This window comes from Beta vulgaris, chromosome 2, assembly GCF_026745355.1.
Source record: "Beta vulgaris subsp. vulgaris cultivar EL10 chromosome 2, EL10.2, whole genome shotgun sequence".
Lineage (NCBI taxonomy): Eukaryota > Viridiplantae > Streptophyta > Magnoliopsida > Caryophyllales > Amaranthaceae > Beta > Beta vulgaris.
In genome coordinates this window covers 27,329,275-27,401,363 of record NC_079203.1, presented here as the reverse complement: position 1 = coordinate 27,401,363, position 72,089 = coordinate 27,329,275, and the positions used below count along the sequence as shown (strand labels likewise).

Below are 72,089 nucleotides of genomic sequence, written 5' to 3'. Positions count from 1 at the left end.
ACAGTGGATAGCTGGCTGTGGGAAATCAAAAGCTCAGAAGGAGATAATGGCTGCTGCAATTGGCTCTGTAATCTATCATATTTGGTGGGTTAAAAATCAGGTGTTGTGGCACTAAAAGGTTATACATATAGATAGAATTGTTCATAGTATACAGAAGAGTGTCATAGATAGAGTTTATATTAGTGCTCCTAAGAAAATGTCAAGGATGACTCGTGATTGGTTAAGATCAAAGTCTTTGCAAATTTGTAATTAGTTTGGTGTGCTTGCTTTGGTTTTGAGGGGGTCCAAACTAGTTGGTTCGTCTCAGCCTAAGTTTAGCTAGGTTGTATTGGTTTTGTGCTTCAATATATATATTTTTTTATTTAGCAAAAAAAAAAGTAAATAAGTACTTAAAATCAAAAACTCTATAAATGTCTACTCAAATCAAACTTATTATAATAGGTGTCTACTAATGCAGGAAATATGTTATACTAGATTACACAAGCTCTCCATTCCTAGATTCCCAATGATGCAACATCTGCGAACCTGTTAATGTCAATGCTTTAAAGAATCTGCTCACCAAAATGAGTTATCACAGGATCAATAAGGCAAATCCATGATCAACAATCACAAATAAAGCACGTAATCAACAAAGTTGAGTACTACATACTAATACATAAATATTCCTAACATGAAACTAATAAATAACATGCAGGGATAAATAATAGTATAATAATATAACATTCTGCAGATAACTTCTTCTAAACTAAAGTTTAAACATCCTTTTTATTACTTTAATGGAATAGTTATTGGACTTGAGTTGTTTTATCTACTAATGCCTTCACCTAAGAAGATGAAATACGGGAGCTACCACGTATTTCAGAATGACCTGCGATATCGAGGAACCTTTGAAAAATAATAGGGATGGTGATCAACCCATCTCCCTGAAAAAGTCATGGCACGCTCGCCATGTATCCTAACTCCTAAATGTCCAACTCTAGACGTGCACCAATCTAAAGTATATAACTATCCTCGTTACACTTTACGTTATTTACAAATTATTACTTGTTATGACACACATACAAGCAACACAAAAATACAAATCAAACATTCACGACTGAACTTCTTTTATCTTAGGATTTAATAAGTGATCACAACTTACAACCCAATACTACTTTCTTTTAATTCCAATCTTTCTTATTTTGTTGAACCTAGCCAACAATCAATCTTACCTTTCAAAGGCGTAAATTTTTAATTGATCTAAAGAATATATCATATTATTTTCCCTACACCCTAATCAGGGAAAATAATAAAACCATATTATTGGTATGGGGAATGACTATTGTTCATTTGATTCACCTACTTCACCAATAGATCTAAAGACTTGGTATCCAAAAGTGGAACATTCTAATTTTTTTGATCATGAAGGTATGGTACTAACAATGTTTCATTCTGGTCATATAAAATTCTATAAAGTTTGCAACAATGTTGCGAATCATGAAGATTTTTATTCGGATAATTGGTATATGACGGCACTAGTGGAAAAACTCCTTGTGCTACTTGTCAAGTGCTTCGGTTGAATAATCAACCTAAGCACTTGTGAAAATTTTAATATAAAAAATTTACAAGTGCTCCGGTTGAATAATAACCCACCGGAGCACTTGATGTCAAGTGCTCCGTTTGACTAGTCAACCGGAGCACTTATGAATAAGTGCTCCGGTTAATCAACCCGAGCACTTGCACAAGTTTTCCTCCAAAAAGATAACGAAACCTAAAACTTCCTCAGCGTCGTTTCATTTCTCAAACTCACTCTCTCAAACTCAAGTCACACTCTCAAACTCAAGTCACTCTCTCACTCTCTCGGAGATCACTTATTCGCACTTCGTCTCCTCTCAGTCGGCTGGTCGTCGCCTCGTCGTGGTCGGTCCGCGGTCCGTTCAACTAGTGGTGCGTCGGTCGTCGGAGTCTTGGAGAAAATGGTGAGTTTCTGTTTCCTCAATTGTAATCTGAGATAAATCTAGTCCTAAATTTGAGTCTCCTCTTAACTTTGATTGTTAGAAGATAGATCTAGTCCTAAATTTCGTGATTCCTGAATTTTTAGTCCCCTCTTAACTTTCTTTCATTTTCCGGCAGTTAGTTTTTGGCAATAATTCAATACTTTGATGCGTTTTTAAATCTTGGAAATTCGTGCTATACCTTTTTTATGTATGTATCAATAATCTTTGTATATAATATATAGTTCCTGTTGTTAATGCTATTTTAATTATTGTTGCATATTTCCTGATTTATATCATATCCTGTTCAATCATCATCATAATCGCCTCAATTTTCTCTCTCCTAGGGTTTTCAATTGAAGTTTTTAGGGGTTGTCTCATTAACTAGGTCTGTTTCTTCGCAATTTGTAGAACCTCAGGATTCTCCATCTGATTTCAAGTTCAAATTACTCGAGGTATATTAGGTATTTGTTTAAAATCTGTATTTTTATCTTATTTTGCAAAATTGTTATAATGAACCTAATTAAGGTATGTGTTGAGTCATGTAGTATTTTGATGATTGTAAACAAATGATGATTATCTAACTAACATGTGTGTTTGAGATGTGCATATTACATTAACATGAAACAAGTCATCAAAGGTTGAATATATCACATCATGAAGGTATTCCAACAAGTGAAGTTCCTAAAAGAGTTCCTATAAGGAACACAAATAGAGCGGTTCCTAGGTACATCCTGTGAGAACATTGAATATGAAGTTCTGGAGCAGTTCCTGAGTGGGAGCAACAATATAACGTTTCAGAGTTGAAACAAGAAGTTCCTGAGCAGGAACTATGAGTGCGAAGTTTCTTAAAGGAACTAGCACACTGAAGTTCCAAAGGTGGAGCATCAACATGCGTTTCTTGAGTTGGAGCAGCATGGAGCATGAAGGCAGAAAATATGAGTTTATTTTCTAGGATTCATGTAAGTATGTGGAGACGTAAAAGGTAAAGGAACAAGGTCTAAAGAAACTCGTAAGGATAAAGGAACTCGTGGAACTTAGAGTCAAAAGTATTTAAGAGTCAATAAATCTGATGCATATTATTATCTTTATCTATAAGAATTTATTTAGAGTTTATTTTTTAATAAATCTCTACTTGGTTAATTATTTATAAACAATATGCATTAGTTGTTTTAGGATAAGTTTTAGTTTTAAAATAAAAGATAAGTTTTAGTTTTAAAATAAAAGATAAGTTTTTAATAAAATCGGTTTCTTTAGGAATCTGATTTTAATTAATTTAATTTTATTTTTCAGTTTTTGAAAAATAAAGAGCCTAGATTTATAATACGCATGATGAGTGTTGTTAAAGAAATCGTCTGTTTGTTCCTCTCTAAAGGAACAGACGTGGTAGTCTATTAATCTAAGTTAAAGGAACTAACTATTAAAAGGAACTATACTTAGGATGGAGCATTACAACGGTTCATTTATGTCAGTTGAGTAAATTATGCCTAGAATATAGGTAACCGTTTTATTTAAGGAAAAATCTGATTTTATGGAAAATCTTTTTAAGGAAAAGATTTTATTTTTCAAAAGATAATAAAAATATTATTCGGTTTTTACGGAAGAAATTTAAAGATAATATTTTTATTAAAATGATTTAATTTCAGATTTAATAATTAATATGTTTTTAATTAAATCAGATTTTCAAATTAATGCTCAAAGTGGTTGCTAAAATTTAGGAAGCAGTAACTTAATTCTCTCCCACGTTTAACAGTGATCATGGAGATCATGGGATGTGTTAAGGAACGTGTTCCTTAAGGGAAGGAACATCATGGGATAATGGTTTAACCACTACACATGATTCATCCCAGTTCATTCAAAGACTGCATAAATATACAAGTTCAATTGAGTTTCAAATTGTCTGACTAGTGTCTTTCCATAGTGTAGACTTATGTCATTCCATAAGTTTGGCTTAAGGAATAACGTTACAAAATAAATATATTTTCTATTCCTTGTATGAGTCAGTTCCTTTGAGTTTCAAGTTCCTACGAGTACCATGTTCCTTTACAATTATTCAGTTTCTATATACTAGAGTTAAACCAAATTATCAAGCGTCTGTATTTGAGTTTGGGGTTGAAGGGTTTAAGTGAACTCTTGTAATGGAAACTTGGTAAAGGGTTTGAGTGAATTCTTGTATCAAGTTCGAGTTAGGAACTTGAGTAAGTTCTTGTTGTGTATGCGTAGACTCAGGGTGAAGTCTATCTAAGGGTGAAGGGTTTGAGTAAACCTTTTGTAAAGAGTTGTGGGAACTCTTGAAAGACTTAGAGTTAAGTTTAGAGTATAGAGTGGAGATTGTGAGAGAGTTGGAGTTCTGAGTGGAACTTGAGTATGTAATAGGTTGAATCATAGGAGATTTCCTATTATAGTGAAGAGTTTAAATCCTGAGTAGGTCGTGGTTTTTCTTCTTGTATTGAGACAAGAAGTTTCCAGTAAAAATCTCTCTTGCACTTTCAGTTCCTTATTGCTTATGTTTTAAATTCCGCATTATTTGGGCAATAAGTTCCACACTACAATTCACCCCCCCTCTTGTAGTGTTCCTAGTGAAATAACAGTATGCGAATATAATTATCTTCTTTATTGCAGTATTTTCTTCTTTATTGCAGTATCGCGGTTGCAGTACCTACTTGAAATATTTAATGGACCCTGTATTACAAGAATATGTGGTATAATGTATTCTTTTAGTGAACAACTCTCAATATCAGAACTAAGCATTAATGTTAAACGACTGATCTGATTGTGTAATTTAGGATGGCGTGATGCTCCAGGATTACGTAACTAGTAGCAACGTTTCTGTAGTCGAGACCACTCTTGCATGGCTGGTGCATATAGTGGGTTCCATCATGAGAATGAAGGGATATCCTGGGTATGGAATTTATTCTATTTTTTTGTTTTAGACATTGCATTCAATTTCCACCACCCTGTGCTCTTCTTTAATTAATATGCTACTATAACAATCTGACATAATGCTTGATATTGTGGTTATATTTCAACCACCATCACCATTTACATCAGGGACAAATGGTCACTTTAATATGCTAGAGGCCAAGTTAGGAAGTTCTTGTAAGCCAAATGTGGTAGAGTGTGATGGTTGGTTATCTGATATTCATGTTGAAATTCGTGGCTGACCGAATTTTGTCTTCTACCGAATACCTAACCATAATAGTTTCCCGTTACCACTTGAATGTGCAAGAAGTTTATGTTACATATCTAGCTGTTTCTCCTAGTATTCTTAATTCTTTGAATTAGTTTCAAATATACTCCTTAATAAGACTATGTTTCCGTCACTATATTACAGATTTTATTACATATTCTTGTTGAAATGAGACTATAAAAGACCAAATCATCAAAATCCAGACCACAAATATTCAGACAAGATAACTGATCTCCATCAATATCTTTATTATGTATACAAAATTATGGAAAGTTGATATTTTGGAAACACATCTAGTTCTAATCTAACAAGATCCCACATTTGCTTTCTCTTATATGTTCATGTACAAAAGCGGTCAAAGTTTAGTCACACTAGGAAAATCAGACCAGAAATATCCAAACCCGACCCGATTAGACCAGACCAAACTAAACCTTAACAAATCCAAGCTTGATCACCTTATTTTAGGTTAAGAGAACATGGCAATATTCTGAAATATATAATCTATGCACAGGGTAGACTTAAAGGGAGCAGCACAGGTGTCGTGTTCTCCCTGCTGAGGGTTTGGGGTGTATCATTTTGGTGATGTGAGAAAGGGTGACTTAGGAATAACTATTAGTATGAGGAACACGTATTCTGAATTTCTAAAGTGTTCCCCTCCCACTATTAGTATCTGTACATGCTTATTATATGAGCAAATGTGCACTTCCTGGAAAGGTACATTCTTGTTAAATGGATACGTTTTAATCCAAGTCATAAGCAATTAAGCATAGTGATACATCATTCTGGGGAAGAGGGAATATTTACCATATATAATCTAGAAACTATTGTGGGAATTTGCTTCCATGCTTAAGATACAGTGGGCAATGACACTAAAGCTTCGCAAGTAAGATGAAATTATTACTGGCATAAGTATGCGGGAGCAGGCATCAATATCCACAGTTGTTTCCTGCAATGAAGAGAAGCTAGTATGTATATGTTAGAACCTGACCTATTCTTTATTTTACACTAAATGTGGTATATGTTAACTCTACCCTATTTCCAGGGTTACAAATTTTGTGTTTCTACTTGAGATTGATATTTGTTAACAACACATTATTTGCTAGGCTGCAGAGCGCCTTATTATGAGTGATGGGGAACTCAAAAGCCAGCTTGAAGAATTCCAAACGGATCCTGAGATATCAAGTCAGTTGCTTTCTCTGATTTGCATAACTTATGAGTCTTGTTGTATCCTAAATATGTAAGATGAATCATGATTCAGTCAATTTTTAATTTCTTTAAAAAAAATCACTTGGAGCTCCACGAGATCTTTGAAGTTGGGAATGGCTATTTCATGCTGCAATTGTGAATGTCTCACTTCCAAATAGGAGAAAGCTAGTTTTTTTTTCTTTTGTAAGAAATATCAATCTTAATACAATGTAAATAAGATAATTATCAGGGCTATAAGAGGAAGGAATGGCAGGGCAGTGTATGCTACCCATGAACAATAATATTTTTATGGCAGTGGTGATCCGGCAAAGTCATTTGCAAGGTCAATCGAGATAGAGTTGGAAATTTTTGGAATTTGTTAATATAGTTCTCTTTGTCCAAGATGCTGGATACATAGTGGAATGCTAAATTTTGAAATACATCAGTTGACAATGTTCACTCTTCCCTATACTATGCATGCTGGCTTGAGGATGCAGCATATTTTTAGTTGCTAAATCGACATCTTTCTGCGCTGGTGAAAATACATCAGAGCGAAAAACACTTTGTAAGACTTGACTAGCTTATATTCTTGAATATTATGTGTGTGACAAATCATTTATTGATAAAATACTCATACTTTCAGTTAGACAGATTGACTTATTCATCGCCCAGCAGTTTCTATTCTTTGTTTTATGGGTCAGCTTAAAGTGGTGATTTGTACATTAGACATTGTTTTTTAGGTGATTTTGCTTCACCTACCGCCCACTTGAGTAAGAAACTCGCCCTTCTTGAATTCATAGACTCTCCCGACATTGTATATATACACTCTTTAACTGGTTCGAATATTTCAGTATGTGAAGTAATATAATATATTGTTGGACTCCCTTTTTTATATCAGTTTCTTGAGTGCAGTTCCCTTCTTGAATTCATAGACTCTCCCGACTGTTGGATATTGATTTAGTCGTTTGTTACTAACAGGTTGGAACTGCCGTTGTTACAAGAAGTGATGGGAGGATGGCACTTATAAGACTAGGTGCACTTTGTGAGCAGGTAAAGTAACTTGTTTCTTTCCAAGTTTTACCTTGTGTTAGCATCTGTAGGTTCTTTCACTTGATTATAATATCTGGTGGATCTTACTCACATTTAATCCACACTCTTTTTTGTTTAATGTGCAGCTTAAGGAGTTTAGCATTCTTATTTAAGGTTTTTGAATTGTACTAGTACTGGCAATTAATATGATGTCTGAATTCTGGTGTCCTGTTACCTGTTTTGTTCTATCAGGACTATGATAACCTATTCTCAGAAACCGAATCTACGGTGTATTCAAAACTTGTGGATTTGCAGCATCATCTCATGCACTTACAGGTAATTCTCCTATGCTTATGTGTTCCTCCTTGACGCTTTTCTAATACGAAATAGAATCAAATATTTGAGGTGACCAACTTTCAACTTGGCGTTAGTAAGTTCTTTGATTTTGTATGAGTGCCACTACTGTAGAGGTAAAGTTAGATGATTAAAATACCTCGGAGTTTGAAAATTCCCATAATAAGTGCTTCATATGGAAAGAAAAGAAAGGTTCTTTAGAGAGGTTAGAACAAGACCAACATATCTATGTTTAATTTGTGTCTTACTTGCTCAGATTACTAGAAAAGAAAGTATTAGAGGCAATTATTAGTCTTATATGTTTTAGAATAGGTCCACTCTAATGAGTTTTAGTTAGGTGGGCCTTATATTTCATTTGAAATTGTCCTGTGATTTGTTGATAATTGTTGGTTGTCTGATTTCCTTTTTATTTCACTTTTGAGCGTCATGTCAGCTCCAGATGCTCCTCATCCACCACCCTTAATCCATCATGAAATTTAAGGCTCCGAGTATGTTCGGAAGTGGGTAACACTCTAAAATTGTTTACATTTTGCACAGATTGCACATCAGCCTAGCATTTATGTTCTGGATACACCAGGAGTGTTGGTTCTGAGTATTCCAGATATAGAGACAAGCTTGAAGTTAGCTGCAACAGGGTCGTTTCTGCCGTAGATTTTACTATTGCTTGTGGTAGATTGTATATCTCTCTTCATCCATGCTTTTTGTCTCAGCAAAAAGTTGTAAGCTATATGACATATTGGGGTTAATGAGTAGTTTGTGCTTTTGATGCAATATAATGTGTATGCTAAACACTATTAACCAGGTTTGTGTAGTTGTTTAACTTTGAACTTATACTTTTGTGTTGCTATGCATTTAATGTGCATCATTTGCTCCCTCCAATACTAGAAATATTACCACCTACTGCATTTAATGTGCAACAGGTTCGTTTCTCCGTAGTTAGTGAATATTATTACTGTATTATGCTACTGGTTGCTGCCATGGCAGTAGTAGTGGTTATTTTTTTAAAAAAGAAAATAGCCAAGTGCTTCGGTTGATAAGCAAAAACCGGAGCACTTGATTCACAAGTGCTCCGGTTTTTTCTTATCAACCGGAGCACTTGAATTATTTTGAGCATATAATATTCACAAGTGCTCCGGTTTTTTATACAACCGGAGCACTTGTGAATCTAAGTGCTCCGGTTTTCAACCGGAGCACTTGATAAATGATCAAGTGCTCGTATGACGTCTGCTACGGGTCAAATACAGAGCACTTGTAGGGTTTTTAACCGGAGCACTTGATGTTTTTTCCACTAGTGCGGAATATGTGTTCTCTACGATAAAAAATTCTAGTATTTTTATTGACTTAGAATATATGGTACTACATTTTTTTCATTGCAATCCTGAACGAGCTCCTTTCGTATGTCGATCGATATCCATTTGAAGAAATCAACATGAACGATGAAGGTGTAATACTAACTACAAAAAGCGTTTTGTTGGATTACTTATCAAATGAAAGTGATTAGTTGTCCGATTTTTTTGACATTGTATGTATAAAGACCTTAAGGTTATCTATTGGTGGCCAAATATGAAGCGAGAGGTAGCTGAGTATATGTCTAAGTGCATAACCTGTCAGAAGGTGAAGATAGATCATAAGAGACCCATGGGGAAGGTTCAATCTTTAGAGGTTCCTGGATGGAAGTGGGATTCTATTTCTATGGACTTTGTGACTGCCTTACCTAAAACGAGAAGTGAAAATGACACCATCTGGGTTATTGTGGATAGATTGACCAAATCCGCCGTGTTTATACCTATTAAGGAGACATGGAAAAAGAAGCAGCTCGCCAAGACTTACATTAAGCATGTGGTGAGACTGCATGGAGTTCCAAAAGATTTCATTTCTGACTGTGACTCTAGGTTTCTTTCGAAGTTTTGGAAAAAGGTCCAATTAAATCTTGGGACAACATTGAAAATGAGTACAACCTTTCACCCTGCGACTGATGGTCAGATTGAGAGGACTAATCAAACTATTGAGAGCATGTGCGATTGACTTTCAAGGTAGTTGGGAGGACCAATTAGATTTGATTGAGTTTTCCTATAACAATAATTATCATGTGAGCATTAAGATGACACCTTTTGAGGCATTATATGGACGGAAATGTAGAAGTCCCATTTGTTGGAATGATTTTAGTGAAAATATCGTCTTGGGGACATAATTCGTTGAGGAAACCGTTAAGAATGTTAGATTGATTCAGGCTAGAATTCAAGCTGCGCAAGATAGGCAGAAAAGTTATGCTGATTTGAAATGACGCGAGGATGAGTTTGCTATAGGTGATAAGGTGTTCTTGAAAGTATCACCCACTAAGGGCGTCATGAGATTTGGGAAAAAGGGCAAGCTAAGTGCAAAGTAAGTATCCCCATATGAAATTTTAGAGCGCATTGGAAAAGTAGCTTATAGATTGGCATTGCCAATGGAGTTTGAGAAGATGCATGATGTATTCCATATTTCCCAACTTAGCGCTACAACCCTGAAAAGCGTCATGTCCTAGAGCCTGAACGAGTTCAGATCGATAGTAGCCTCACCTATGAGGAAAGACCTGTCAAGATTCTCGACAGGAAAGTGCGTAGTACACGCAATAAGGATGTCCACATCGTGAAAGTCCTTTGGTCCAACCACGAGTGTAAAGAGGCAACGTGGGAAGCCGAAGATGATATGAGAAAGAAGTATCCAGACCTATTCCTTGAGGTGAGTTACGAGGGCGTATATCTTTTTTTTTAAGGGGGTATAATGCGATAAATTTTGCGCTTTTTGTTTATTTGTATGAGCTTTTATGCATATGTATGCCTATGTTGGGAAAATTGGCACATGTTGGTGCAAAAGAAGTAGAGTCTCCGCATGCGAAATATGTTCATAAGTAACACAAGTGTTTTAAGTTAGCAAAAGTGTGAAAAAGTGCCACAATTCTTTTAAACTTTTGAAAAAAGACGAGTTCAAACTTTCGAAAGTATGTGAGTTTTCGTGTCAAGTCTCGTGACGGAACTTGTTTTAAGGAGGGTAGACTGTAATCCCCCATAATTTTAAAGGATTTTATAAATATTTTTAGTATATATATATTTATATTTAAACATACTCTAGTTTTAAAATGATTTGACTATTTGAAAAGGTTGACTATTTTAAAAGTCAAATGAAATTATTTTAAGGATTAAGAAAGTTAAAAATACTTTAATTAAACATGTTTTGATAAAATTTTTAAATACTTATTTCTAGTGGAAAAGAAGTCTAATGGACTTGAGGAACCCAATAAGGACAATGAGTTATATTGATGATAAAAGTTCTAATTTATTTATCCTATTCATCATCAATTATCATTAATCCCAATCTCCTTTTCCTAAGTCCAAAAGGGAAGCTCCTTATAAATATCCTATCACTCAATTATTTTACCCCACACAAAGAATATTTTCTCTCTCCTCTTTCTCAAACCACACGACATTTTCTCTCTCCTCTTCCACGGTTTCTTTTCCTTTTTCTCTTCCAAGTTCTTTCTTTCTTCTTCATCAAGTAATATTTCTTCTTCAATAAGAAAAGTCACAAGCCTTCCAAAACCACCGTGAGTTGCGCCACTGTGCTGCTACCGTGGTCCTCTAATTTCCGGCTCCCCTTTGTTCTTCCTTTGTGGTTGTTTTCTTTTCTTCTTCCTCAAGATTCCATTAAAGACTATGTTTTTATGCTTTCTTTTAATGTTAATCATGATTATTGGGTTTAATATACTGTTTTAATAAATAATCTTGATTCATATATATATTATATTATGAGAATAAAAATTCAGATTTGTTCATTATGGTTAGATTGAAGTTTTAATCATTAAAACATGGATTTTTAGGGTTTTAATTACTAGAAAACCATAGTAACATCATAATACTATGAGATTGTTTTAGATTATGATTTTAAACATGTTTATATATGTTTAAAGAAGGTTTTATGATTTTAAAAGTTGCTGGAATTTCAGAAAGAAGTTTATTAATGGAGTTTTAATTACTAGTGTGGTAGTATTATGCTAGGAGTTAAAAGTAATTGAAGTTTTGATATTAAAATCAGCTTTTGAATATATTAAAAGGGGATTTTAAATATTTTAGAGTTGCTGTATTTTTATTTAAGAGAATTGATTTTAGTTTATATTAATTTTTAGGCGGAGAATATTCTGTAGGAGACTTTTAAGGAGTTAAAAGTGGCCTGCCGTCTAGTTTACACAAGGTATGTACATAATTGCGTGCTATGTGATTAATATCATGATCTAAGGAGAAAGAAATTTTAGTATCATGTGTATAGGAACTTATTATGTTCATATATAATTTCTAGTATTTGATTGCTACATGTTTTATGCCTGTGTGCAAGCATGTGATTTGAGATTTATTATGAATACTAGATTGTATGTTTGTATGGAATATTTATACAAGCATGAAAAGAGTTTTTATTTATTAATTCGCATGAGGAATTAATATATGTTATAGAGATTGAATCATGTTATTCATGTATTCCCTATCAAGTTTATTTTCATTATCTTATGAGGGTTGTGGGCCTTATTTGGTAAGTTTGATAAGTTATGCCTTTTTAAAGGTAAGATTATTGTTGGCTAGGTTCAACAAATAAGAAAGTTGAGATTAAAAAGAAAGTAGTCTTGGATTGTAAGTTGTGATCACTTATTAAATCCTAAAAGATAAAAGAAGTTCCGTTGTGACTGTTTGATTATTATTTCTGTGTTGCTTGTATGTGTGTCATAACAAGTGATAATATGTAAATAACGTAAAGTGTAACGAGAATAGTTATAGACTTTAGACTGGTGCACGTCTAGAGTTGGACATTAGGAGTTGGAGTACATGGTCGAGCCATGGCTTTTTACGGGAATGGATTGATCACCATCCCTTTTTCAGTTAGCAAAAGTTCCTCGATATCGCAGGTCAATCTGAAATGCGTGTAGTGCCTAGTAGCACTCGTATTTTGTCTTCGTAGGTGAAGGCATTAGTAGATAAGACAACTTAGTTCCAATAACTATTCCATTAAAGTATTAAAAAGATGTTTAGAGTTTAGTTCAGTGTTATATGATTATTATATGAATATATTATCCCTGCATATTATTTTATTAGGGTCTGTTCTCCCCAGCTTATTTTCAGTTCAATTCAGTTCAGTTCAGTTCAATTCAGTTCAGATCAATTCAATTTAGTTCAGTTCAGCTCTTGACAATACTTTTACTCTCACATATCACTATTCAGTTCAGTTCAATTCAGTTCAGTTCAATTCAGTTTAGTTCAGTTCAATTCAGTTTAGTTTAGTTCAGTTCAGTTCATTTCAGTTCAGCTGTTTTATGCCGAAGAGAACATGCCCGTAGTATCATGTTAGGAATGCTTATGTTTTAGTATGTAGTACTCAGCTTTGCTGATTACGTTCTTTGTTTGTGATTGTGATCATGGCTTTGCCTTATTGATCCTGTGATGACACATTATGGTGAGCAGATTCATTAAAGCATTGACATTACAGGTTTGCAGATGTGCATCATTGGGAATCTGGAATGGAAAGAATGTGTAACTAGTATATTTTACTTTCTGCATTAATGAGAATATATGTTATTAAGTTTGTTGGAGTAGACTAATCTAGATTATTTAAGTTCTAAATACTTATTTATTTATTTATTTAGTTATAATAAAGTCAAAGTTTAGTTATTTGTTTTCCGCTGCAAAATTCTAAATAAGCCGATACGTTATCACACGGGCGATAATACTTGGGTAATTCTCTACTTTTATATTATTATAAAGGTATTTCTGAAAAGAGAGAATTATCGGGGTGCTACAAAGTGGTATATGGGAGCTTTAAGTTATTTTCAAAATTTATAGGCATCTAGTTAACTAACTAGCTTACTAGTTATTTGAAGAAAACTGTAGAATTGCTCCTACTCATTCATTTTGAAAACCTATAGGAGTATATTAATTATGGGGAATGACTATTGTTCATTTGACTATTATAATTTTTAATTGATCTAAAGAATATATCATACTCGATCCAGGATGCTTCTAAACATAATTTTCTTCGAACCGCTGCTGACAGTAGGGATGCCCAAGTACTTGTGATGAGTTACAACATGCTTCAACTGGACCAGATTAATCAACTCCTCTCTTCGCTCTCTGCAGACTTCTAACTAAAAGACACCTCCGACTTTTCATAGTTAATTTTCTGCCCAGATGCTTTTTCATATTGGTTGAGAATTTCAATTATTGTTAAGCATTATTATCGGGTGGCTCTTGTAAAAAGTAAGCTATCATCTGCGAAAAAAAGGTGAGATATCTCTGGACCATTTCTGCTAGCTTTTGCACCATGAAGAATTCGGGCATCGACCTTTTTCTGTAACATCTGTGAAAAAGCATCAGCAACTGAGATAAATAAGAAGGGAGAGAGAGGATCTCCTTGTCTCAAGCCCCTAGTAGGAGACACTTGCCCACACACTCTTCCATTGATCAGGAAAGAGTAGGATATTGTTGTTACACATTGCATCACCACGTTCACCCATCTACCATCGAAACCCATAGTAAGAAGAAGTTTCCTCAGAAATCCCCACTCCACACAATCATATGCCTTACTCTATCAAGCTTCATTACCATAATACATATTCTGCTTTTATTGCGTTGCTTCATAGAGTGAAAAATCTCCAGGGCTATTAGAGAATTATCAGTAATCATCCTCTCAGGAACAAAGGCACTCTGATTCTTCGTCACAATAGCAGGGAGAATATTCTTAAGTCTAATTACAAGAGCTTTAGAAGCAATTTTATATAAAACGTTACATAGACTTATAGGCCTAAATTCAGCAACAAGAGTAGGGGATTTAACTTTAGGAATAAGAGCAATATTAGTACAATTAACATCTTCAGGAAAGAAAGAACCATGTAAAATATTGCTCACAAATTCAAATACCTCATCTCCAATAATATGCCAAAATCTCTGATATAAAATTGCATGCATTTTGTCAGGCCCAAGAGCATTACAAGGATGCATTTGACTTGACGCCGAAAAAATCTCATCCTTGGTATAAGGACGCATCATGGCATCATTATACTTAGCAGAAATAGAGAAACTAACATGTTGCATAACCTCCTCATATTGTTGAGCAGAAGGATTATCTGATGTGAAAAGTTCTTTGAGAATACTTTCCAACTTCTTTTTCAATCATCTCCGGTTCAGTTTGCCATTCACCCTCACCATCAAAAACACCTTTGATAAGGTTGCATTGCTTCCTTTGGGAAGCCTTGTGGTGGAAATATTTTGTGTTGCGGTCACCATCTTTTATTTCTGCCACTCGCGATCTAAGGTACCAATGAGCCTCATGTTTGGAATTTAGATCATCAAGTTGTTTTTCAAAGGAACTGCGGTTATCACAACTCATAGGAGAAATCGGAGCCATCTGCGCCACATGAAGTGCTTTTTCCACCTTTTCGATATGCTTAGGCAAATTACCGTACCCTTCCTTACTCCAAACTAGGGGTGTGCAAAAATATCCGATCCGAAAATCTGCCGATCCGATCCGAAAATCTGCCGACCCGATCCGAAATTTCGGATATCCGATCCGATTTTAAGATTTCGGATATTTCGGATCGGGTATCCGGAAAAAATTTCGGGTTTTCGGATCGGATACGGGTCGGGATTTTTCAAAAATTTCAACGGACCCGATCCGAAAATCCGGTGATCCGATCCGAAAACCCGGTATCCGATCCGAAAACCCGGTGATCCGATCCGAAAAGTTCGGATATCCGAAAATTTCGGATCGGATTCGGATCGCAATTTCCCCGATCCGAAATTTTCGGATCGGATCCGATCCGATATCCGACATTGAACACCCCTACTCCAAACCAACAGATTACGACCTACTGCCGCAAGACGAGTCTGAATCGGCTGACCCATAGCCTCCTCCCATGCTTTTCGGACCACCCCTTCACATCTCTCATCAAGTAACCACCCTGTCTCAAATTTAAATTTCCTCCCTCCTCCTCTTCTGCTCGTGTGAGGGTTAACATGTAACGCCCCGAAAAATACATAAACTTAATTACTCATGATTGGCAGCGGAAATGGAACTTAAGCTGTGGGTTATGGGCCCATAAATAAAATAATAGCCTTAAAATGGTCTCTAAAAATATACAAACTCTCAACTAGAGTAATAATGATTACTCATAATACATAGTTTTCTAAATATCCCAAATATGTGTAGAGTCACTTCAACATAATCCATAATATCACCCTTGCATATGCTTTGCCATACCTAAAACAGAAAAAAAACGTCATGAGCCGAGGCTCAGTAACATACTACTCTAACAACGTAAATTCATTTCAACTCATTTTATTTGAAAACAGGGAGAAGAGAATATCGCAAACATCATTTCATAAACATATAACTTGATATTAGAAATCCAACCATTTTGAGATATTATCCTTTATAATCTTACATCATTTTTAATGGTAACTTGGCAAGTACAACATCATAATCATTAACCGAAAGGTGGCACAACAAAGGTGACACTTGCGGTGCCTATAACATTAATCCGAAAGGCGGTCACAACAAAGGTGACACTTGTGGTGCCCATAACATATATCCGAAAGGCGGTCACAACAAAGGTGACACTTGCGGTGCCCATAACATATCCGAAAGGCGGTCACAACAAAGGTGATACTTGCGGTGCCCATATCCGAAAGGCGGTCACAACAAAGGTGACACTTGCATAAAGTACTGCCAAGAACCGTCATTCACTTTCATTTATCATGTTTCGTATTTTTATATTTAGTCATAAAACATCTTTTAAGCATCATGAAAACATTTATATCATAACATCGTAAACATCAGTTAGCAAAACATTTCATATCCTGCAATCCATAAACACATATCATCAAACATTAAGTAAAAGCGTCATAAAACGTAGTTGGAAGGGGAGTCGCGATTATTATACTTGATAGCCGGGTGAGGCTTGTAATATTCCTTTTTCCTTTCTAATCTATTCAAGGATTAATAAAAGACGAGTTATTAATATTTTATTCTAGATCTTTGAACTCTACGATCCATTTCTATCATGTGTGTCTATGAATTACTAGAGTGTTTATGAATTTGATAGTTGTGAAACCTCATTATCACCATTTATTACTTAAACTATACTTCTTGAATTTAGTAACTTGATTACTAACTTATGTAAAATTAAAACTATTTATTTAGTAACAACCACTACTTATAAGATTCATGAAAATTCATGTTTAATGACTTGAAGGTATGATTATAGAACTTTCATACTTTAGTTAGACTTTTAATAGTAAAGTGATATCTAACTCATTGTTAAACTCTAACTTGTATTAGTGATATTTCTTACTAGTTAGTGTCCTTGTATAAGTGACTTACTTAATTAACAACTTAAAAAGTGATACTTATTTCATTAAGCTAAAAGTGGGACTATAATTATAAATTAAGCTTACTAACATTATACTTAAAAATCCAAGTGTACTTAATTAGTACTACTTTAGAATACATAAACTTGAGTTATAACTATATGAGCATGAAACTACAACTTAATTAACCAAAGATACCCTTTATATACTAGAGGTGTCATATTAGTGATTATGTCATAATCGATTTTAAACTATAATTAGGTTGTATGATTATTTTATGAAGTAAAATGGACTTTAAAACAATATAAAACTTACAGAGGGTCTAACTCTTTACTCCGAACTCCGAATCAGATGATTTTTGGGTCTAAATATGCAGATTCGTACTGTAAGACGACTATATTAGGGAAAAACAGTACGATAACCTAAATTTAAAGGAGAAAGAGAGTGGGTATTTAGGGCCATTTATGGGTACTCAACAAGAATAAGACACATCAATGAAAATTCAGATTTTTATTTGATGGTGTAAATGGAGGTTGTGGTTATAGTTTGTAATTTTCAAGTGAGTGAAAAATGGTGAAATTAACCCACTATTTATAGTGATTTTAGGAAGAAAAATTCCATTAAACTAATGAAGACTTAATGGTGAAGAATACTTGGAGAGCAAGGAGTTCTAGAAGCCTTGGGGAGCAAGGTCATGAAGCTTAAGGAAGAAGATGAGTTGTGTGGTCATGGTGATTTTCCAAAGTCAAGAAGATATGAAAACTATACACTACACTATAAATAAATCATTACCATCATAACATAACTTTTATAATAGTTAAATTAAATGTAATATATTTTAGAAAATAATCTTACCATGATCATTTCAGAAAATATTTAGGACAAAATTAAGCTATTAAATATAATTAGTAAATAATAAAACTAGTTAAAAATTCGGGGTATTACATAACAGCTCCCCTAAGAATAATGGCACTGTGATCCGACTTATAACGAACTGTGTGCTCTGTAAAAGCCCCTGGAAATTTGCTTAGCCAATCCCAAGTAACTAGGTAACGATCAAGCCGCTCCCTCACCCTTGTCTCAGGACTATTACCTCTTTCCCAAGTGTACCATTGCCCCACCACCCTTAGATCAACAAGCCCGCATTCCTCCACCACATCTCGAAAACCAACCATCTCCCTCCTCTCTCTATTAGCACCCCCTGCTTTTTCGTCATAGTCAAGAATCTCATTGAAATCTCCACCCATAACAGTAGGGAGCTCGAAATCACCACATAGAGAACGCATAAGAGCCCAACTTTTGTGTTTATTTGCCTCCTCCGGCCACCCATAAATACCAACAAACCTCCACTTCACCTCACCCCTACTAACCACATCACCACAAATATGATTTTACGAATAAGAAGTCATAGAGAAAGAAACAGTAGCATTATTCCACATCAAACACAAACCCCCTGACAAACCAATACTCGAAACACCTATAGCGTTAGTAAACCCAATCTTTTCTTTCAACAACTCAACAACAACTTTTTTTATCTTCGTTTCCGATAAAAAGAGTATATCGGGAGCAACAGATGTGAACCACCTCCTTAACTGACGAACTGTCCAGGGGTTGCCCAGGCCCCGACAGTTCCAACACATAATATTCATAATGTCGGGCGGGGTTGGATCACACCAACCACCGCCTCGACAGTTGCCATACTACTGATAGGATCACAGACTAAGACCATCTTTTGCTTTTTCGTGTTCGAATTTTCATTATCACTATCATCAGTAACAATCATAGAGCCCGACAATTTGCGCTTGTCACCAAGTGTGTTATTATTAGCAATCAAATTATCAATACTAGGCGAGGCATTAATCTCCATAGGCACAACTCTGGCTTTTATTTTTTGCTTTCTAGACTTAGGATGGGCAGCCTTAGGACTAGAATAAAAAAAAAAGTGTGACTTTGAGTAGTGACATGGTCACTTATATTACCTGCTTGCATGTTGGCATTCACGTCCTTTGCATGGGCTGCTGCCACGACGTGCAATGAAGCAGCAGGGCCAGTTCTGAGGGTAGGCCTCGAGTGCAACCGCCTAGGGCCCAGCTCATCAAGGGGCCCAAATTAGAAAATATGTCATATGAAGTAGTAAAAAAAAATAAAAGTAATTGCTTCTGTTCGGGGATACTCGGAAAATACTGAACAAGAAAAGAAGAAAGAGAATATTTTAGGGATCTTTATTACTATCTTTTTTCCTAAACTTTCACCTCCTAGTTCTAATATTTTGCCAATCTCATGAACTTCTTCGTATTTTCCCAATCATCCCACCTTTAATTCAAATGTAAAACATTATTTTCCCCAAAATGTTCAACAATTAATAGCAAATTTTTGTCCAATATTCCCATTGAATAGTGATAAAGAATTATCATCTATAATTTGTATGGTACCACACTCCAATTCATATGAGTTTCAATCATCTAAAACAATTTTACTAAAAAAGTTTTCTCAACAAGGAGCTTTGAAAATCAATTGAAAAACTATTATCTATATTGAGTAAGTCTTGGGATAGACCATTAAAACCAAAAGGTTTTAATTTGAAGTAAAAAGGTTTTAGCTCATAATCTTATAATCGCTGAGATTTTTACTTAAAAGCGTTAAAATTTTAAAACTTTGAACCTTTATGTTCAAACCTTACCATTTTATTTTAAACATAACCATGTACTCATGGATGGACCGTCAAATATAAGTCTGTGTATTAATTTTGATATTTGATTTCTTCTTAATTTTATTTTTAAATGTCGTTGTTTCGTAATAATATCTTTACACATTCTATTAATTTTTTTTCTAATATTTTAATTTTTTTGAACAATTTTCTTCCTTTCCAAAAGATATAGTTTGGTGAACAATTTTTTCTAGTATTTTTTATGGATAGATATAGTTTTCTCTTTTTGGTGATAAATGGTAACCTTACCATGAGAAAGACTTTTAGATTATTCAATGATGATGGCATTCAATACTTAAGAAATTCTTTTAAGAAAAGAAGTTATTGAAGAAATAAACTAAAGCGTACTAATACCACCATATTTCTAAAAGACAAATGCTATATTTGTTTTTGCATAGGTTCGAGACACAACTTCAAAAATTAGTATCTAAAATCAGATATATGAAGAAAAAATCTATATTTTGGGGCCCATTTTTCGTTTTTTGCCTAGGGCCCCAAAAATGTCAGAAACGGCACTGAAGCAGCCTCACCAAGGCCCGACGACTGAAACTCCCCCGAACTCACTCGCGTCTCTTGCTCCACCTCCACTGCCACCCGTGACTCATTCTCCACATTAACTGTTACCTTTGACTGTCGAAATCCAGACTACGAACGCTACCCAGGAAGCGCTTCGTCTCCTCCTCCATCTTTTGACGACGTCGCAGCGACGCACAAAGCCAAGATCCCCATTGTTTCTCGGTATCCTTTCCATCTTCATGATTCTTTAAATAATATCTCTCTATATGACCGATTAAACCGCAAACATAACAAAACGTTGGCAGCCGTTCGTACTTAATCTCGACCATTGCCGAGCCTCCTTTCCTCAAAGCAACACGCTGGACTCGACGCAAAGCAAGGCTGGGTTACATCCAACGAAACTCGAACCCTTGCCGACTTGTCCCACAGAATCCCATCCGAGTCAAGCTCCAAAACTTCCCCCAAACAGCCTCCTATGAGTTTCACGTGTTTATCAGACCTATATGCCATGGGCATGTTATAAATACGAGCCCAAAAAGGGTAGAATTTCAGTTATACGAAGGTTGGGCATCACCTTCAATCTCATTCAGAATCACAAGATTCTGATCAAAGGTCCATGGACGCCCTGCAAAACCTTTGTTTTGTCGCGCCGACTTGCGAACTGGACCACAAAGAGGCCATTCTCGATACGTCTGAACAAGGCACCATTGGATATGGCTTAAATCTGGTTAAGCGTACACTTTAGGGCATCGAAATTGTACAAGCGCACCGTTAACACCTTCCCTACCAAGGACAAATCAAGATCGTGATTATTCTCATCGTCCGCATCATCCTCGAAAACTATTGAATTATTTTCTAACTCTGTTATCTTAAGATTGGATACTTTTAACAAAATTTCTTCCGCCATAATGACAAGCTTCTATCCCAAGATGGGATCAAAATGATCGAAAAATCGAGACAAAAGAATGGAAAACCAGTACTCACCCTCAAACCCTAGTTTCGCCTAGGGAGAGACTCCTATTTAGCAGTCTTTCTAATTTGACATTATTACTATAACTATTTAGAGAAAGTTATGCTGATGTGGCTTAAAAGAGGGAGAATGCTTAGACCTTCATGTTTTAGGGCCTGTTCTCTTCGGCATAAAACAACTGAACTGAACTGAACTGAATTGAATTGAATTAAATTAAATTGAATTAAATTGAATGTAATAAATATATAAATAATATTTAAACAATAATAATACGAATATTAAATAATAATTATATTGATAAGTAATAATAATGAATAATAATAATAGTATTATGGATATTTCTAAATGATAGTTATAAATAAATAATATTAATAATCATAAATTAATAATAATGATAATTAATGATAATAATGAGGAAAAATTGTGAAATAGTACCTTTTATAGCACTGACTTTGTGAACTAGTACCTTTATTGTTTTTTTTTGTCAACTAGTACCTTTAAGTTGTGAAAGCTTTTATTTTCAGTACCTTTACTAGATTTTCCGGGCAAAACAGTCAACATTCCGACGTTGACTCCTGATTTCCCACCAAATTGTGCGCGTGAGTTACACATCTAATGTTTGAACCCCTCTCTCCCACTCGCCTAAAATATAACTCCCATTTAACTCAATCTCTTTCCCCAAAAACAGAAACCTTGACCCTAAACTCAAAACTCTCCCATTCTTACCCTAAATTTCACCTTGTCAAAGAGAATTCAACTCTTGGGCTAATTTCAGTCTTCTTCAATTAAAGGTATGTTAATTAATTCCTTTTCGTTTTATTTTCGGAAAATTAGGGCTAATTTTTTTTTTTTAATCTTATAGAAGAATGTCTTCTTCAAAGTCTGGATCTTCCTCAGCCAAACGTACTAGGAAGTGTGGATGTGGAGTCCCAGTTGCTGAAAAAAGATCATGGACTGTTGATAATCCAGGGAGGAAATTTATAGCATGCAAATTTTATGACAAGGAGAGTGGGCACAGGGGATGTGAGCTTTTTGATTGGGTGGACCAAGGTTCGACTGAATGGCAGAAGGACACCATCAATCAATTGGTGTTGGAGAAGCAAATTCTGAAATCTCAGAATACACTACTGAAGAGGGAAATTAGTAGGCATCAGGAGGATAAATTGATGATGATTAGTGAAATTGAAGAGCTAAGGTCAGGGGGTATGAATGATGGACCTAAGCATGGTATTAGGGTGGCTCCAAAATCTAAGGCATTTGTAATTGTTGTTGTTATACTAGTTATTTCACTCTTTTGTATGAAGTATTAGATGAAGATTGACATTCTACTTAGTACCATGTTAGTGTTTGATGTTGTAGGTGTTGCTTTGTATGTGGCAGTAGAAAAAGTCCACAAATTTTCACTACTTTGTTGTATGTGGCAGTAGAAACAAGCCTAACAATGATCAATGAAAATGGTTTTTGAACATTCTCCATAAAAGCATTGTTGTAAGATTTCAGTTGTTGAACTTTGTATTGCAATTAGTAAATAAGAAGCACACATGATTGTTCAAAAAGATTTCATTTTTGCATTCTAATAAGAACAATGAGGATCAACAGTCATTACAATCATGGGACCATTACAATGCAAAAAAAAACATACTAATTGTTCAACATAATGAGTTTAGAGCAAACAAAAAAAAAACCAATTGAAACATCTCAGATTTGTGCACTTCCATCAAGGTTGTGAGAGAGGTGGTCCTTCTGTTTCAGGGACTTGTTGGCTCTCCTGATCCTCTGCTACTTGTGCACCCCTCTTAGGCTGCTTTTCTTCATCCTGAAAGAACCGGTTTTGGCAGGCCTTCCAGTCTTCTTAGGTGGGGGTGGGGGTGCAGGATCATTAGTGCATTTCTTCTTGTTATGGCCATAGTTCCTACAGTTGGAGCACTGGACTGGTTTTCTTTTCTTCACAACCAGTTGTGAAACTTTCTCAGGCTCCCCTTCCCCTGCCTCCTTCACTCTCTTCTTCTTAGAAGGCCTTCCAGGTAGCTTCCTAAATGGGGGTGGCTCTGGTCTGACATGAGGTGTCTTCTCCCACTGCCTCATCCCAGGCATAGGGTTGAATGTAGGAGCATAGGTGAGCCTAAATGCCTCCTTGCTGTAGGCTTGATGGACATAGTCCTCTGGATCAGCCCTATTTCTCATGATGCACCTAAAGGCATGGCAACATGGAATGCCACTAACATCCCATCTAAAGCAACCACAAGTTCTCTCCTTAAGATCCACCACATATATATCATCACCATGCTTAACCTCAAACTTGTCAACATGGGACTTAGTCTCAAAACAGTTCCTTGCAATGTGTTGTGCAACTTCTAGTTGCTTCAAAGCAGCAGGCATGATCTTACCTTCATACTTCTCCAATCCATCCCTTTTCTCACAACACCTCTTCATTACATATCGTCTTATCCACTCCATCATAGTTAGGATAGGTTGTGCTCTTGCATCCCTAATCACATTATTGAATGACTCACAACAATTATTGAGGATCATGGCTGACTTGGTCTTGGTTGAAAAGGCATGTCTGCTCCAATGCTTGGGTGGGATCTTGCTCAAATAATTAAATGCATCCTTGGATAGCATCTTGATTGACTCCATTTGAGCCTCAAACACTTCCTGCACAAATGTAACAAACACCACACCACATCAGACCTTATGAACATCAAATGCACATACCTAATTAGGAAAAGATCCACTACCCTAAATATACCTTACTGGAAGCCCTAGCTGCTTTTCCAAAAGCATAGCCTAAATGCCTCTCCTGGATGGGCCAATTTAAAATTGGCCCATATATGCCTACAGCAATACCTGACTTCAGCATCAGGAATGACCTTTGAGAAGGCATTAAGCAAACCCTACATCAAGTAGTATAAGTTAGTGAAGTATACACAGTAGAAGAACAAAATAAAAAGATTTGAAGATGTACACTCACCTTCTGCCTATCTGACATGAAAGCCAGATCATCCTTCTCATGCAACCAGGTTACATGCTCTGTAACAGAGCCAAGATCTTTCACCAAGAGCTCCAGAAACCACTGCCAAGTGTCCTTATTCTCTGCCTCCACTATAGCCCAGGCCACTGGGAACAAATTGTTGTTCCCATCCTTACCCACAGCAGCCAAACAAATCCCTGGAAAAGTCCCTCTCAAATGACATCCATCTACACCCAAAATATGCCTACACCCTTGTATGAATCCCTCTTTGCAAGGTTGTAAACAGATGTACAACCTCTCAAACATAACAGGTGGCCTCTCTATGTTACTTACACAAATATAAGCAGAAGAACCAGGGTTGTACTTTTGGATAGCAGCTGCATAATCCCAAACCCTATGGTATTGGTCAGCTGCACTTCCATGTATGTGCTCCAAAGCCATTTGCCTAGCATAATATGCTTTATAGTACTGCACATCAACCCCTAGTTCCCTTTGAATTCTAAGTATGAAAGCTTGAATACTCATTTTAGGATCATCCCTAAATGCATCTATAAAGTGCTCAGCTATAAAAGCACAAGTTGCTTTACTGTTAGCATTCTGAAAACCACAACCATGCTTCAGCCTTAAACTCCTAATCTGAAATGTCTCCTCACCCCTCATTTTTCTTGCATGAATTTTAAAAGTACACTTTCTTTTTAATGTACAAGTGCACATCACTCTCTTAGAAGCTTTCCATTCACAGTTACATCTATACTTGCAATACAAAGTGATTCTATCCTTGTTATTATGCAAAAAGTAATAATCATACCCATGTTTCACAGCATGATACCTGATTGCTTTCCTCAGAACATTGTTTGAAGGAAACTTCAAGCCAAGCTTTAACTCCACTGGTTTCTTGAAATCAACCTCTGGGTTGAATGTTCCATAGTCATCAGCTTCTTCATCACTTCCTCTCAAGCTCCCCTCCTCTGCTGAGTCTTCATTTAAATCATCATCAGTTGGGATAATGAACTGCTCCTCCCCTTCTGGTTCAGGTCTTCCCAACTGGGATGGCTGCTCAGTTGTTGCTCTTTGCTGCTCACTAGCTTCACCAATTACACCATCATCATGCCTAATATTTTCAGTATTTATCCTCTGGGATACATTTTCAGAGAACAGATCTGGGCTTGGTCTATCCTCATCAACTTCCTCAGTATACAGAACATCATCTTCTGTATTGTCTTTGCTTTTTGAAGACTTTGAGGCCCCCCCACCTGCTATATACCTTCTGTATTGAAGTTTAGGTCTTCTAGGTTTTTTTTGGGCTTTATGTGAGGGTTCAGCAATGGGCCCATTAACTCCAACTAGGATATCATTCTCATCCCAACCAAAGTCCATGTCCAAACTATATCCTTCTTGGTGGCCCAAAGTGTCAGCAACATCCATGTCCATATCCCTCCTATCCACCACAAAACTTGGGTCATCAGCACTGTCATCATCATCACTTTCATCTCCTTCCCCACCATCCCCACCATCTGCATTATTCCCTGAGTCCTCATTTTCATCACTACCATGGTACTCATCATCACCATTCCCCTGATCCTCATCTCCACTACTATCATCATCATCAGGCCAATGTTCAACCCAAATTGTGACCATATTATTCTGATCCCTTGTCTCCAATAATTCAGCAAGGCAAGCATCATTCTTGTATTGTTTAAGCCCTTTCTCTAAACTTAACCCCTTCCTCCTATACCAAATGACACCCACATTTGGGAACCCCAAATCATTCCTTATGATATGTGAGATTGTCCGGTAACAAATATTATCTTCCCTTTCCTTAATATATATTGAAACCCCATCACCATCATATATCAGTTTCTTACCCCTTTTAGTTTCCACAAAAAAACCCCCATACCAAATTTTCAAGTTAGCAGGCCTACCAAGGTTAGGTCTTTGTCTAATAGACTCCAATTTTGTCCTCATTCTGTGACAAATTAAGTATTTTCATAATTTAATAAACATCAAATATAGTATTTGCACATCATTAATTTAGGGCATTAAGATAATACACAAAGTTCAGTTTTTTTATACTACATTGTTTAATTATTCATCAACACACTAATCAATGTAATTTACCTAGTTAAATAAAGAATGAATTACAGATAAAGATGCACAAAAGGGAAAACAAGTACCTTTGTTTAGATTCGCTGTTTTTGTGGTCCACAAAGACCAAATGCAGTAACTTTTCACAGAAGGACGATGACTCAGCTTACCAGAACAATCCAAAGGAAGAAAGAGACAGAGAGGAGAGAGAATGTGATAAGAGAGAGAGAATTTACTGAAAATGAATAGAGGTTGGTGAGAAAGTAAAGATGGGAGATGAAAGAGTGGGAAATTGGTGGGAAAATGGAGTTAAAAGAGGAGAGTGAGAACACGCTCCTTCAGAAGCAAAAAAATCGCACAATTTGGTGGGAAATCAGGAGTCAACGTCGGAATGTTGACTGTTTTGCCCGGAAAATCTAGTAAAGGTACTGAAAATAAAAGCTTTCACAACTTAAAGGTACTAGTTGACAAAAAAAAACAATAAAGGTACTAGTTCACAAAGTCAGTGCTATAAAAGGTACTATTTCACAATTTTTCCTTGTATTAATATATTAAAACTTGATGATGATACATAATAACAATAATATCTAAGAAGTAAATTAATATTACTATTTTAATAATTAAATTTAATAATGTAATAATATTTAGTAATAAAAATAATGATTGGGTTGGACCGCGAAAATTACATCATAAACCGTCTTGACGTGATTTGATTGGTTTATAAGCTAAAAAACGTGGGTTTATTTGTGCTTTGACCTAAACCATGTTCCTCCTAATAATAATAGTAAATAATGAGTAAAGCTATAATAAACAACAATAATATATATAAACAATAATAATAATAATACTTAATAGCAATGATATAAAAATAAATAATAATAATACTTAATAGTTATAAAAATAAATAATAATAATAATAATAATAATAAGAGTAATTAGTAAAATAAATTATACCAACATAATAATAATATTTAACAAAATGGTTATAAAAGAATAGAGCTGAACTGAACTGAACTGATTGGAGCTGAAATAAAATGAACTGATTGGAGCTGAACTGAAATGAAAGTAAGCTGGGGAGAACAGACCCTTAGTGCGAAATGTCATTAAAATCCCATTGGGATAGAATTTTGATACCACCCCATTAAAATACCATTTTGACATCTCACTATCACTCTATCAGCTACCGATAAATTCTAGAAGAAGTACGCCTATATTGATCCCCTAAAAAAAAAAAAGCCTATTATTGATATTGCATAATATTATATCAATTGGAAATCGAGGATTCCTCGAGACTAGTCACTTTAGTTGTTAGAATTTTGAAGGCTAACATCTGTGATACAATGTCTGAAATCAACTAGGCAAAGCCCTAATTTTCCTCGATTACAATCTACAATTCTACATCTCTCTCTAAATTCATCCATTTCACTTCTCTTTGACAAATCACACCAAACAATTTCTAATCTCCAGCATCAAATTACTTTTTCCGAATTCCAGAGTTATAGAAAAGAAATTGAAGATTTTTTCGACTGACACCAACTTGGATCTTCCATAAATTTGGAGGTTTGTTTAGTACTAATTTCACTATAATTTTTAAGATTCTACATTGTTGAGTAAGAATTCATAATTAATGTATTTATTTGAATTATTTGTAGAAGATTTTGGGGTTCAGTTGAATTTACTGAACCCCCGTTGGATACTGCACTGGACAAAAATGAAGAGATATGTTTATATCAATGATGATGAATCCATGCGTGAACTTTTTTGTGACAATCGCATATCGAACAGGAAATATACAGTGCTTAATTTCCTTCCAAAGAATTTATGGGAACAGTTCAGGTGATGCCAAATTAGTTGATTGTATTTTTATTGATAGTTAATTTGCTTTTTCTTTATGAAGCATTTATTGTTGCGAAATTCGTTGAATGTTATTGGAAGTGCTGAAAAATCGAGTTGATGTTGTTTTGATTTTTTTTTTTTTGCAAATTTTATGAACGTTCATTGCTGATTCTTAGGGTTGTGATTTTTTCTTTTAGAGGAGAAGAAATTTTGCAGACTTTTATGTATGTGCTATCGGAAGACTGTTTTATACTATAATTACAGGGAAATGAATTAAAGGATTATTCCATGTTTGATATTAATAATTGTATGGCAATTCATAGAAATGGAAATGAATTGATAGGTCATATTTAGGGTGGCTCAGATGAGAGGAGCGACAATATATTGTATTATCGTAGCGTACCACCAAGGTTAATTCGACAATACTTATATATATATATATATATATATATATATATATATTATATATATATATATATTATATATATATATATATATAATATATATATATATATATATATATATATATATATATACACACACACACACACACAGACACATATGTATATGTATATATGGAACTGCCTCACCCAGAGGCGGATCCAAGAATTGATCCGCGTGGGTTCGGAATTTATTTGATGTTAGATTAGCATCTTTCTCACAATTTTTTCGAGACATGATATGGGCACACATAATCCATTGCATTTAGAATAGTTTGCCGGTTGACCAAAGTCAATTCTCAAATCCAAAACTTTCGGGATTATTATTTAAAAATTCAGAATTTAATTAAAGATTGTTTATTAAAGTTTGAGTTAACTGAATGCAAATTTATTGTCAATCAATGTTTGTTTAACAAAATGATGAGTTAAACTAGCTAAACTAACAAATTTTAGAATTTTTTTTAAAGGATAGCTTAGGGAAGGCATTCTTTTAGGTATAAGTAATATCTTTAAAGGTTTTTAAGTTCAGGTAAAAGCTCTAATATAATAATTATAGGAACATACCAAAAATTAAAGTATTGATTATTGAAATTAACTTGGGTTTAACCTAAAATGACAATATTCAAACTATTATGTAACGGATGAAGTATTATTTTCAATTACATGTTTGATATGTATCAATGTGCATTGCCTTTTTTTTAACTACCAAATATTTAAGAATGCAGTTCAATAAAAGACTAATAAAAAAAACTAGATACCGGTAGTCCAAGTAATATCTTTTAGTTATAAGTAATATCTTTAAAGGTTTTTAAATTCAGGTAAAAGCACTAATATAATAATTATAGGACCATGTCAAAAATTAAAGTATTGAAATTAACTTGGGATAAACCTAATATGACAATATTCAAACTATTGTGGAACGGATGTAGGATTATTTTCAATTACATGTTTGATATGTATTGCACTCAATGTGCATTGCGTTTTTTTTTTTAACTACCAAATATTTAAGAAAGCAACTAAACAAAAGACTAATTAAAAAAACTAGATATTGATAGTCCAAGTACTTTCTCATAATTAAATGCCAAGAGAGTAAAAGATGACAAAGAAAACACCCCAAAACTTAAAAGATGTGAAAAATAATTAAATGCTAAAAGAGTAAAGGACATTAAAAGATGAATAAAACTCACAACTTAAAAGATGAAAAAAAAATTCACAACTCAAAAGAAGCAAACAACGGGAAAGTAAAGTCACAGGCCGGGATTTGATCCCGCGTCCTTTGAGAGGAGTTAACGTAATTTCACCAACACTACCACTGAGCCATCCGGCATTTAATGAATTAACACGACGCAGAATACTTATATTTCTATGGGTAGTTGCCATTTTTCAGCCATTTTTCTTTTTTTTTTCCAGATTTGCGTGGGTCCGCCCCTGTGCCTCACATTAGTATGAAATTAGAGAAGTTAACACATAAATTAGTCAGAAGAGGATGCAGAGAAAGAGATTTTGATATTTTAGAAAATGGAGCTTTCTGCACATGAAGGAGGAGAAGAGTTGGACAACTTCTATTTCTAATGAGGTTCCATCCCAAAATTTGTTGTTCATGAGAGGAGTAACTCCCAGGCTTTTCAGATGGTTATTATCTCTCCTCTTTGCTAATATTGGGCAACTCATATGTGCACACTCATATAATATGGGTCTCAATACTTCTTGTGAGTTCCTCATAATATATTGAGCTGATTGGGAGGTCCATTACCGCCAAGAAAGATTATGAGGTCTATTCATTCAAGCTGCATATGTATTATTTTGCAGAATGTTAACCAACTTGGGGTTTGATATTAAATCTGGGGACTCCGAAAATGATAATCCTTTACCACTGATTCTTTCAGGCACTTTAACTTTTATTGATGAAGAAAATCTTATAGAGTTCGTGTATGTGCGAGCTATGCCTAAACTTGACAAGTAAAAGACTGTTTTATACAATTGTTATAAATTGTTATAAATTGTTACAGAGAACTGTTTTAGTCCAAGGAACTAACTTCTAGTCTTTCTATCAAACTCTGCCCATGTGGGTCCCTCTAAACAGCCTCTGGAAATCTGAATTTGACTGATTTTCAGTAGCATGAGTGTGCTCATACTTTCAAACCTCTAGGTTCACAGAATTGATTTATTCTTGCTCTATCAATTATGCTTTAGTTCGTGAAATATAATTGATGCCTCAATTGCATACATCATTGCACTTTCAATGAACAAGTTTTGTTATGATAACTGGCCTGTAACTGTGACCATCTTTTGAATTTTTAAAATTTGTCTTTTTCCATTTCTACTGGGCAGTGAACTTATTACTTGCCGTGACTTCCAACTAGGCTTTCCAGAAGGTCCTTTCTTGAATTCTTTCTCTCAGCTAGATCGTAGATGGTTGCTATCATTTTTCCAGTTTAGGAGTTTTTAATTTGATGTCGTAAATCTTCGTAAATCTGAGACATTTTTGATAAATATATAGTCTATTTCTTAAGTTATCAGAGAAAAGAAATCATCTGAAATGTATTTTTTTGTTCTGGGACATGTTCTTGTTTTATGGTTGACTTGTTACCAATTTCTTCTACTTTATTTTTTTATAAAAAACTTTCTCCGTTATGCTATTTTTAGTTGTATAATATTCAATATTCCAACACCTGCAAGCCCATCGTCTCTGTTCTGAAACTTCATAGTTGAGGATGCTTCCTTCTGGCCATCTTAGGTTCTTCCAGCTGATTGTTGATATACATGTATCTTTTTTTTGCAGCCGATTTATGAACCAGTATTTTCTGCTGATTGCTTGTCTTCAGTTATGGTCGCTCATCACCCCTGTTAATCCTGCCAGCACCTGGGGTCCGCTTATATTCATATTTGCAGTATCAGCAACGAAAGAAGCCTGGGATGATTACAATCGTTTTCTTTCTGACAAGAATGCAAACGAGAAAGAAGTGTGGGTTGTAAAGGATGGCATTAGAAAGCATGTACGGTTCGCTTCTCTCATTTTTGCATAGTTGTTTCCTTTTTCCACAGCTTCTTCAGTATATCTGGCACAAGCCATAAGCACACAGAGAGTGGAAACAATTAAAAAGTTTACCTGTCATATATTATATTTTTCACATAATTGCATTTTAGATTTTATGATGCAAATATTGGTTGCTGGCATTTACATGGCTAAATATGATAGTTTGGGTTTAGAACTTGATTCCTCCAGGACAATATCTTTTTATATAAGCTTTAGAGGAGTCACTGTGGTGCTGTTCAGCTTTCATTCTTCCTATGTGTCCTTAAAATGTATATATTTTTGGTCTTGTTGCCTTTTCTTTTCTTGGTCAAATATAAGGTGAGGAATTGGGGTTATGTTAACAAGCTTGATTAGAGCAACCTCTGTCTCTTCTTTTGCATCACCTTTATTACTCTCCCATGGTTCCTTGTTAACTTCTAAATTTCAATTTTAATAGAAATGACCTGGAGTGAAGATATATTCCGCTTCATTGATATCCTTGTTTGGGTCATCTTGGTAGGAGATCTTGGGATGTCGATGCAACACCTATAATTTCCTGTGGAGAAGTCCTCACACTCACCTTCCCCCTAAGAATTTGGTAGCCTAAGTTCCTAGAAAAGTGAAAGTTTAATCACCTTGGAGAACGATGTTCAAGAATGTAATATGAATAATAGTGGGTCCTTTTGAAGATTAGATGAAGTGTGGTTCCTCATTTATGTGTTGGATGACATAAGGGGAGAACTTATGGGTTTCTCAATTACTGTCCTTGATCACCTGTAGATTTTCTTTATGGGTCTTGGATGACATAAGGGGAGAACTTATGGTGGTGCGATTCTGTTTCTACATATTGGGTTCTATGGCTGGACAGAAACAATATATCGTTTTGCAAAATGTATTCAGAATCAATTCTCACTGTGCCTTGTGAGATAAAAGTTGTTTTCTGGCCTCAGTCTACACCTATGAAGCACGGGTACGCCTCCCAGGCACCGTTTTCCGTACCGGGTACGGGTACGGGACGGATTCGCCTGGGATTCGTACCCAAAACGAATCTGGGAAGGTGGGTACGGTGGCAAGAATTGGGTACGGGTGGTATGCAAACGGGTACGGGATGGGTACGTTTTTGGAGCTTGAGAAACGTACCCAGTCAATTTATGAAATTTTAAAGGGGCAAAATCAGATCCAAGGGTTTTTGGAGAATTTCAAATTCTCTCTCACCTGAACTGAAAACTCCTTCAAAGTTCTTCGTTGCTCCTTGTCGCCGATCGTCGCCGGCAGTCAGTCCAAGTGCTCGCCGATCATGCTCGAATTGTCCTTTCCTCAGTTTCTTGTCTTATTTACTTTTTTTAGTTGAAGGAGAAGGTGAAAAGTAAGGGTGGTACCGTGGTAATTGGTAAAGCATGAGTCATTAACTCATTACAGTACAGCTGTACAGCATATTTGATTATTTTTCTAGTAAAGTTGTACTTGTAGTGCTGCAACCTTCTATTTTCTCTCATAGTCTGACTTATCTAGGGAAGAGGTTATAACTTATGGGTGTCCAGCTAACATTTTTTTTTTCTTTTTTCTTTTTTCTTTTTTCTTTTTGACCCCTTATATATTTTATTATTCTAAGAAGGTGCAAAACTTATTACCTAATTTTAAATTCCCCTCAAAAAAAAAAAATTACCTAATTTTAATGCTTTTTGTGCAAAAAGATTATATGTAGAAATTTTTTTAAGGCAGTATTATTTATTAAATGTATTATATTTATTTACTTTGTTTTTTGCCGAATCCAAGCCGTGCCCGTTTTCGGAAATTTTGATTTTGCCGTTTTCCGTCCCCGTACCCGTTCCCGTATCCGTATCCGTGCTACCTAGGTCTACACCCATTCTTGTGGAGCCTTGCCACAGAATATTCTCCCCCTTTACTAAGGAAAAAAGGACAACCGCCACAGAATATTCTCCCCCTTTACTAAGGAAAAAAGGACAACCGTTATCGGATACACATGCTATCGATTTTTTTTTTTGCTGCATGCTTGAAATGTGCAAGGAGCTAATGGCTCTGAAGCTGTTAGACTTGAGAGTATTACTGACACACTGAAGTGCAAACTAGAAGCTCAGAGGCTTTTGTAGATCTTGAACATCGAGTAGCTGCTTCTGTATTTGGAGCTACAAAATGGAGAGCTTTAGCCACGTGAATGTTGTAATATATGTCAGCCTTGTCAGGAGAAATCATTTCACCTAGTGCATTATATTTTCAGCTATCAATTTCAGTTAGGCTGTTTTTTTAGCAGTATAAGTTTATAGTAATGGTAACTTTCAGAATTTGTTTGATCAGAATGTATCCAAAAATCAGTTTAATGGAAAAAGATTGAATCCAAAAGAAGGGAATCAAAAAGAAAGAAACATCAGAAGAATGTCTATTGTATCTGAAATTCTGTCGGCATTCTTCTTCCAGAAGGTGTACAGATAATTTGATATATCTATTGATTATTGGATCCAGCACTGACTGGGCTCAAGCCGTTGGCTTCTGCCTAGGCACGGGGATGCTTAACCAATGGAACTATTGTCCAAGGGAAATGAAAAGTCAAATATCTTTTTCTTTTTCTTAATGATTGGACTCGGCGTTTCTGTTGGGAATTTTGCTCAGTTAGATTATCATTTCAGCTAAAATATACAATTTTAACTAATCAAAGTCATTAATGCGAGTAGCTTCTCAAAACCAGATACCTTTCACTAAACTTTTCAGCTTTTATCTACTGTTTTAAATAAATTTTCAGCTTTTTGTCACTTTTACCATAACAGACATAAAGTACTTGAGTGACTATCTTTTCTAATTTCGTCTACCTTGTCAGCTTGTTTGTAGCTTTTCCAATCAGCTTATCAGTTTTTCAGCATGATATGCCAAATGCACTGTTGTGATGTTGAAAATCTACTTTTCGTCAACCATGAGAGATGTGATTCAACATTGCCAATCTTCATCTATCTTTGACTTGAGCCTCAGAAGCGAACACAAAACTGAGTATCTTTGTGGGGAATTTATTTGGGAGGGGGGGGGGGTGGTTTACAAGGGTTGGTTGAACATAGTAGTAGAAGGGCCAAGATAACTCATGTTTGTTGTGAATTTTTTAATTGTTTAATCTATTCTCTTTAATTCAAAAGTAAAATAGTTATTGACTTATTTCCATGCCCAAATTTTTTTTACAATTTGTTTCTTTTGAGTTGAAAAACAAACCTTCTCTCTTTACCATCTCAACTCCTTTTACCTTTTCAACTTTCCATCCCTCTACCTGCTCTTTCTTTTTATTCTCTCAACCCTCTAACAAAATTAACAACCTACTTTTATTACTGTTCTCTCATTTTCTTTAAGAAACACATCCCCGATCCTGTATCCTACCTGCATTATACCCTTAATAATTGTGGCAAAGATTGTCGTGAAAGTCAACTTGCGACTGAAGGAGTTTCAGATGTTTTTTGAAGAATTATGTAATTTTGGTCTAGAGTCGATGAGAGTATTTGACTAAGATTCGCATAATAATTCTCATTTTTTTAACAGTTATTAATTGATTTCTCTTTTTTCTTTAAATATTTTGTTATATCCTTTTTCTTTAATTGTAAAGTAAAACTGGTTTCTTATAAAAAGTTATCAGAGAACCATATGTCTTTTTGAACAACAAACTATTTTTCCAAATACGGGCATCTAATTAGTAAACTTTTTGAAAATCTCATTCCCTGGTTTCCTCGTGTTCTGAATATCTTTATTTTCTTGTTTCCCGTTTCTAGTTCCGTACAACATAGCTTCTACCTATGTCAAAATCTCTTTGTGGATTGCTCTTTTTTGTTGTCAAAGTTTTCATGCATTTCTGCATAGTTGATAACCTTTAGCCTCCAGCTTTTTCTTCACATATTCCGTCATCTTGCTTTTTCCCTTTTTTTCTTAGCGAATTCCAGGCATCGTCACATAGATGAACAAGTAAGTCTGTTGGGGATGTAGAAATTTTATCATCAACAGGCAGCAAAGCTTATCATAGTCATTGTGACAAAGTCCACAAACATGTTGAGATTTCCTTTTATAGATTGTCTGAATTATTGCATATAATCTGATATTTTTTGTTTTGTAACACCTTTCAGATCCAAGCTCAAGATATTCATGTGGGCAATCTTGTGTGGCTTCGTGAGAATGATGAAGTTCCATGTGATCTTGTTCTTCTTGGCTCTTCTGACCCGCAAGGGATATGTTATGTGGAGGTGATCTGCTGATCTCTACGTAGTCTCAATTTGTCTGCTTATGTTCTTTTTAATGGTTTCCAATGGAAAATAGGAAATCATTGTATGAATAGACTTGGCATGGTAATTTGAAGGAAGTCGAATTATTAAAGAGCCGATAAGTGATCAACTTGGAAGCATCTTACTCGAAATTTATTTTTCATGAAAGTGCCTGTTGGCAGGTTCTTGTGCATGCTGATTATACTATAATGGTCAGTCAGCTCCTTTTGGTGGGATGATGTCTAAGAAACTCTGTATAAGGAGCCTTGTACAATAGGAGGGTTGAGCAATCATTAAGCATAAATACTATCATCTACAAATCATTTCACAAGATTAAGAAGAAACTCGTACAGGAAGAGGTTTACTAAACTGGGGTTTATTTTAGAATTATCTGAAGTTAAGATTGTTCATGCAGACTAGGAAAATTTAGTATACCTAGGTAGATTAAAAACTAGATGGTTTTTGAACATAGAATTGTCCTTTTGTTGCTTTCCGATGGTGTAAGTAGTTTATACTTTATAGTCACATAAATAAACTATTAAACTCTAGATCAACTTGAACTTGCTGCCTTCTTATCGATATTAATTAGAGCTTTTTAGAATTGCAACTTTATATCTTCCCTATGATATGAGAGAAGATTTCTTAATGTTCGGTGGTTCTAGTTTTGCATGTCGTGGTTAGTTCTAGTTCTTGTATTGAATTTATCTTTTTTGTTGAGAAATGATAAAGTTGAAATTACCTTTTTGTCAATAGGGTTTGGTTGATTTCCAGCTATATAGCTTTTGAGTGGAAAACTTAATTTTTAGGGAAAAGAGACAGTTATGTGGTTGGAATATGCTACAGGATCCTTAGTGACCGAAGAATGTCAATAGGGACAGTAGCTTACTACTTGTCTTCTTTATCTTGGTGAAAACTATGTAGTTAGTTCTAACTGCTAATGAAGTCAATGTTATAAGACTTTGAGCTTTGATGCTATTACTACATTGCCTTTTTCCTGACTAGTCAAAAATAAACTATAGACTTCTGCATTGGATGGTGAAACTGATCTGAAGACAAGAGTCATTCCCTCAGCATGCACGGGAATAGATTTTGAACTACTACACAAATTGAAGGCATGGTTTCGCTCTTCTTCAGCTTCGTTTATTTTTTTGAAAGAAAATTGTATCATGATAATTGTATGCCATGTTGTACCATTTGCAGGGGGTCGTCGAGTGCCCTAATCCGGATAAGGATATTATGAGATTTGATGCAAATCTCAGATTATTTCCTCCATTCATTGACAATGATTTATGTCCTGTAACAATTAAGAACACACTTCTTCAGTCATGCTACCTAAGGAATACAGAATGGGCTTGTGGAGTGGCAGTCTATACTGGTCAGTCCTACTTCTGCGTTATCTTGACAAATGCTGAAATCTCCAATCTGTAATACTTATATTATTGTGCTCTCATATAAGTTGAGGGATTTAATATTGCTGTAGGAATTACAATAGTCATCTCAGTCATTCATTTTTAACTCTCTCTGCGAGTTCTACGAGTACTATTCATCTTCGTGTTCAGTACTGACTACTGAGAGATGCTCTTCACGCCGTCTGATTCTTATTTTAGGAGTACATTTTAATACACTGCACGATTTCTTGGTCTCTACTGTCTCTATTGGAGTGAATTCAACCCATTGACCAAGGAAAGGAACGGGTTGGATAAAGAAAAATAGAGAAAGGCTGGGTTGTTAAACTGGGATGCAGATACCCTTGAAAGGACGTGTCTGTGAACAGGAGTGCTGCTATGAAGTTCAATAACTCTATTAAGTCTTATGTGTGGTTAGAGCCTCTAAAGACCAATGGTGCCTTAGTGTAACTATCTTTGATTTTGAGGGCCTGTGCTGGTTCTTTTTTTTTTCCCCTTAGCAGCTGGCCCTTTTCTTGTACGTGGTAAAGCTCTGTGGGAGTCCTGATGCTCGCCTTGTTTAAGTTTAAGATGAATTTATAAAATTTTAGGAAAACAAGTCTTTCCCGCTGCTTAAGGACTTACTTATCTAATTTATTTTGGTAATATCGTGAATATGATTCGAAAATGCGGTTATGGTTATGGTTATGGTCACGGAAACAATTGCAGTTTCGCATTGGAATAAATACATTCAATGCCTACCACGTTATTAAAATGCAATCCCCCCCCCCCCCCCCACCTAGTTCCCTAGTTCACCACCGGTATTTTATGAGCCATTTGAAAATATTTTATGGATTAGTAAATGCACATTTTGAAGTTTTCGAGAGTTAAAAGAATTTGATTTATCGATCCTATTGCTACCGCTTTCCAACAAGTGAGGGAGCCCTCAAAAGGCGCCCGAACGTTTATGAAGAAGCCAGTAACAAAAGAACTTCCTTTTAACGGTAAAAGCGAGTAGTTTTACTTGATTAATAAGGAGAGGAAGTCTTATGATCTCATTGTATTGAGCTTTGGTAACGACCATAGGAGGTGTGATGTACATGCACTCATTTCAAGGGGGTGCAACACTTCTACGTTTGGGCCTTATTTTATCCTATATACCATGTTTGTATGGTGCCGTGATGTTCTACGCGAATCCACATTAGAAGGACATCATACCAAAGTCGTACAATCAGGACTTCAATATGTTTTTTTTTTTGTTCATCGTATCGGAGGTTATGTTCTTTTTTGCTTTTTTTTGGGGATTTTTCTCATTCTTCTTTGTCACCTGCTGTAAAAATCGGAGGTATTTGGCCCCCAAAAGGGATTTTATCCATTTGTAGGGGCAGTGCCTGTTTCTTGTTCTGTCAAGAAATTGGTTATTGCTCCTTTACTAGTCAAGAATTAATCAAAGAGAAAGAACTAATTAGGAGAGGGCGGATATAGCCAAGTGGATCAAGATTCAAGGCAGTGGATTCGTAGTTTAACCCACAAATTTGTTACTTTAGTCTTTTTTAGGTGGTTTTTTAGTTTTTTGAGTATACCCCAATATTATGATGATACAATAGTAGATTGTAATAGTTAATAAAATCTTTGTATTTCTGAGTTTATAACACTGTAATATTCATAGTAGGGAGCACTGGATACTGGGTAGTGGGAATTTCTGAAAAAGAATCTGAAAAGTAGTGTCATGGTATGTTACGGGAAATGCTGGCAGATTGGCCATGTCACGGTTGCTGGTGTGTTTAGCCAAAATTTCGGCTTGACAAAATCCACCGTGTTGAACTAGTCAAATTTGGTTTGCCAATGCTGAAAACTGTTCCAAACTTCCAGTACTGGAGAACTGAACTGATTCGGGCGTTCTTAATACCATGGCTGTGAGAGATCAATGTATCAGAGTTTAAGAGTAGCTACTTTATATGATCACCAATTTGTTGAAGTGAGTGGCCTCTAATTTGTTAGATATCAGGTCTGGTGGCCTTATTGGGGTTAAGCCAGGCTGACCAGAAAGAAGCTTGGATTAGACTGTAGGAGACTGGTTCTCCTAATAGCATACATTCGATATTATCATGAATATGGGCTTTGTATTCATGAAAGGAGTTCATTGCTTATATAAATGTTTGGATGTGTTCTCCGGAATGGGAGATGATTGCTACATAAGCTTTTGCTTATATAATGTAAATCTGTAAATATACGAAGTAACCACATTGAGTAATTTCAAGCATTAGGCCACTAGGTAATGTTGGTTTCTTAGATTCTTGGCCATTTCAGTAGCATCTTGAATTCATGCAAACGTGTAGGATTTTTGCTACTGGCTCTCAAATATCTGTGCAATGTTTCACAAAGGGGTTTGGAAAGCAAGGTTGTAATGGCTGTATCCTTTTTTCTTCATTATTTTTTAAATTTATCTTTCCAGGCAATGAAACCAAGCTTGGAATGAGCCGGGGGATCCCAGAGCCCAAGTTAACGGCTGTCGATGCCATGATTGACAAGTTGACTGGGGCAATATTTGTTTTCCAGATAGTAGTTGTGACTGTTCTTGGAGTAGCTGGAAATGTCTGGAAGGATTTTGAAGCTAGAAAGGTGTGCTTCCGTATGTTATATATGCTACATAATTCTATAGTTCAATCATTTTAACATCCATAAATAGATACGGTTGTCTATTTTATAAGGATATTTTGTCAGAAAAGATCTGTATGCTATAGTTTTATTGAAAAAACACCTTACATATTTTTTTTTGGTGAGAAATGACTTTATAAGATACTTTTTATTAAATTCCGATCTTGTCGGCAGATTCCAGCCAAATAGTTAAACTTCTGGTCATTGACCTTCCCTTTTATCTTTCCTGTTTGTGCATTGGATTTCCACACAAAAGAGGGAGGAAAACAGGGAGGGCAGTACCGGAAGTTTGACTACTTAACCAAAATCCGACGACAAGTAGGTATTTTAACATTTGATGTGTTTTCACAAAATTTGTACAAATAAGGTATTCTTTGACAGAACTTCCATGCGTTAATCTGTGTTTATGACTCGCATCTGTTTTGTTTGAACTTTGAATTGTGAGTTTGATACCTTGCTTATACTTGTACTCCTTTTCCCCTTTTTCCTAGCAGCAATGGTATGTTTTATATCCTTTGGAGGGCCCGTGGTACGAACTGCTGATTATCCCTTTACGGTTTGAGCTGCTATGTTCCATAATGATACCCATTTCTATAAAGGTGAGTAGCTGACTTTCCCTCTGCTAGTTTTTGGAAACCGACATGCTTTCTCCATCTAATATGCTCTGTAGTTGTATCCTCTTCAATGGTTTGTTTCATATTTAGATTCTTACTTCCAATATGGTCGTTATTATTGTTTAATTTTGATGGAGGCAAAAGATTCAATGTTCTGTATCTTTGGCTATAAATTTATTAAATTGATCACTATTGTCTTATTCTTTTTTTTTTATTTTGTTGTTGTGAAGTAGTCATTTTGCATTTATTTGTCACTAGTGTCAAACACGCCCTCGCCCTCGCTTTCGCCCGCAATATGCGTGCATGCACACACACAATCACACATAACATGCGCGGGCTCGCACATCGATGCATGCACCTACACAAACAGACATACACATGCGGGCGCACACTCGAACACGTAAGGCACACACACGCGCGATGCGCATACACATGCACCAGCACACATACTCACACACGACGCATTAGGGAAGTTCGGCTGTAAGTCCATCTTTAAGTCACTCTTGGCCATCTGTAATTCCAGTTTGGCTGTTTCTAAGGGCATTGGGGAAGTTTTATATGCAATGTACATGTTTCGTAATCTCCCACTCATTGTGCAAAAATGCGGTCGAGTTGTAACGCACCGGGAGTTGACACAATTTTTAACTTAACCGAACCGTTATGAACGAACTTTCATTTGGTTGTTAGAAAACACCGCATTTTCGAGCTGTTCGGCTAGTACGTACCGGTTTCGGCCAATTTTGCTGTTTTTGCTCGGTCATCACGGCTACTTTTGATTGCCATGGCCAGATTTCTTGAAGTTTTTGGCCAGAAAGTCGTTGTTTTACACTATTCATATTTTTGGGAACTGGGAAGGAGAGAGAAAGGGGAAGGGAGGTAGAGGACATCTGTTTTTCATAATTAAATGACTATTCGGTCTAGATCAGATTTTTTATTGAGTCGTGGCGTTTGGGGTGTGATTGTTTGTATTATTTAAACTATAAAAGTAGACTAGGTGGTCAAAGAGTCTCCCAACTTGTTCCTTGATAGGGAATATGTAATTCAGAAGTGAATGAATTAGTGGAGGGTCTGATTTTTTTTTTCTTTTTTCTTTTTTCTTTTTTCTAATCTTTATTATATAAGACTGAAAGATGTTAACTTGCCATTAAAATACAGCAACCTTTACCTAGCTTTTCTTTTCTTTTACCAGTTTGAGTCTTTCACTCTAATTATCTTTTTTCCCCACTATACCAATTTCCAATGATTATACTTATAGCATAGAAATCTGATTTATGATATTTAAGTACATCTATAAAAATATGGTCTATATTATTAGTTTGTGCAAAATCGCAACGTGGTCTGTGATGAATGTATCTGTTCCGTTTTAGCGATACCACGACTGTTTCCGCATCCGCAGCCGAAACTGCATATTCGAACTATGCTTCCACTAGGGGTTCTATTCGTAAGTTATGTGGAATCGCATTTTGGTTTCCCTATGAATTGCTCTCTAAGGCTATCTTCACATGATATAGCTTGGGTAGCACACAACTTTGCTTTAGCTTTTTTGGAGTCTGGGTTTGATTTTTACTCTAGACTTAATAAGAATTTATCTGCCTCCAAAAATAGAATCACATAAATTGAAGTAAGGGGACTTGTTTGTCTCTAAGTTGTAATTTCAATGTGCATAGTTCATACTTCCTTAAACTATGACCTACAACTCAGTCTTAAGCCACTTGCCAATGAAACATACGAGTCATTTCCTTGTTCTGTGGGCTACCTAGATCAAGTTGTAATTCAAACAACAGCAACCCCCCGCCAATAAAAAAGAAGGTGATGTATAATCTACCCAAAACCCAAAATTCATCTCCCTTGTGTCATGATCATTGTCACCACCACCCCTCATGCTGCTTTGAGAAAATAAGACTCAATGGTATGAACCTTTGAAGTTTCTTGTATGTAAGTGCTAATCACTAATATTAGGGGAGAGGAAGGTATTTTAGATATTATCTTCTTTTGTTTACTTGGGAATTAAGTTGGATAGTTTATTAGGGAAAGTAGTATAAATATGTGCAACTTAGAATGGGAAAGGCATCATGAAAATTGATAAGTTTAGTGAGGGAAATGGTTACTTGAGAGAGCTCCAACCTCTCGAATGTTGGTTAGATTGTAATCAGTGTTAATCATCAATACAATCATATCTTAGTAGTTTTCTCTTAAGTTCTTCATTAGTCTTTCTTCCTGGACGTGCTGTTAGGCTGAGAAATTAGCTAAAAATCACCTTGGTTCTTAGCAGATGGTATCAGAGCAACCCTATTCTGGGAATTAAGTACCTGATTTTCTTGGTAAAGAAAAAGAATTCTGCCATGGAAGTTGCCTGTTCTCCAGGTCTAAAAATGGAGGTAATCGAAAAGGAAATCACTAAAGAGATAGAGATCATGAGAAGACGTTTTGAGAACCTTCAAAAAGATTTAAAGAAGATAATTGATGAAGCTTTCTCTCCCATCCAACGAGAGTTGAAGTTACTCTGGAGAAGAGCTTGAAGAAGAAGAAAAGAGTAAGTGATTGTAGCGAAGGAAGAGCATACATATGGAGAAAAATGTTGATCCGGCGAAGGCTACACCAGCATGGGTTTTGGTGTTAGATATAGTGTTATAAGTTGAAGTAGGTTGCTTGTTGAATCTGGAAAGCAAAGAAGAGATTCATTTGAACTAGGTCGTGCCGGTGGAAGTGGGTCTGGTAGTGTTCTAGGTCTCTTGGCCGAGAAATATAAGTATGAAGGAGGAACACCACTTATGGCTTCCAGAGGAGGAGGATTTGTGAAGGGTGCATCAGCAGGTGGTGGATCTGGGAATTTTTCTGGTGAGAAAACCACGGATTATTCACGCTTTGTCCCTGGCGGAAATTCTGGTGGTGGTCTGGGCTTCTTGGCCCGTATAGATAGGGCTGGTGCCTGGTGGTGAAGGGTGCTGGGATTTGCTGGAGAAAATGAGCAGAAGGATAAAACAGTGACTCACATAATTGTTGGGCCATTGTTGGCTTCGTGATGAAGCCAACATTAAAGGTGAGGGTAGTAAGGACAAACTGTTAAATTGCCAGAAAAGTGACATAAGCAAGGAAGAAAGGCTGGTGAAGGGAAAGTTCCAGAGGCTGTTAAGGGAAAGTATGCAATGGACCAAGCTAATGACGGCAGCAATGAAGTCAGGCTGCTAGGAGCACATGTTTTTGAGCCAAACCAATGCAATTAAAAGTACCCTGAAGCGGGCTAGCCTAAAGTTTGGGGAGTTGATTCATGTTGAGCCCAATTTTACAAGTGTTAAGCACAAACCTATATCTAGGAAGCCTAGACTTATTAATTTAAAACCCAGTACACATACCTAGCTAACAACCACACTCACTCCACCCATCCTTATGTGAAGAACTTCCGCGCAATTCTTAGTCACTCCACTCATTTTTCAACCTTTGCACTACATAACCATTCTTCCCACCAACTTCTCCAACCAACCAGTTGCAAACTCTCGGATTTCTTCTTCCACAGCTCCATTCCCTTCTCCACTAACCACTTCACAAACTCCTTCGCTAATCAATTCCAGGGCTCTTTCGTCATAGTTGAGCCACTCAAGCCAGCCACATAACAATCTTAGGAGGAGCCACAGCATGAGCTCAAGCACAAGCCATGCGTGGGCATGAAGGAACTTCATGGTCACTGACCATACCTGCATAGGCCAATAATTTAGTGCTGATTACGATCCACCTTGAGGAGAAGGTGGAAGTTTAGGGGGTGGTAATGCTAAGAACTAATATTAGGGGAGGGGAGGATAATTCATATATTATCTTCTTTAATTTACTTAGGAGAATAAGTTGGATAGTTTGTTAGGGAAAGTAGTACAAATATAGAGCAACTCAGAATGGGAAGAGCGTCTTAAAATTTGACAAGTTCAATGAGGGTGGTTACTTGGGAGAGCTCTAAGCTCTTGAATGTTGGTTAGGTTGAAACCAGTGTTAATCATCAATACAATCATATCTTGGTAGTTTTCTTATAAATTCTTCATGAGTCCTTCCTAATTATTCCAAATCTGCTATTATGCTGAGAAATTAGCAAAGAATCATCTTGGCTCTTAGCTGTTCCTAACACATTACCATATGGGTAATAGCTGAACACGCTTTATGACATTCCTCCTGAGATGGTATAACAATAACCTTGATTGCCATGTCTTATGCGTTCATTTAGTGGTTGGCGGATGGTGGAGAAGATAGTTCAATCCTCAGGCGCCGCTCTTCCATCTTTTCTACCTTATTTTCTCTATCTTGTGGAAAATTCAGCAGGATTTTCATTGAACCAGAAAAGAACATTTTTAACTTTGGGGTAGCTGCTATGCCTCACCGTAGGCCAACTGTGCTAGTGACTTACAATAGAAGGAACAAGGGCAAGAAGGGAAATGATAGTGCTGAGCTGGAGAATTTCTATAGCAGTGCTGAGCTGGGGAATAATCAGAATAGTACTGGAAATACCTAAGCATCTTCTAGAAGCGGCAAGCTTGTCATCCACTAGTAATTCTGTTATGTAGATAATGGGATGTGCTGATAAGGCTACTGTATTGAGTGACAAATCATCCAGAAAAGTAGAAACAGAATAGGAACCCTTGGGAGAGCTCTTAACCTCTGGAATGTTGAGAATTGTATGAAATTGGTGGTGATCAGTTAATGCAATCTTATCTTCCTTCTCTGGCCCCCTAAATTGCTGTTCTAGTCTTGTTTAGTTCTGAATAGCTATGTCTATTCAAAGAACGGCTGCTTAACTTCTCAAATCTGTCTAGCTTTTTCTATGCAATGATGCTCCTTTTAGTTCATGCATAGACGCACTGGCTGAAATTGGGAGATCAGTAGCATCAAGAATGATGAGGAGCTTTCCCGTTCTAGGTTGTTCTTAGTCATTATGATTGATCCTAGCCTCCATTATTGTAATCTAGGGCTTGATTAGAAGTACTCTAGTATCTGAATAGTAGAAAGGCGAAAATGTGTGATTAATTTTGAAATGAATTTAGCTTTGAGCTGGAGAGTTAAAGTTGTACACATTGGGAAGTTGGTGATCCTTTATGTATGGAATGCCTTCTCTCTTTTAATGTTTTTTTCATCCTTTTTGTTTGTTTAGTTTATGCTTTGTGCACGAATTTGATTTTTTTGCTATGTTGCTCGGACTCGGGTACCTATTTCCGACACGGGTACATATCCAAGTGTCCGACTATTTTTTTAGAACTTTTTTAATTTTTTGGCCCAAAACGAAGTGTCTAAGTGCGCCATCCATGTCCGAGTGTCGAGGATCCAACACGGGTACTTGAGGTAAAATGAAGAGTCCGAGTAACATAGTTTTTTTGAGCTTACCTCTTGATTGAGATTACTTTGTATTCATATCTCAATCTGAGTTCATTTCCATTTTCTAGCTTTGTTAATCCTTTGCTTGGTTGATGAGCTTAGGTCTTAGACTGTAAAATGCTTGGTGCTATCTTTGTTTTACCTTAAATCTAAATGCAAGACCTCTCAAAAGAATCATCTTGCGAAAGATTGCACAAAATCCACCGATTTCTTCACTAAGTACATATCAGTCAGTTAACAATCAGAAAAAGCTGCATAGATGCACTCAACTCTGGATTTGTCTAGATAATATTCTGAAATCACATGGGTTTTCGATAAACCTCCGAGGGTTAACTTCTTCATGTGTATATGGGTTCTTCATCATGATTTAGTCCTATGCTAAACCAGAAGGAACTCTTTCTTGCTAGTTTTGTGCTTTGTTCTTTTGGTAGGAACTTAGTTCGAAAATATGGTTTTCGTCACGGTTGCGGTAACGGTCACGGTGATGTGGGAACGGGGATGATGCGGTTGTCGTACCGTTGAATATCGGCTTAAACCATGAAATATCCCTAAAACCCGCCTAAAATGCGGTTTTTTTACACCCTTACGATACGAGTAATATTGGTTCGGTAGATTTGAAAACCTTTACGACACCGGTGATACGATACAATGTGGCCTTGTTTTGACACCATGGGTAGGAATTTCTTTCAATAATCGGCATCAGAATACAACTATTGCAGGGGGAAATTTAACAGAGGGTTGAGTGGGCTCAACTGTACTTGCATGAATCTGGTAAAAATTTGAAAAGGAAATTGACAAAAAAATGAAACTTTAAAAACGCTATTAAATATGATGTGCCGAAATATATCAGCTAGATTCGCTTGGTTTAGTGGTCTGCCAAGTTTGGCGAAGTTTCTGCTTTCTTTTCACAAGCACGCAGGGGTTAAACCCCATATGATTCAGTTTCATGCTTGCATTTGCAATTTATTTTCAAATGAGTTAATATATTCTTTGCTGTAATCAATATTTTCCAAAATTTTCAGTATTTTAATAGTACTACTATACTACTTATGAATTATTGCATGCTTGAAGTACTCCCTTTGATATTTTTTATTTGTCTCTCTTAGAATATTTTAGTTAAATTTAGAGTACTTTGACCATGTGTAGCGATTATTATATATAAAAAAATGTAGTTGAGTGGGAGTTTACTGGATTCGTCTTAGTGTATAACTTTAGAATAAATTTTCATAATATTTACTAATACCTAATTAAAGATATTAATGTCAAAGATGTGCATTAGAGACTGTGCAAAAGCAAATAAGCAAGATAAATAACTACATAGGAAATACCACATTTTAATTGCTAAATATAGCAAAAAAATCAGAATGTTTTGCTCATGTATTCATGTGATAAATTTTGATGTGATATAATTGATAGAATGATAATATGCCCTACTTGATTTTTTTTTATCCTTTAAAGTGTAACCCAACCGTATAAATCCCCAGTTTTCGGTTGTAAATTACAAATTGAATTATTGGTCTATTTTTTGTACAACTTTGAACCCTCATGGGTCTGCTCTGCGACTGAACTGTATGCTGAGTATCTGGGAGTGAGAACTGTTCAGAGTTATTTGGTCCCCCCCCCCCTTCTTTGAAAAGGTTTTCTTGAGTTGACTTTGAAGATCTTAATTCTATCTTATAACTTTCTTTTGATGATCAGGAGATGCATTCACTTGATTTATAATGTGAACATTATGATGAATTGGGGATAGATATAACCATAGAGCATGTCAAACTGAGAGCTGAAATCTTGGTCATACAAAAAAGTGAGATGTCTGAGATTATATGAAACCTGGATGCTTGCTCCATGAGCATGTATATTGAAGAAAGAATAATTAGCTATGTATAACTTGGTGCAGTATGTCTAACATGTGAAATTTGTATGTGGATTGTGGCAGGTATCTCTTGATCTTGTGAAGAGTTTATATGCAAAATTCATCGACTGGGATTTAGAAATGTTTGACCAAGAAACAGGTGTACCCTCTCATGCAACAAAGTAAGATATTACTAATTGCTTCTACAAAGTCCTACATCTGAAGAATATGGTAAGATATTTATTGTATTTTGTCCTTGCAGTACAGCAATAAGTGAAGACTTGGGACAAGTTGAATATATCTTGACTGATAAAACTGGTACCTTAACTGAAAACAAAATGGTCTTTAAGAAGTGCTGCATTGGCGGAGTTTTCTACGGGAGTGAGAGTGGGGATGCGTTGCAAGGTTTGTTCTCAGCAATAAATTTTTGCTCGTATGTGTTATTTGCTGATTCAGTTTTATTAGTTATGTGTACATTCTACATTCGCTGATCTGGGTGTATCATTTATGTTGAACTTTTTTTTTAGTTTTTATAGTGGCATACATTCATATGGATTTTGTGGTTGTAGTTGGCACATTTCTCTTGTAATATTTCTTTTCTTTGGTATTATCTTGATCATGGCTTTCCTAGGGTTTTTTTTGAATGATTTACTATCTTACTTTGTTATTGCATGAGATTTACTATCACCCTTCTACAGTCACCTGCTATAGTGGTTTGTTTACTTTCTTTCTATCTTATTTATGAATTAAGGTAAAATGAAAGAGTTTGACTAACATAGGACCTTCATGACAAAACTCAAAAGCGTCACCAGCCTTACTTGTGTTTCTGAATGTAGTTACCGTTTTAACTGTCTAATAGTGATCACGGTTTGTATCTGTAGACATCCATTCTTGTTTCATCGGCATTAGTGAATTACTTAACTGTACCTCTGCTTGAGACTTCCTTGATTGCATGGCTGGCGTGTCATAAACCTGTTACTCTTCTAATATATAGGACCTTTACAAATTTTGGTAGTGGATACTGTGAAATTTCTTGTTCCTTTTTCTGGGCAGGTTGAGGGAAGATCATTTTGATGGGATTGAGTGGTCCCTTATTTATAATGTTGATTGTTGCTCATATTTTACTCGAGAGATTATACGAAGGAGAGAGAGTTCAGACTCTTGTTTTTGGTATTTGTGGAGACAAATTATGTGTTAGTTGTTGGAGGTGATTAGAATGATCAATGGTGACATGGAGAGTGGCTTTTTGTTCCCCCTCTTTTAAATTCTTTTGGTGATAAATGAAACTTTTTCAATGATCTAAGTACGTATATATCCAAGCAGGAAACTTCCAGCAGGCAAAAATTCATAAATGTTGGGGTAAAGCTTTGGGCCTAGAAGAGGGTTATTGTAGGTTCCCGGGTTGACTGATCTGAAGGCCAAAACCCAAGAAATGGTTTTCTGAGCAAGGCCTAGACCCTAATGAAGGGTGGGAAACTAGAAAGGAAGACAATTTCATATCTCTGGACTTACAGGATGTTCGTACTCAATGAGGTTGTGGATGCTCACATATGGAGATTGCTTGAGGGTTTGAGATTCCTTTGTTCATTAAGTTGAGGTTATGCTGCTATTGCTGCAGAATCCAGAGGTTGTCGTGGAAGGCGGTAGTCTACCACTTCAGTGGTTAATTAGGTTAATTATCGCCTTGGTGGTGCTAGCAAGAAGCCAGATATTGATTCAAGTCTTGTGCAAGCAACAATTGAAGATCCAGGTCAAAAAATGAGCTGTCGAAGTAGCAGAACAGTTGTTTTTCCAATTAAGAGTTTGAACAGAAAATATTCTTTGCTTGCTGGGAAAAGGATGTACCCACCTGTCCCTGAATAATCAACCATAGTTGGTCTGGGTGACTAGCTTCATGTTTTGGCTTTATAGTACTTTTGCGAGACTTTTCATTTCTTGGGTGCAACTTTTGCTAAATTTTGATCTCACAGTACTATTCAACTCGTGAAGGTGTGAAGCAGCAGATGGCATGATCATAAAACGCAATGGTCTTGCTGCTTTATCCTTGTGATAGTAATAACCAATCACCTTCATTGTTGTGTCTTCTTTTCAGTTGTTTTGATGATGCGATTACATCCATTACCCTCATGTTAAAATGGTTCTCCATTTTTTTTATATTTCTATATCTGAGGGGAAGCTTTGTTTGATAACATTAATTTCGCTCGTGTTTCGTGTGTGGGCTTCTCAATCTTTCCCTATATTGGTTGACAGATGCTGAACTTCTGGATGCTGTTGCCTGTGGTTCTTCAGACGTTATCAGATTTCTAATGGTTATGGCCATATGTAATACAGTAATACCAACAAAGAGGTGACCCCAATACCACATGAACTTTTTCCCTTTGGTTTTAGTGATTTGTACTTCTGAAGTAAGAGTTAGTTTCAGCTTAATTGAAGTTCTGTGCTGTCCATTTGTACTCATTCTTCAGTAAGACTGGAGATATTGTGTATCAGTCACAATCTCAGGATGAAGAGGCTTTAGTTCAAGCTGCTGCTCTCTTGCATATGGTCCTAGTCAATAAGTCTGCAAATGTGCTTGGTACCTAATGTTTTGCCTAACCTCTAATGTACAAGTTTCATGTAACTGCAGGAATGTGCTAATATTTGAGTTCTTTACTTCTTTTGGCAGAGATACTTTGCAATGGTTCTTTGAGACAATATGAACTATTGGATGTACTGGAGTTTACTTCTGACAGGAAGAGAATGTCAGTAGTAATAAGAGATCATCAGAATGGGAAGATTATTCTATTGACAAAAGGGGCTGATGAAACAATTTTTCCTTGTGCTAGTACTGGTAAGAACCTCCTTTGGTTTTCTGTTTTACTTATATTGGCATCCTCTGGAAACAGCTTCTCCACTAAAATTTGACTAGGAGGGGTAAGGTTGCTTTCATTTGGACTTTCTGAGATCCTGCATCAGTGGGCGTAATACTAGGTCTTGCATCTGTTGGAAACCTTGCTACGAATTTTCATGATCCTCTCAGACAATCAACTGCATATGTCGTAATACTAGGTCTTGCATCTGTTGGAAACCTTGCTACGAATTTTCATGATCCTCTAAGACAATCAACTGCATATGTCTAAGTTGCACAGGTGGCTCACATGATGCTCATATCATAGGACATTTTTCAATAGTGGGATTTATGGTGCTTTATAAAGTGAGAACCTTTTTTTTTTCTATTGTGTTGATAATTTACATCATAGTAGATCTATACAGGGTTGATTTAATCTAGTTGCCGACCAAATACACATCTGTAATCTTATGAGAACACAAAAGTACATTGATTCAGATCTTTGTTTCTGCTTTTCCTTTTCTGGGCAGTACTTGTTTAGTGTTCTCTTTTCAGACTTTAATATCTTTCATATGTTTTCCATTTAATTGCTAATTTTGTAGCCTGGTCTAATTGCCACCTGTTAAAAGCTTCCTTGGATTTGAATTGTAAGTTTCTTGTCTTTTTTAACTCTTTGGGTGCTCTTCTATTTGCCACCCAACTTATATGCTATATGTCTCTCAAGTTTCATATACTGCCTCAAGTTGGAGTCGTGGAGGTTTCCAGTGGAGCTGTTGATTGCTTTTCCCTTTCTGATCTGCTGTACCGAAATGAATATATCTTTGCTTTTTGTTTCTTGATCATGATTGTGTTGTAGATGACCTAATCTTTTACCAGTAGGCTAAAGTGGGACTTCCAGCCACTATCTTGCTGCATATGCAGGTCTCTAGTATGCCTTTGATAGGCATAAATGGCGTGGATTCCTGTGACTATCATCTTTCTTTTGACCGTCTTGTGAGTTCTTTAGTTGGAAAGAAGTGAAGAATCTTGTAGGAGTACCCTTTTTTGATTCACTTTGGGTTGTGGGCTTATATCCAATGCCCATTGTTAGAAAGAGTATGTTTTCAGATTACTTTGGCCCCACATTCATGAGACTTCCGTTCTATGTGAAAATCAGAAGCAATACTTGATTCAAACTTTCGACCCCAATATTTTTCTTGTTCCTCTTCGAAGCATGATTACTCCATTAATGTCATCTTATCTTGAAATTCTGTCTTATGTATGTCAAATATTCAACTAGTTAGGTTTAAGGCTCCCTGCACATCTTGACCACCTCAGAGATGCCTGCATATGATATATACTAGGTTTGATGTTATCATAGTAGTCATGACCTCCTTTTGAGCACCTCCATTGATTGTTACCTACTGAAACCAGGTCAACAAATAAGGACATTTACTGAAGCTGTTGAACATTATGCACAATTGGGATTACGGACATTATGCTTGGCATGGCGTGAGCTTAAGGAGGATGAATATCGTGAATGGTCATTGATGTTTAAGGAGGCTAATAGCACTTTGGTTGATAGGGAGGTAACCCAATATCTCACCATTGCCCAGCTACTATGTTTTTTTTTTTTTTTTGAAGGGAACCCAGCTACTTTATATAATATTGTCTGGTCCCTTAATATTATACATTTCGTTGCAGTGGCGGATAGCTGAAGTTTGTCAAATGATAGAACATGACCTTGAAATCCTTGGGGTTACTGCAATAGAGGACCATTTGCAGGTAATTCCCCTATTCTAGACAATTCTAATGCAATCTTATTGTGTGTTTAGTGTTTCCTTATTTTGCTTTGATGTAGATGGACACCTCTTAAGTATTTGACTTTAATTTGTGGATCTCTCAGAATTATTTGTGTGGAAGTCCTGGTTTTAGATAACATGTATGGTACACCAGAGAGAGATATGATGTCCTTAATTGCAATTTTACAAAACCTTTCTCTCAAAAGAAAAATAGTGAGCCCATTACAGGAAGACCTTGTTAGAGGCATTGATGTATTATCGGGACAGATCTTAGCTGCTATAGATCAGAGTGGAGGCTGAAATACAAAGTTAGTTCTTTTTTCTTCTCTTGTTTGTGTTGGCATCAGGTAACCGCAGTAGCTTATAATATTAAAGTCGGTGGGATGGTTCACTTTGAAGCTTCTTATGTTAACAGATTTTTGATATGTTGATGGCAGGGTTGCTGAAATTACTCATTGAGAACTAACAAGTGAATTCCAATTTGGGTCCTTTTCAACATATTGTGGATTGTGACCAATCCAAATTGAGTTTGGGCATGATTAGGACATTTTATCAACGTAATATATTGATTGCCCATTATTTTATTAGCTTTGCTACCTCTATCAAAAGCCACTTTTATAAAGTGCAGAAACCTTAGCTTATTGCATTTGTTGAGGATGTTTTGCATATTAGAGCCTCCTCATTCTACATTACCCTTGTAAGAGAAAAATTTTGGAGATCATTTGGTAGTTTGATTTGGGTCCTATATCTCTCTCTATCAATCTATATGGATCTCTCTGTCTCTCTCTCTATCACTCTATATATGCATATATTTATACATACATATACATATATATATATATATATATGTATACATATATATATATATGTATACATATATATATATGTATACATATATATATATATGTATACATATATATATATATATGTATAGATATACATATATATATATGTATAGATATACATATATATACATATAGATATACATATATATACATATAGATATACATATACATATATATATATATGTATACATATATATATATATATATATATATATATATATATATATATATATATATTATATATATATATATAGTTCATATGAGAATGCATATTTATATGAGAAATGAGAATGAATTTTACGCGCTATAATTCTTATGAACAAGTGATGTAACTCTAATGAAAAAGTTGTGTATCTCCAAAAAAAAAAGAATATTACCAAAAAAAAGCTCAAAATTTTTAGGGGGTATAACTCTAATGGACAAGTGTTGTAATTCTAATCCAATCTTCTGGTTGATATTCATTCTCATTTCTCATTTAAGGAGCATTCTCATGTGATCTTGTCCCTATACATATAGAAGTGAGTTCATATGAGAATGCATACTTACATGAGCAATGAGAATGATATTGACGCGCTATAACTCTTATGAATAAGTGATGTAACTCTAATGAAAGAGTGATATAACTCCAAAAAAAAAAAAAGAATATTAGAAAAAAAATTCAAAACTTGAATTTTTTTTTGGCTCAAAATTTTTTAGGTGGGTATAACTCTAATGAACAAGTATTATTACTCTAATTTTATCGTGTGGTTGAGATTTATTCTCATTTCTCATGTAAGGAGCATTCTCATGTGATCTTTCCCCTATATATATATATATATTCAAAAACTGTAATATGCATATTTAGTTCCCATAGCACCTTGCTTGCATTTTAAACCCATGGACCGTAGAGTGAAAGCAAAAGTTGCTAGCTGCATTTTCTTGGAGTAATACCAGTCTCTTTTGATGAATTTGATTTCCTAAAGAGCCCCCTTAGAAGGTTGCCTTAGAGGGACTTATAGATCTTGATTTGATGCTGGTTTTGTTTTGATTTGTTCTTTTTTCCCCCTTTGCCTTGTTCAAAAATGCTTTGCTGAAGATATCTAGGTCTCTCGTTGCTGTATACTTAGTTTTAAAAGCGCGCCCAAGGCACCCCCAGGCACTAGGCGCGTAGAGGCGCTAAGAAAATCACCTCGGGCGAGGAAAAGCGCGCGCCATTTGCCGCCTTTGAGGGAGGCGCAAGGCGCACCGCCTGACCGCTTTGAGTAAAGAGGCGCATAAGAGAGGGTTGAGAGTAGATCTGAACTGAGAATCAGCAAAAATAACAAAAATCTATCAAATGCAAACTTGGCTTTAGATTCACCAATGTCGAGCAAAAGCCCTTTGTTAATGGTTAAATTTTAGCAAAATTGAACCCTATATTAAAAAACCCTAATTTTGAGAGAAAACCCTATTTTATGGTTTGGTGGCAATTGATGACCGTGAGTCGCCGGAGGTGACAAAGGAAGCCGGGGGGGCCATCTACCATCAGTTTCCGGTGCCAGCGAGAATCTTGTTTCGTTGTTCTTTTCTCTTTCTTCGTTCTTTGTTTATTCTTTCTTTCTACTTTGTGCGACTACGTTATTGTTCATGGCTTTCATTTACTGTGTGCTCATTAGCTGTAAGACACTAGGACCCCACTCGCCACTCCTGCTTCATATTTCACTAGTCACGTGCTTTTCTCTTTTTAGTTTTTACCTTTCTTTGTTTTTTCTTTTTCATTCTCTCTTTCTTCAGTTTTTTTCTTCCTTTTCTCTTTTCTCAATCTTTTTTTCCCTTTTCCCTTCTCTACTTGTCTTCTTCTGCTTCTGTTCTTGATAAGGCTGCCCCACACCCGGTTCTTCTGAAAGATTCCTCTTATCAGATTATTCTTTAAAAAAAAATTAAGATTATACAGTTTTTTAAAATAAAAAATCATGAGAAACTAAAATTACAGCAACCATAAATTTACAGTACCTGGTTTTACAAGGAGTATATAGCTTATGATTTTTTATTACAGCAGCTTATAATTTTTTATTACAGCACCTTATATTTTGTTGAGTTTAAAATCATTGTCTAATTCATTTTAAAGGTTTTTGATATTATTCGCGGCTTTTACAAGTAAGGTTGTTTAGTCTTCGTCTCTTTTGCATTTGGAACTTCTGTTCATTGGTTTTCTTCTGTGCTTTGCAGGATGGGGTGCCAGAAACCATAGAGACTCTCAGAAAAGCTGGAATCAACTTTTGGATGCTGACGGGAGATAAGCAGAGAACTGCTATTCAAATTGGACTTTCTTGCAATTTTATATGCCCAGGTTTAGATTTGTGCTGTTTGCTGCTTTCCTGTAAATCTCTATGAATTTAAACTGGGTATAGCCGCAAAAATGTGAATATCAATCTGTGAAAATGAGGAAAGAACATCATAGCTACCTAGAGGTGCCGCACATACAAGTTTATCAATGACTAAAAAGGAAAAGACATCTCCTGTATGGCTGTAGGATGCAATATCTTCTGCATGAAATAGAAGATACAATATCACTGAAGAGCAAACGCAGAATAAGAGTGCCAATGTCCTTTTCCATTTTTCTCTCTGTTTATAATTTCTTACTCAGACAACAGTACTTTACAGGTGATACTCCATGCTTAAAGGGTTTCTTACTATTATGAATGACACGTGTATGATCCGAAAGAGTCTAGATGAGGAAAGAATTATGTCAGAAATTTACGCACACTTTTTCATTGCAACGTTTACTGTGATCTAGATCCTCTCTGCAGAAGCAGAAGAGAGGCTCTGGTGAGTCATACTCCGTTTTCTTGGGGTTGGCAACATCTTTTGGAAGTATCTTTTGTGAGCTTTTTATGCTGCCATATTCGACCAAATGTCAACATTCAATGTGAAGTCCCTGAGAATTGTAAATATTAGTTGCTTTGAGAAAAACTTTACCCTGTTTTAATCATCTACGTTAAGTACATTGACAATGAAGTTTTAGTGAAGACAACTGGAGAGTGTTGGTTGGTAGGTGCTGATATAGAGGAGACTAATCAGCTCAACCCACGAAAAAATCGCTGATGCGGTCGCGGTAACGTTTGAATTGTAGCGGAAGCGGCTTGTAACGGATGAATGGAACGGATCACGGGCGATGCGGCGTGAAGTTTTTTATAAAAATTCACATTAATATGTTCTAACCTTGTTTGCATTGTTTTAGTTTATGAAGCATTATCACAACATAATATAATTGAAATTCACATTAATATGTTCTAACCTTGTTTGCATTGTTTTTAGTTTATGAAGCATTATTACAACATAATATAATCAAATTTCTCAGAATATCATGTTTTATCAGCTATATGATTAATTCATAAAATATTTTTGGCCAATGTTTGAAAAAACGGATGTAACGGGGATAAAACGTTTTAATGCGGCGATTTCGCATTACGGAACGGACAACACGGCGAGATGTATGGGATTTTATTATGGCGTTCCTTAACGGGATTTCGCTGAACTTCAAACCCCAAATTCGTTATAGAACGGCCGTTCCTTAATGGAACGGGAGAGTTTTGATCCCATGAGCTCAACTATTACGTCCTTAGTGAGAGAATAAATGTTGAGATGCTGGCACATTTGGATCATCGGTTTATTTTCTCATCCATGATGTGTTCAGATCAAGCTTTTTTAGATTGGTCAGATATGCTAAGAAAAACCAACTATCTACAGAGCCATCAAAAATGGTCAATAGGCTAGTGAACTCCTAGGACTCCAATACTTGAGAATCCCTCCTAAAATGAAGGTTACAAGAAGAGTCCGCGCCATCCCTTGCAAAAAGGAAGTCATAAGAGCTTGATGAATACCACTTTCTGCTCTCTTATGATAATAGACGCTACCCAAGTCTGTATCCTGAATTTCTTAAACAGAAGGTTTAGATACTCCAATTAGCCATATATTGAACGCATTTATGCATAACTCCATTTCCATGCTACATAGTTGGCATCCCACTTTTTTTCTCTCTCATTCTCTTTCTGCAGAGTTTGAATTGATAGTATCTTCTTGATGATAAGGGTGTTCTGATTTCCTGAATTTTGGACAGAACCAAAAGGTCAGCTTTTGTTGATTGATGGGAAAAATGTAGACGAAGTTCGGAGGAACTTAGAAAGGGTCTTGCTTACTATGAGAATAACAACTGCAGAGCCAAAGGTACTCTCATAATTTGTGGTTTTTGTCTGTTGGTAAAGAGTTCTTCGCTGGGTTTGCCACTTTATGTATTTTGTTTGTATGAACTCTTGATTCTTACTCAATTCTCCTGTTTGGCTTTTTGTCAAAAACAACTTTCTGACTTAGGGAGCTGTGGTCCTCTAATTCATCATAAGAGTTTGATCTGAAAATAGTGTAGAGTGGTTGGTTTTGAGGGATATACTGAGTAAATTTGCTGTGATGCTGAAGAAATTCAACTTCCAATTTGTTACTTCAGATGTCATTCATTAACCTACTGTGAAAAGAATACATAAGAATGTCAATTCAATATGTATATAAGATGATTAAAAAGGATTCACTAGCTTCGTCCCACTCGTCAGATTTCTTTTGACAAGGACTTTTCAAGATAGATTACCTGCGAGGATTCATTCGCTTAATTAATATTTTGTTGTTGATCAGAACTTTGTCTTGACTTAAAATAGAGATCCATTTATGTTCAATGTGAAAGTTGAAGCACAAACTTTATCCTATATGGCTATATCTATATGCACTTATATAAGAAAGCGAAAACTCAAACAAGGTTATTTTAAAACTTGTTAGCTACATAAGAATCAACAACACTAGCAGTTATGTTCGATGTAATTACTCGGTAATTCTTATATGCTGGTTCTGTTATTTAGTTTGTGAATATATACATAGTACATCTGTCCATCCTTTCGATACAGTAATTGTTGTGTGCATTTTAGCTGCCCAACCATTTGTCATCTGCTTATTGACATCACCCAAACTTTTTTTTTATATGATCTTCTATATTTAATCCTTTTTCTATTTTTGCAGGACGTGGCGTTTGTAATTGATGGTTGGGCACTTGAAATTGCACTTACCCATTGCAAAAGAGCCTTCTCTGAATTAGCAATACTGTCAAGAACAGCTATATGTTGCCGTGTGACTCCATCACAGAAGGCACAGGTGCACTTTGCTGTCATAGGTTCTAATATGTGGTCTGCATGAGTCATTGCATCATGTTCTAACCTTTTACACTTTCATCCATTGCTTGTTTCTTTTAAGAGAAGTAAAGTTACATAGCAGGCGCATAGGATCTACTTGTCTAAGTTTCAGTGCATAAAAATAGAGAATGAATCTGGTAAAAATATATCTATGGCATATCAACCCAAAAATCATTTCAAAAGGTTGATTGCTGCTCAAAACTAATAGAGATGTAAAAAATATCCTATTAAATGTACTTCCTATATTTCAAAAATGCGTTCTACACTTTGACTTTCAAGCTTGCCTATGCGTAGCTTTGTAGTAAAATAATAAAAAGTTGATATTATAAGAATATGCATTGAGACTACTAATCCAACAATAATTTGCATCATAACATTATTTTTAAATATTAGTAATAAAATAGGGTCAAACTTAGTATATGAGTATTGCAAAAGTTAAAGAATTGCCAATATGCTGTCTCGTACTTTCCTTCCCAATGGAGGATCACCGATCTATCTTAGAACAAGTATATATATATATATATATGCTTTTTGTTTTGTTTTTCTGGTTTTAAAGTCCCAGTATTGAGCCCCATATACAAGTGAAATGGATAAAACTTAAGCAATAGGTTTAGTTAAAAGAGGAGCAATTAGAAAATAAGTAAGATGTGCTGCCCAACTGATGAATATAAAGTCTGTCATACTTCCTCTGTTTCAAAATACTATACACTTCTGCAGGCATGCTTGCCAACACATAACTTTCATTATTAATATCTCTATATGTAAAAATTATAAAAAGTTGATATTCTGAAAGTCTGTATCGAGACGAACCTAACAAGATCCCACATATATTTTTCCTTATGTAAAAATCACAAAACACGGTTAAAGGAGACTGTGTGAATAGTGAAAAAGTCAAACTGTGTCGTTAATTTTGAAACGGGGGGAATTATAAAAGAATATGTTATCTTGTAACTTGTACTTGTAGGTATGAGTTTTCTTGAATTAATCCTGACTTTCTTTTTCTCCCCTGGACATGCAGCTGGTACAGCTGTTAAAATCGTGTGACTATAGAACATTGGCTATTGGTGATGGTGGCAATGATGTCATGATGATACAGCAAGCTGATATTGGTGTTGGAATTAGTGGCAGGGAAGGATTACAGGCAGCAAGGGCAGCTGATTACAGCATTGGGAGTATGTATTCTCAAAGTTCTGTTTGTTACTCTTTCTGCTTTAGCAGGATTGTGATTCAGCTTTCAATTAAGTCCTTTCTTTGCTTTCTTGGTCCTGTGCCAGGTTAACTTTTTTTTATTAACCTTAATTGACAACCTGTTTGCACTGTTAATCCCAACTCAAAACCTGACCTCCGTAGATCATTTACTCCAATCAAAGCACCGTATATATAGCTAGAAAGATGACTATTGCAGCCTCGTATGCTCCTTATGTCTGCAAAAATATATACAAGGCACTTGCAATGCTCCAAGATAGTGGGGGGTGATTTATTACAACGTTCATGATAAGCTAGTTCCGTGAATGATAGTTGGTTACTGATACAAGGAGAAGCACCTGCCTGTGTCGAACCGCTTAATGGTGTACAATTGTACATCTTTAATGATAAAACAATTAAAAATCATTCGATTTTAAGTGTGATATGCATATGTGTATGTGGTTGTTACGTTGTGTGATTATATACTACCTCCTTATTTTTTTAATTGCACCATTTGCCTTTTGGCATTATTCATCAACCAACTTTTTAATTTATCTTGCACCTTTATATAAGAAAAAACATAGTCAAGTGGGGTCTTGTTAGATTCGTCTCAATGCGAAGATCTTAGTTTTAAAAAGCGCTCCCATGGCGGGCCTAGGTGCCGGGAAAGTCCAGGCGCAAGCAAAATCGCATCCAAAGACCTAGCCGAGGCGATCTACGACATGCGCAAGGAAGCGTTGCGCTTCCAGCCGCCTCTGGCGAGGCGCCTTGGCGGCTTACTGTGGAGACGCGAGATAGATGAAGAGATTTGAGTTCAGATCTAGAAAAGAATTAAAGTTCCTGTAAATCAAAACTTAACCAGGCTTTAAGTTATCAATTCGACCAAGATCTCATTTAATTGCATAAAATCACTTCAATTTGAATCGTAAATAAAAAAGCCCCAATTTGGTGAAACCCTAAGTCCCAAAATCTGGTTAAACTTAGCAATTGGAGTTGGCACTCATGACAGAGAGTGCTGGACTCTCTGCATGATTACTGGCGCTTCAAGCCTCCTGTAGCCATCGCCAGTAAAGATTCTGGTATCGTGATCTACCATGTTTCCCTTGTGTCTGCCTCTTCAATCTGGATGGATGCAGCCCTTATTTTATCACGTTTCTCTTCTCTTTTTTTCTTTTTTTTTTCCTGTGGTTCCCACTGGCAATAAAGCCTCATCTTCTCACATGAAAGGTTGGAAGTAAATATCTTCTTTTCTTTTTTCCTTCTTTTTGAGCTTTTTAATCCCCCTCATTTATAAAGTCTTCTCTGTCTATATTAAAATAGACTCTAATAGTAATGGGTCATCTCCCCCAAAAAAGAAATTTTCTAATAGCCATGGGGACTGTGTCGGCCATCAGCCACCGGATCTTTTAAAAAGTTAAGTAATCTATGATTAAAAGTTCTTTTATGCATCTTTAATGTAATTATTATGTTGTAATGAGTATAAATATGTTTCATAATTGCTTTGAAGGTTTTTAGCACCAAAGGTGCGCCTCGTCTATGGGATGCATGCGCCTTAGCCTTGCGCCTCCCTTTGCTTCGTGCCTTGTGCCTCGGTTAGCTTCGCGCCTTTTAAAACTAAAGTGAGGATTGTAAATATCAATTTTTATAATTTTTACTTACACCCAATAAGAGATATTGACTACCAAAGAAGCATCTCGGCAAATGTGAAAAAGTAAATGGTGCGACTAAAAAAAATACAGAGTTAGTATATGAGTATGAATTTATGAAATTAAACTTTCTAAACATTTGTAGGAAATTTTGTGAACAACTACCCATTAGCTGTCACATTTTGAAAACAACCTGAGAATTCTTTTTTTTTTTTTTTTTCTGTGGCTAAAGAAATTATTCCTTTGTTCCTATTTGTTCTTCCTATGACTTTTTTTTCTCTCTCAAAAAGATTCTGAATAGGAAGAAAAATAGGAGCAGATGGATTTCCTATTAAGTTTCTTTAATGGCACTACTAATTGACATATTCCTTTAGCTAATTTGGTCTATTAGGCTCATGTTATTATAGAAATTTTTGCTAAAATTCACCACTATTTATTCAAGCAACAGATCAGAACCCAGAGGGTTTGAATTACCCAATCTGTCAGCGTAACACGTGTTTATCGTTAATTTATAAGTAATTGTTGACTAAGTCTTGAGTTAGGATTTACAATTTTAGGTTAATTTCCAGGTTATGGTTTCCAAATTAGAATAATTGTTCAATTCTTCATCTTAGCATTTTTTATTGGGAAGATCGATGGGTAAGTCATCCTTAGGGATTTCTTTGATAAACAAGTCTTTCATTCCTATCTATTTTAACAAGTCATGACGTGTTATAATATAACCTATTAAATAGGTTCAAGAGACACGTGCCACTCTTTCATTGGCTAATTTTCTAATTTTTTGTTTTATTGAAAAAGAAAATAATATTTTTTCCCTCTTTCCCCATCCACACCACCATCCCCTCCACCTTCTCTTCTCTCCTTCACCGCCGCGCTCCTTCCCTCCCTACTTTTTTTTTCTTTTTTTTTTTGTTTTGAGTGGTTTTTCGGCAGGGTGGGGCTGGGTTTTCATTGAGGGGAATATTTTTCGGGGCTGGGGGAGGGGGTTGGTTTTTGGGTGGGGAAGGAGAGGGGGTGGTTCCGGTGAGTGGGGGAGGACTGGGTGGTGGTGGTCTGGGTGGGGGGAGAAAAGGAAAGGGAAAAAACAAAAAACATTCCAAATACAAAAATACAAGAACTCTAGTTAATAAAATACAAAAATAAAAAAAAATTACAAAAAGAAATTTAGATTTCTACTTATGGAACCGGTCAGTGGTCGTTTAAATTGTCTAATATAGATGGATATAAAAGTTAGAATTATTTAGGAATAATCAAAAGAATAACATTTTTCTCAAAGATGGCCCAAAGATCGACTTATTCCCATCAGTTTATCCTTTTGATTTGGGGTAATTGTTCAATAATTTGGAGTGGGAGTTTCAATTGCTCACCTTTACATTACCTTTGAAGTTTAAATGTAATTGCTGTAGTTATATTTTTCATTTTGCTTTTTCTTGAAAAATGGTTGATAACTCATATAACGCAGCTTCATGGTAAACTAGTAAGTCCAACTATGGTATCACACATTCACACCAAAGATATAGAATTCCTGTAGTAGTGACAACCTAGGGAGAAGATTCGTTGTGTGTGAGCTGCAAGTCATTCTATGATGCTTAGGGAACGACATGGCTTAAGTAGCACCAAGGTCCGAGATAAATACGGGGACAAAAAACGATAAACTCAGAAGTAACTTCGACTTATAGATCATTAAAGATATTATTGGTCAATTATGTAATTGCAAGGTTATAATTTAAACTATTGCAATCAATATGGGACAAAAAGTAGGTTATTCACGAAATGAATTTTTTTTTCCTTCTGAAAATGTGTTATTTATCCAAATGAGAAGCCTTTGAGAATTTAATATCAGAAAATAATGTACTAAATGTGGTTGTGTGGATTGCAATTTACATCTTAGGTGTATAGTTCGAACATCTCAGGATGAATATATTAGTATAGGCTTGAATTAGCTTTGATTCACAGAAATTACAAAACAAACATGAAACTCATGGGTATGATCTAAATTGATGAAAAGTAACTTATTCGGAATATACAAAAATTTATAAGCATCTGATCATTGCATGGGTTTAAGTCACAAAGACGATATAAATAGTATGGAAAGGTGACATAATTAAAAATAGCAAACAGTATCTTTTGATGGAATTTTCTAGAATGTTCACTGGTAATACTTAAGATCATGTCGATTAGTTGTTATAAGTTTTAGAGATTGGGAAGACCTTGAAAAAGAATCAGATCAGCTCTAGAAGGGAGTCTGAATGCATTCGAAATAGATGCCAAGTGTTGATCCCTAGATGAATATATCAGCTTTATATAAATATAATTTGATTGGACCATATCACTTAAGCTAATACGATTTTCTTAGAGGGTCTTTACGATCTCCAAAACTTATGAAATTTGGTAGACGTGACTTAGCATCATAAACTAACATTATACAAAATTCCAATCAAAGAAGCCTTGTTTTCTAATTTTTTTGCTCTTTTTTTATTGCAACAATTACCACTTTGGTTAGTTTTACATGTATGGCAGCAATTCTTATTTTGGTAAAAAAAGCAACTTTAGTTGACAATATTGCCCTTATCGTATCTTACTAAAACCATCATTAATTACTCACTTTACCTCATGAAGTTATTTTTACTTTATTAATGATTTATTTCTTTCCCTACTCTAGTTAATTAAAGGGATACCATTATGCTAAACTATCTGGTTTTTTCACTTCCTTAAAAATATGCCCAATCTCATTGTTGCAATAGAAAAAGAATGGAGGAAGTATCTTACACTAAATTTCCAAACAATGATAGAATAACCTAATCAATGGTCCATATAACCCAAATCACTTACTTTGCATCAATTTAGGTCATGCCCATGATTTTGCTTGTTATTGTCTATTTTTCGAAAATTGTCCTTCCATCCCACATTAATTTGAACATTTTACAGGATAGAAAATCTAGGAGATAGCCTGTTTTGATATCTTCTTTCTCAGTGATATTATAGATAATCCTAAATGGTAAATACTAAAACCATCCTGCTTTGACTGTTTGAAGTTGTTTTCCTTTTGCTTGTTATTGTCTATTTTTCGAAAATTGTCCTTCCATCCCATAGAAAAATTGCCTCTTAATAGATATCTTTTCTCATTTCATTTCCCTTTCAACATTATACTATACTCTGTTTAAGGACTTACTAAAGGTGTTAGATATCTCTGATGTTCCATCTAGGAGAAGTCTGTTGACAACGATCAAGAGAAGCTCATAGATCTCTGGTGTGTTTGAGGCTTGTCATATTATAGATAATCCTAAATGGTAAATACTGGAGATAGCCTGTTTTGATATCTTCTTTCTCAGTGATGTCTCTGACTTTTTACATAGGAGCCTGAAATCTTTGTATCCCAATTTCTGTTAGGAAGTCAATGGCTCCTAAGAGATCAATGCTTGTGTTTGGACTGCCGTCTTTATGTTGAATACCAATCACAAACATTAAATACAACTTCAGCGTGATGCCTCTAGAGAGGATCTCAGTCTCACTCAACACAGGATAGGGGAGGTTTGATGTAAGGATCCTGGATCCATTAGAATTGCAAGCAGCAAAATTTGACAGGACTATATAATGCTGCCACATGTTCTTTGCTAAATAGATTGACTTTAGTGCTGGTGAAACTTGATAAGGCGGGACTTTTATTTCTGCTCCCATTTAACTTATGGCCACATGGCCAGTATGGGAAGAAAAATGTTTTATATCATGTATGGCTTTGGCTTCTAAGGAACATGGTTTTGATTTTTCTATGGGCATGTGGTACTTGGTCACCTTAGAAGGTTTAGAGGCTTGAAAGGTCTCTCGTAATCTTGATGCTTTGATACCAAATCAATTATTCAGTGGGCCTAGGCACGACCCTGCGTAGGCTTATAGTCTGAACTCTGATCACATACAGGTTGAGATAGGGTTTCATCTTAGATCTAATCGACAATGGGTGGAGTACCTCACAAGAGTAGACTCATATGAGAAACTATTTAGTGGGCCACGCACAACAACGCGTCGGCTATCTGATCTCTGATCACATACAGGTTGTGTGCCATCTTAGATCCAATTGACAATGGGTGGAGTGCCCCACTAGACTAGACTCATATAAAAACATTTTCCCTACTCCATCCATGTGGGACAATTTTTATGTTGGTAGTTAGCTCTATGTATGTCCGGGTTAAGTGTCTGTACCAGCTAAAAAGTGTAATTTCATCCCCTCATGATCGTATATTGCTAAACTGCTAATGTAGTCATTGTTGATTAAGATGCTCATCCGTTCAAGCAATTTGAGATTGTATGAGATCAGTTGCTTACTTTACTAGGTAAAAAGTGTAACTTCAACTCCTCATGTATATTTCTAGCATGCTAATGTAATCATTGTTGATCAACATGCTCATCGGTCAACCATTTTGAGATTGTACCAGATCAGTTGATCTGAATTGTGGGGACCATCAGACCATGTGTCTCCTAGATAGGAAATGGAGCAATCTTATGGGGACACTCTTAAAAGGAAATGGGCAATCTTTTAGGGATGGAGAGAGTAATTTCACAAATTATCCCAAGAAATTTATCTTTTCCATTTGTATCATTAATGTTTTGTAAATATTTATTATTGCAAATAGTTATCTAATTGATCTTGTGACAGATGTCATATTGAAGATTTCTTACATCAAATATTTTTAATTGCAGAATTTCGATTTTTGAAAAGATTGATACTTGTGCATGGGCGTTATTCGTACAATCGCACAGCATTTCTGTCCCAGTACTCCTTTTACAAGTCACTGATTATCTGCTTCATACAAATATTGTATGTCCATTAACTGCATCTGGTTGGAAGTTTATGATTTTTGTCGCTTTACTTTGTATGCTGCAATACCAGATACCTAACTCTTCAAGAACATTCAGTTTCTCTTTTATTTCAGGCATCTCTGGCACTAGTCTATTCAATTCTGTCAGTTTGATGGCTTATAATGTCTTCTACACAAGTCTCCCTGTTCTTGTTAGTGTCCTTGACAAAGATTTAAGTGAAAGGACGGTGATGCAGCATCCTCAGATCTTGTATTATTGTCAAGCTGGCAGGTGTGTGGTCTTCTGTGGGATCATGAACTGTATGGCCATTCAAAATTTTGTAATTTACTTAGTGGTCTCCTCCCTTATTGGAGGAATGTTTAGTTTGATCCTTCCAGCACTGGTTGATTAAAGAAGAGTAGAATCAATGCCTAGTGAATTTCGACACAACAATGGGTGAAAGTTTAATAAGCCGTATGGATGAAAAGCTTATGAATTCCCTAGCAGTTGTATTTCATTGGAGTAGGCAGTAAGCTCGATATCAAATTATTCTACATTAATTTCATGAAATCTGCTAGGAGCCAGTCACAAAAAAAATCCTCTCTAATTTTTTTAACTTAGAGCCAAGACCTTTTCACTAAAATCAACTAATGATTCCTTATAAGTAGCTAAAGATAATCATGGAATACATAAAAATAAGTGGAATGACTCTGATACAGAACCTTGGCTTGTAGCTTCAAGCTTAGCTATAAAGTTGATCATCTAAAAACTGCTGTTTTAAGCATTAGATAATCTTAAAGGAGTTAAGTGTGTCTGCAACTATGATGAATGGATTTTTCTCTAACAGATACTCCTTTTGTAACAGGGTTCTGAACCCAAGTACATTTGCTGGGTGGTTCGGACGGTCTCTATTTCATGTACGTGTTTTAACTCTTATTCTCCTGTGTCTATTCACATATATAGGCCTCTTTTATGTTGAGAATTGTCACTAATATGGGAAGAAGTGTGAGACATAATTCTTCTGGCAGAGACTAGGATGGCCAGAATTATACTTCTGGGGTAACAATGATTCTTCAAGGGAAGTATGAAGTTAAAGCTCCTCGCAATTGCTTATATCTTCCTTTTCTTTGACGCATCTTGCAGGCCATTGTCGTATTTATCATCAGCATCCATGCATATGCTGGGGAAAAAAGTGAAACAGAGCAGGTAGCTATGGTGGCACTCTCTGGATGCATATGGCTGCAAGCTTTTGTTGTGGCACTGGAAACAAAGTAAGCCCTAAAGTAATATTGGTCTCTGAATGATAGATAAGCAAGTGAATATTACTACAATAGTGAAGAATCTCAATTAGAAGACAGGGACAACTGTGAATATTTTCTAGTAAGGCCCCTCTTCCCTAGGTACCTAAAAGATAAAGAATGTGTTGGCCACACATATGCTCATAAGAATTCATTGAATTGCAATAGTGTTTGAAGGTTCAAACTTGAAATTTCTTCAAATTCCCTATTGGTTTTAGGATGTGTTTGGAGTGCTCTTTTTTTTTTTTTTTTTCCGGGTATATGAGGAAAGTTAGGACACCCTTCTCTCATGGGAGGGGAGTGTTAAGTGTTTTGTTTTATCGTGCTTTATCCCCACACGTTTAATTTTATTCGACTTACATTCATGTTTTTGTTTGATTTCAGTTCGTTTACAGTTCTACAACACCTTGCGATATGGGGGAATCTGCTTGGCTTCTACATTATAAATCTTATTGTCAGTGCTATCCCATCATCAGGAATGTACACAATTATGTTTCGGTTGTGTAAGCAACCGTCTTACTGGATTACTATGTTTGTAAGTCTCAGCCCCATGCTTACCCATAAAACAATCTCTGTATGGTCACCTTTCCTTGACTGCTGCCTATTTTTCGCTGACCCAAACTCTGCATATTTGTTTCAGCTTATTGTTGTCGCGGGCATGGGTCCCATAGTAGCTTTAAAGTACTTCCGCTTCACATACAGACCGAGTAAAATCAACCTACTGCAGCAGGCTGAGCGGTTGGGTGGGCCCATCTTATCTTTAGGTAATATAGAACCACAAACTAGGTCGATTGAGAAAGAAGTTGCACCCTTGTCTATAAGTCACGCGAAGAGCAGGAGTCCAGTGTTTGAACCTCTGTTGTCAGACTCACCAAATTCCACTAGAAAGTCATTTGGGCCAGGGACACCTTTTGATTTTTTCCAGTCACAAGGCAGGTTGTCTTCTAGCTATTTAAGAAATTGTAAGAACAATTGATTCTGCAGACTTGATGAGAGTGTATAGCTTATCATACCTAGGCTTTTTGTTTTTTGTAATATCATCTTGTAGGTTAATTATAGAATGAGAGAATAATCACATATTCACATGTACATAAGAGAAAAGTAGACATTTTTTCCCCCGAGGTGGAGGGGGTAATGTATTATTGGTTGCTGCGAGGCTTACCGATAAGATAATAGGGATCCTAAATTCTAATCTGATAATCATGTATCCAAACTGGGTTAAATCAGTTATGTCAAACATCAACATGATGATATACCGGGATACTTATTTATAATCAACCATGCAGCAGGATCTTTGGTCGGTTTCATTGTGCTTTTTGGTACTGCAGCATCGTGTTTTGACCCCTGCCTGTTATTTTCTTTTCATATTGCCAGTAAACTCTTGCTTTTTGATAGTTCCGAATCGAGGTTCTATTTGTCCAAGACCAGTGCTGTAAACATGATATAAAGAGCTATGCCTAAAACGACAATTTTCATTAATTTTATGAAGGGTGTGTTTTTTTCACTTGAATAATCTTGAATTGAGTTTATTTGAATTAAATTGAATAGAACTTATTGAATTGATTGGACTTGATTTAACTTGTTGGACATGATTGAAAGTTATTACCTGATTGGAACTAATTAGACTTAATGGACCTAGTTGAAACTTATTAAACCTTATTGTGAAACTTATTTGACAAAAAATTGATGAGTAATGACGTAAATATTACCCCCATAACATATTTATTATCCTTCAAAATTTATTACGATATAATAATTAATAAATATTATCCTTTAAAAAAATGTTAATTATTAATTGCTCTCTCTGTTTTTTTAGATGTAACATTGGACTTTTCACATGTGTAGAGGCATGACTTCGACCGTGAATATCTCTAATTTTATAAAAGTAAAAATTATAAAAAATATATATTTGGAAAGTGTATATCGTGACGAATTAAACCTCACATGATTGTATTTTTTCATATGTATCAATAACAATTAATAGTCAAAGTGTATTGGATGAATAATGTCCAAAGTCAATATGTTACATCTAAAAAAAATGGAGGTATATCTTGTGATTAAAATTTTTACAAAAAAAAATACTTTGTATGCTTGCCTGTACACAACTTTCACCACTGATATATCTAATAGTCTTGCTTTGATTTCATAAATAACTGGTAGGTCAATTAATAACATTTAGATATTTCATTGTTATTAGTAACAAAAACATGTTATCTCTAGTTATTTAAAGATGAATTGCAAAATATTATAATTATGATGAGTATTATTGTTAACCTTATTTGACCATGATCATAATATTTTTTAATACTAATATAATCAACTATTAGTAATTTGAATGATAAAATATTAGATAATAATGCAAATATAATACTATATAATCATAATGGTATTTTAATTAAAAAATTTATTCATAAAAAAATCAGCTAATAGTAATATGAATAATAAAATGATAGACAATATTACAAATATAATACTTATAAAATAATCATAGTGGTACTCAAATTAAAATTTTAATTTTGACTTATTGATCATTGGCTATTTGAAACTTATTAGAACTTATTATACTTGATTGAACCCGATTCAAACTTATTGCACTTGATTGACATTTATTGGACCTTATTGGACCTGATTGAAACTCATTAACATGATAGGAACTGATTTTAACTTATGTGAATTGAACTGATTGAACCTTAAACTTAATTTTTTATGGTGAACAGAAACGCACCCTAAATTGGTTAGGTAGATTACGAATTGAGAACATAATTGCAAATTCAATAGCTCGGATGAATGGGAACATTCTATTTAATCCGAATATAAAATCTGTAGAAACCTTTAATCCGAATATAAACCTTTAAATGACCATCTAATTGGCACATCGCAATCGAACTCAGACCTGGCGCCACCATTGTCGGCTCAACCAAGGCTTCCACCACTGTCCAAATCCAGCCACAACCAACTCTTTACTACGTAATGAATGTTCATGATGTTCTTATTGTCGTTTTCAAAATCCTGAAGTCTAAAAACATCTCAAATCGTTAACCAAGTCCTCTTGGACTGTAGATGTGAAAGCTACTAAGAATCACATGTAACATAGAATATGATGTGTACAAAACTAGATTTGGAACTTACTCTGATGTGTACAATATAATACGAACTAGTTTTTGAACCTGTACGATGTACAGGTAGTAGTTAATGTGGTGGGAAACTGGACGGCGGATGGGAACAAGATTAAAGAAGAATTCGCATCTTTTTTTGAACAACTCTTCAATCCGGGTGAACCTTTAGTGGAAAGGACAACTAGTAGTGAGTGGTTAGTGGAGATGCCCCGCCTGTCAAATGATCAAATATCTCAACTTGAAGAGCCCTTCTCTTTAGAAGAGATCAAGCTTGCGCTTTTTAGTATGAGTCCTCTGAAGTCTACAGGACCGGATGGATTTCCACCCATCTTTTATCAAAAGAAATGGGACATAATTGGAAAGGATGTTTGCCAAGCCACAAAAAACTTCCTAGATGGAGGGAATATGCTTAGAGAGACCAATAAGACATTCATTGCCTTAATTCCAAAAGTGAGCAGATCAGAGAATACAAAATTCTCTCTAAATGTCTTGTTAGAAGACTCCAGCCTCTTATGAACTCTCTTATAGGACAATTCCAAAATGCTTTTGTCCTAGCAAGATCGATAAATGACAACTGTATTATAGCTCATGAAATGCTATTTAAGGTGAAAAAATCAAAGAAGGATGCCAAATACAGCATGATTCTTAATCTTGATCTAAACAAGGCATATGATAGGGTCCGGTGGGAATTCGTAAGAGATGTGCTCAATGCAGTTGGGTTTCCCGCAAAATGGACCAACATCATTATAGAGTGCATATCCTCGGTTACATACTCAGTACTTGTGAATGGTGAATGTAATACCCCGAATTTTCAAACGATTATTTTATTATTTATTAAAGTTTCATATTATTTCCACTTGAAATTATTTTATGATAATGCGATTTTATTTAATAACTATGTTTATTAAAATAATGATTTCATTTAGTTTTGATTTATTTAACAAGTTTCAATTAAATCATTTTATTATTTCTAATTTATTAAATTTCTTAAATTGATTTATGGATACTTTTGTCCATGTTGTCCATCCATTAGTAATCCAAGCCCAAACATTAGTCCAAGTCCATGTGTCTTTTACCAAAAAGAAAAACTAAAATAAAAACAAAGAAAAAAAAAGGAAAAGAAAAAGAAAGAAGATGAACGTGCATCATCTTCTTCCCTCCTCCCTTTCTTCTTCTTTCGCCTGATTTGCAACAGCTCAAAAGGAGCAGATTTTTGTCAACATTCAACCCTTGTCAGTAAGAAAAATTAATTCAGTCCACAAAATCAGATATTGAGTAAATATTTGCAAAGACCCAACTCTCTCTCTAATCAGAACAAGATATTGTTCTGAGAGAAGAGAAATCTCACTTTCTGTGAGATGAAAATAGAATCAATTGAATTGATTGATCTGCCTCTCTACAAAGTAATCTGCTCCTTATATAGAGTCAGATTCTAGATATTTACAAGTTGTATTTTGCTTCTAACAAACTTGTAACAAACTATAACAGAATATGTAACTAACTATAACAGAAAATAATTTACATTTTATTGTTTCTCCAATACCCCCCCTGCAAGCTGGAATTGAGAGGATGAAGAAGGAACCAAACCCAGCTTGAGAGATAGGAAATGATGTTGATCAGCTCCTAAATTAGTCATAATGTCAGCCAACTA

The 72,089-nt window shown here is 35.6% G+C and overlaps 2 protein-coding genes and 1 long non-coding RNA gene across 9 annotated transcripts; 2 read left to right on the top strand and 1 right to left on the bottom strand.

The window, feature by feature from the left end:
* The first annotated feature begins 22,173 nt into the window (after positions 1 to 22,173).
* Positions 22,174 to 22,617, top strand: LOC125494780 (uncharacterized). Its single transcript, XM_048638588.1, has one exon. The coding sequence runs from the start codon at positions 22,174 to 22,176 to the stop codon at positions 22,615 to 22,617; it is 444 nt and encodes a 147-aa protein (XP_048494545.1).
* A 4,919-nt stretch (positions 22,618 to 27,536) lies between these two features.
* LOC104884934 (phospholipid-transporting ATPase 2) lies at positions 27,537 to 68,629 on the top strand. Of its 7 annotated transcripts, none has more exons than XM_048638907.2 (26): positions 27,570 to 27,923; positions 28,019 to 28,199; positions 31,422 to 31,635; positions 35,765 to 35,881; positions 36,919 to 37,011; positions 37,100 to 37,274; positions 39,740 to 39,906; positions 40,437 to 40,541; positions 47,842 to 47,939; positions 48,020 to 48,162; positions 50,008 to 50,104; positions 50,223 to 50,332; positions 50,423 to 50,587; positions 51,187 to 51,231; positions 51,998 to 52,152; positions 52,268 to 52,348; positions 55,398 to 55,518; positions 57,289 to 57,395; positions 58,230 to 58,361; positions 59,418 to 59,571; positions 65,926 to 66,043; positions 66,142 to 66,315; positions 66,890 to 66,941; positions 67,168 to 67,295; positions 67,707 to 67,857; positions 67,963 to 68,629. In XM_048638907.2, the coding sequence occupies exons 2-26, from the start codon at positions 28,075 to 28,077 to the stop codon at positions 68,296 to 68,298; spliced, it is 3,363 nt and encodes a 1,120-aa protein (XP_048494864.1). In that variant the 5' UTR covers positions 27,570 to 27,923; positions 28,019 to 28,074; the 3' UTR covers positions 68,299 to 68,629. The 7 variants fall into 7 exon arrangements, with proteins under 7 accessions (XP_057248543.1, XP_048494867.1, XP_048494864.1 ...); XM_048638906.2 differs by having other exon boundaries at positions 28,016 to 28,199; XM_048638908.2 differs by lacking the exon at positions 27,570 to 27,923 and adding an exon at positions 30,050 to 30,271 and having other exon boundaries at positions 28,059 to 28,199.
* LOC130590360 (uncharacterized) lies at positions 32,853 to 33,681 on the bottom strand. The gene is made up of 2 exons (XR_008968018.1): positions 33,322 to 33,681; positions 32,853 to 33,286 (listed from the first exon to the last, which is right to left on the bottom strand). It is a non-coding gene; the product is annotated as an uncharacterized LOC130590360 (long non-coding RNA).
* Positions 68,630 to 72,089: the final 3,460 nt, after the last annotated feature.

Excerpts from the sequence above, each read along its gene's own strand:
- LOC104884934 (XM_048638907.2), top strand. The coding sequence starts at position 28,075 with ATGAAGAGATATGTTTATATCAATGATGATGAATCCATGCGTGAACTT. Across the intron at positions 39,907-40,436 it reads AGGATTTTGAAGCTAGAAAG|CAATGGTATGTTTTATATCC; the intron begins GTGTGCTTCCGT and ends TTTTCCTAGCAG. Across the intron at positions 59,572-65,925 it reads AGCTGATTACAGCATTGGGA|AATTTCGATTTTTGAAAAGA; the intron begins GTATGTATTCTC and ends TTTTAATTGCAG.
- LOC125494780 (XM_048638588.1), top strand. The coding sequence starts at position 22,174 with ATGTCTTCTTCAAAGTCTGGATCTTCCTCAGCCAAACGTACTAGGAAG.